The sequence below is a fragment of the Tachyglossus aculeatus genome, chromosome 1, assembly GCF_015852505.1.
Source record: "Tachyglossus aculeatus isolate mTacAcu1 chromosome 1, mTacAcu1.pri, whole genome shotgun sequence".
In the NCBI taxonomy this organism is placed as follows: Eukaryota; Metazoa; Chordata; class Mammalia; order Monotremata; family Tachyglossidae; genus Tachyglossus; species Tachyglossus aculeatus.
The window spans coordinates 70,148,725-70,217,195 of NC_052066.1; the positions used below are offsets into that span (position 1 = coordinate 70,148,725).

The 68,471-nt window shown below is 46.2% G+C and overlaps 1 protein-coding gene and 1 non-coding gene across 2 annotated transcripts; one reads left to right on the forward strand and one right to left on the reverse strand.

The window, feature by feature from the left end:
* Positions 1 to 23,607: 23,607 nt before the first annotated feature.
* On the reverse strand, positions 23,608 to 23,745 carry LOC119937954. Its single transcript, XR_005454299.1, has one exon. It is a non-coding gene; the product is annotated as a small nucleolar RNA SNORA7 (small nucleolar RNA).
* A 14,948-nt stretch (positions 23,746 to 38,693) lies between these two features.
* Positions 38,694 to 60,529, forward strand: NMUR1 (neuromedin U receptor 1). Its single transcript, XM_038748364.1, has 3 exons — positions 38,694 to 38,827; positions 49,882 to 50,761; positions 59,092 to 60,529. The coding sequence occupies exons 1-3, from the start codon at positions 38,750 to 38,752 to the stop codon at positions 59,499 to 59,501; spliced, it is 1,368 nt and encodes a 455-aa protein (XP_038604292.1). The 5' UTR covers positions 38,694 to 38,749; the 3' UTR covers positions 59,502 to 60,529.
* Positions 60,530 to 68,471: the final 7,942 nt, after the last annotated feature.

Genomic DNA, 68,471 nt, shown 5'->3' on the forward strand with positions numbered 1-68,471 from the left:
GGAAGTACAAATTGGCAACAATGCCCACATCATATAATAATAATTATGGTATTTGTTAAGCACTTACTATGTGCTTAATTGTACTATGTGCGTGTCAGGCATTGTACTAAGCGCTGAAGTACAGTGCTCTGCACACAGTAAGCACTCAATAAATACGATTGATTGATTGATACAGCACCTGTATATATGTATATATGGTTGTACATATTTATTACTCTATTTATTTATTTATTTATTTATTTATTTTACTTGTACATTTCTATCCTATTTATTTTGTTGGTATGTTTGGTTCTGTTCTCTGTCTCCCCCTTTTAGACTGTGAGCCCACTGTTGGGTAGGGACTGTCTCTATGTGTTGCCAATTTGTACTTCCCAAGCGCTTAGTACAGTGCTCTGCACATAGTAAGCGCTCAATAAATACGATTGATTGATTGATTGATTGATTGGAGTGGATGTATGAAAAGTGGGCTGGACGCAGTCCCTGCCCCACAGAGGGCTCCAAGTCTTAATCCCCATTTTACAGATGAGGGCACTGAGGCCCAGAGAAGTGAAGTGACTTGCCCAAGGTCACACAGCGGACATGTACCAGAGCAGGGATTAATCTTTCTGACTCGCAGGCCCGTGCTCTATCCACTAAGCCACGCTGCTTCTCATATCTTCTCACTTCATATCTGGCTCTCCACTCTCCCCATCTTCAAAGCCTTCTTAAGATCATATCTCTTCCAAGAAGCCTTGCCTGACTAACCTTTCATCTCCCCAACCCTATTTCCCCACCTCCTGTGTTAATGCACTGGGGTCCGCACCTCTAAGCACTTTGATAGTCACTCCCACCCCCACAGCACTTATGCATATATCCTTATCCTGAGTTGTTTCTCATATAATAATAATAATAATAATAATAATAATAATGGCATTTGTTAAGCGCTTACTATGTGCAAAGCACTGTTCTAAGCGCTGGGGGATACAAGGTGATCAGGTTGTCCCACGTGGGGCTCACAGTCAATCCCCATTTAACAGATGAGGTAACTGAGGCTCAGAGAAGTTAAGTGACTTGCCCAAGGTCACACAGCAGACGTGGCGGAGCTGGGATTCGAACCCATGACCTCTGGCTCCAAAGCCCATGCTCTTACCACTGAGCCATGCTGCTTCTCTATCATATTCATATCTATCATATTCATATCTGTAATGTATTTTAATGTCTTTCTCTCCCACTAGATTGCGAGCTCCTTTTGTGTGGGGAACATGTCTACCAACTCTGTTGTGTTGTACTCTCCCAAGGACTTAACACAGTGCTCTTTTCTTCTTCATTGGCATTCCCATTATTGAGCAGCAAGACAAAAGGACACAGCAGGAGCCGATCTTGGATACCCGAAAAGCAGTGTGGCTTAGTGGATAGAGCACGGGCCTGGGAATCAGAAGGATCTGGGTTCTAATCCCGGCTCCACCACATGTCTGCTGTGTGACCTTGGGCAAGTCAATTCACTTCTTTGTGCCGCAGTTACCATATCTGTAAAATGGGGATAAGAGTGTGAGCCCCATGCGGGTCAGACCCTGTGTCCAACCTGATTAACTTGTATCTACCCCAGCACTTAGAATAGTGCTTGGTGTGTAGTAAGCACTTAATAAGAACCATAAATATTATTATTATTGAGGAGGAGACTCAAGTGGATGGAGAAGCAGGGACCGAGGCAGAGATCTGGTCTCCAGATTCCAGTCTGGAATCCATCCATCCTCCGAGAAGACTTGGAGCCCGGTCAGAGAGGAAGAAGAGGAGAAGGAGAAGCAGTGTGGCTCAGTGGGAAAGAGCCCGGGCTTTGGAGTCAGAGGTCGTGGGTTCAAATCCCAGCTCAGCCAATTGTCAGCTGCTTGACTTTGGGCAAGTCACTTCACTGCTCTGTGCCTCAGTTACCTCATCTGTAAAATGGGTATTAAAATTGTGAGCCCCCCGAGGGACAACCTGATCACCTTGTAACATCCCCAGCGCTTAGAACAGTGCTTTGCACATAGTAAGCGCTTAATAAATGCAATTTAAAAAAAAAAAAGAAACTGGCAGTTATCCTGCCCAGTGCTGAAAGTAAGAACAACCCAGCCTCCTTGATGGCGAGTGGGCTTTTGTTGTGGGAGATAATAATAATAGTAATAATGATGGCATTTGTTAAGCGCTTACTACGTGCCAAGCACTGTTCTAAGCACTGGGGCGGATACAAGATGATCAGGTTGTCCCACGCGGGGCTCACAGTCTTCATCCCCATTTTACAGATGAGGTAACTGAGGCACAGAGAAGTTAAGGGGCTTGTCCAAAGTCACCCAGCTGACAAGTGGCAGAGCCGGGATTTGAACCCATGACCTCTGACTCCCAAGTCCGTGCTCTTTCCGTGGTGGCCACGGTGGAGAGTGAGGGGTCTTTATCCTGGGGCAGGGGTGGGGCGGGGGAGGGCAGGGAGGACCAGCCAGACACTGAAGAAAGGGGCAAAATGGGAGAGGAGAGGTCGCAGCTGCAGGAGACAAAAGAGTCAGCAGACTGGGAGGGTTGTGGGGGAAGCTGAGTAGTCCAGCTCCTTCACAGCTCAGCCCCATTTGGCCCCTGAAACCTCCCACTGCCACTCCTGAACTTTTTCTGAGTGTGGGGGCAAACGTGGGTGAGCTTCCAGGGATTCATTCATTCATTCAATCGTATTTATTGAGCGCTTACTGTGTGCAGAGCACCGTACGAAGCGCTTGGGAAGTACAAGTTGGCAACACATAGAGACAGTTCCTACCCAATAGTGGGCTCACAGTCTAGAAGGGGGAGACAGAGAACAAAACAAAACTTATTAACAAAATAAAATAAATAGAATAAATACGTTCAAGTAAAATAAATGCCAGGGATGCCAGGGGACAGGACTTCTGGAGGAAGGAAGGGAAAGAGGGTGGGGTTTGAGGGGTGCCGATAAAGAGTTGCATTCAGATCTTAAGGCAGAGGCACGGAGGCCATGGCCAACAGGAAGCATACAGAGATCAATCAATCCATCAATCAATCGTATTTATTGAGCGCTTACTGTGTGCAAAGCACTGTACTAAGCACTTGGGAAGTACAAGTTGGCAACATATAGAGACAATTGCTACCCAACAGTGGGCTTACAGTCTAAAAGATTGTGATATAGATATAGAGATATGATTCAGACCGAGACCAAACACAGTCAGAGCCAGCAAAGACTGAGGAAATGCATTCATTCATTCAATCGTATTTATTGAGCGCTTACTGTGTGCAGAGCACTGTACTAAGCGCTTGGGAAGTACAAGTTGGCAACATAAAGAGACGGTCCATACCCAACAGTGGGCTTACAGTCTAGAAGGGACAGCCACCAAACAAGTCTTCTCCTAGCTCCCAGTGGGAGGAGGGGAAGGAGAAAGGTTAGCACTTCCACTGCCTTTGTCTCCTGAACAAACAGTGCTCAGGAAGCAGCCCACTTCATCTAACTGCAGTAGGCGTTGGACAAAAATAGTAGAAGACGGGATTTGTACTTCCCAAGCGCTAATTTGTACTTCCCAAGCGCTTAGTACAGTGCTCTGCACATAGTAAGCGCTCAATAAATACGATTGATGATGAAGACGGGAGTGAAGATGGAGGAGAACTGTGGCCCAGGTGGATTTCAGGGAAGGAAAGTAGTTTCAGCCTGAAGGGAATGGCATGAGCTGGGATTGGGTCTGAGGCTGGGCAACAGTGTGAAGTTGAGAAGCAACGTGGCTCAGTGGAAAGAGCCCGGGCTTTGGAGTCAGAGGTCATGGGTTCAAATCCCAGCTCCGCCAGTTGTCAGCTTTGTGACTGTGGGCAAGTCGCTTGACTTCTCTGGGCCTCAGTTACCTCATCTGTAAAATGGGGATTAAAACTGTGAACCCCCCGTGGGACAACCTGATCACCTTGTAACCTCCCCAGCACTTAGAACAGTGTTCTGCACATAGTAAGCGCCTAATAAATGCCATCAAAAAAACACAAAACAGGACAACTGCCTGAGGATGCATGAAATCAAAAGGCTCCTCTGGTGCAAACACCCATTTTGCTCGTGGGTAAAGATGGGGCCCTGAAGGTTACACTTGACCAGAGTGGGTCTCCAGCAATGTCAGTCAGTCAATCAGTATTGAGTGCTTACTGTGTGCAAAGCACTGTATTAAGTGCTTGGGAGAGTTCACAACAACAATGAACAGACACGTTCCCCACCCACAGGGAGCTTACAGTCTAGACGTGTTCGGGGGGTAGGGAGCTGTGGGGCTGGGCTCTGTGAGTGCCTGGAGGTAAGTTGAGTGTATTCCCCAGACTGAGGTAAAATGTAAATAGCACACAAACAGAGCACAAGTAAGAGACGCAGCATGGCGCAATGGAAAGAGCTCGGGCTTTGGAGTCAGAGGTCATGGGTTCAAATCCCAGCTCCACCAATTTTCAGCTGTGTGACTTTGAGCAAGTCACTTCACTTCTCTGGGCCTCAGTTACCGCATCTGTAAAATGGGGATTAAGACTGTGAGCCCCCCCCCCCCCCCCCCCCCCCCACTATGGGACAACCTGATCACCTTGTAACCTCCCCAGTGCTTAGTACAGTGCTTTGCACATAGTAAGTGCTTAATAAAATGCCATCTTCATTATTTCAAGAAGCAATCATCATGTGAAGGTGGGGGCTCAGTCCATTCGTCCCCTATGGGTCTCTCTCAGGCCCAGAAGTTAATGTCACTGTCAGGGCCTGCAACTATTCTCTGCTTGGCGTTGTGAATGTGGATGTGTGTGTGTGTGTGTGTGTGTGTGTGTGTGATTCTGAATGTGTAAGTGGAGTCTGGTTGCTCTGACCTGCACTGTGGTGGCCAGGGTTAGGCTTCTGCCAAAATGAGAGGCAGCAGGGCCTAGCGGTTATACCCCGCTGGGAATCAGAAGGACCTGCATTCCGATATCGGTTCTGCCACTTGTCTGCTGTGTGACCTTGGCCAAGTCATTTCACTTCTCTGGGCTTCAGTTACTTCATCTGTAAAATGGGGACTAATAATAATAATAACAATTATGGTATTTATTAAGCGCTTACTATGTGCCAAGCACTGGGGTAGATAGAAGGTAATCAGGTTGTCCCAGGTGGGGCTCACATCTTAATCCCCATTTTACAGATGGAGTAACTGAGGCATAGAGAAGTTAAGTGACTTGCCCACGATCACACAGCAGACAAGTGGCAGAGCAGGGATTAGAACCCACGTCTTCTGACTCCCAAGCCCGTGCTCTATCCACTAGGCCATGCTGCTTCCCTACTGTGAGCCCACTGTTGGGTAGGGACTGTCTCTATCTGTTGCCAACTTGTACTTCCCAAGCGCTTAGTACAGTGCTCTGCACACAGTAAGCGCTCAATAAATACGATTGATGATGATGATTACAAACCACTTACACTTTTCCTTACTACCCGAAATCTAACGTTCTGCTCTAATCTTCATTCTCCTGTCTTAGTTTCTCTGACTTGCTGCTGCCTCTGTTTCATTTTAACTCTCCTCGAACTTGTCTCCTTTCCAAGTTTCACCCTGCTATAAGATCTTTAATGATCGTTTCCCACCTTGTGGCTCATTTGCATATTTCCTGTTCTTCTTCTGCATTTCTTAGCTTAGTTAGTGAATCATTTCTGATCTCCCTAGGGAGGACAGCATCTCCTTGGGCAGTGCTGTGCAGTAATCATTCAATCAATGATATTTATTGAGCACTTACTTTGAGCACAGCACCGTACTGAGTGATTGGGATGGTACAATATAATAGATTTGGAAGGCACATTCCCTGCCCACAAGGAGCTTATGGTCAAGAGAGGGAGACAGACATTAAAATGAATCATGGATCTGTACATAAGTGCTGTGGGGCTGGGGATAGGGTAACTATAAGTGCTGAAGGGGTTACAGATCCAAGCTTATAAATGACTCAGATGGGAGAGGGAGTAGGAGAAATGAGGACAAAGCTGGGGAAAGCCTCTTGGAGGAATGCAGTTTTAATAAGGCTTTGAAGGTAGGGAGAGTGATGGTCTCTCAGATACAAAGAAAGAGGGATGCCAGGCTAGAGGGAGGACATGGGCAAGGGCTCAGCAGTGAAGATAGGCAAGATAGAGGAAGAATGAGTAGGTTGGTGTTAAAGGAACAAAGTGTGCAAGCTGATTGTAGGAGGAAGTCAGTGAGGTAAGACAGGAAGGGGAGAGATAATTGAGTGCCTGAAAGGCAATGGTAAGGACTCTGTGCTTGCTACCCAGGTGGATTCATTCATTCATTCCATCGTATTAATTGAGCGCTTACTGTGTGCAGAGCCCTGTACTAAGCGCTTGGGAAGTACAAGTTGGCAACATACAGAGACAGTCCCTACCCAACAACGGGCTCACAGTCTAGAAGGGGGAGACAGACAACAAAACAAAACATGTGGACAGGTGTCAAGTCGTCAGAATAAATAGAAATAAAGCCAGATACACATCATTAACAAAATAAATAAAATAGTAAATATGTACAAGTAAAATAAATAGAGTAATAAATCTGTACAAACACATATGTAGGTGCTGTGGGGAGGGGAAGGAGGTAGGGCGGGGGGGTGGGGAGAAGGAGAGGAAAAAGGGGGCTCAGTGTGGGAAGGCCTCCTGGAGGAGGTGAGCTCTCAGTAGGGCTTTGAAGGGAGGAAGAGAGCTAGCCTGGCGGATGTGTGGAGGGAGGGCATTCCAGGCCAGGGGAAGGACGTGAGCCGGGGTCAACTGCGGGACAGGCGAGAACGAGGTACAGTGAGGAGGTTAGTGGCAGAGGAGCAGAGGGTGCGGGCTGGGCTGGAGAAGGAGAGAAGAAAGGTGAGGTAGGAGGGGGCGAGGTGATGGACAGCCTTGAAGCCGAAAGTGAGGAGTTTTTGCTTGATGTGTAGGTTGACTGGTAGCCACTGGAGATTTTTGAGGAGGGGAGTAACATGCCCAGAGCGTTTCTGCACAAAGATGATCCGGGCAGCAGCGTGAAGTATGGATTGAAGTGGGGAGAGACAGGAGGCTGGGAGATCAGAGAGGAGGCTGATGCAGTAATCCAGTCGGGAAAGGATGAGAGATTGAACCAGCAAAGCAGATGGGTAACCACCAGAGGTTCTTGAGGAGTGGAAAGGTGTGAATTGGATTTCTTTAAGAAAAATAATCCAGAGTGAAGTATGGCTGGAGGGGGGGGAGAGGCAGGAGGCAGGGAGGTCACCGAGGTGAGATCAGCGTGGTAGCAGCTTGAATGAGAGGAAAGGGCTGACTTTTATGATGTTGTGACAGTAGAACAAACAGGATTCGGTGAGAGATTGAAAACATGTGGCTCATTTAGTTCCCATGTCTCTAAAGCTCTGTACTTTGCCACAGTATACACAGAAGGCCTTATCCCTGATTTCAATAAATTTCTCTACAGTCTAGAGTAAACCTGGTTTAATAATAATAATAATAATAATAATAATAATGGCATGTATTAAGCGCTTACTATGTGCAAAGCACTGTTCTAAGTGCTGAGGATGTTACAAGGTGATCAGGTTGTACCACATGGGGCTCACAGTCTTAATCCCCATTTTACAGATGAGGTAACTGAGGCACAGAGAAGTTAAGTGACTTGCCCAAAGTCATGTTTGCCTTCTGTTGCCTCTCATGCCTCTTCCTGGTCATTTCCCCTGGGTTCTGGAGCCCCCATATGCCCCAACTCCTGAGCAGGTGGGCGACAGAGAATGGCAAAGGGCACAGGTTGGCAGCAGAGACCTGAAGGCAATCAATCAATCAATCAATCATATTTATTGAGCGCTTACTGTGTGCAGAGCACTGTACTAAGCGCTTGGGAAGTACAAGTCAGCAACACATAGAGACAGTTCCTACCCAACAGCGGGCTCACAGTCTAGAAGGGGGAGACAGAGAACAAAACCAAACATACTAACAAAATAAAATAAATAGAATAGATATGTACAAGTAAGATAAATAAATAAATAAATAGAGTAATAAATAGGCAGCAGCCTCAGAGCAGGGCCAAGGGATTAGGGTTAAGCTTGTGAGGCCCATGAGAGGAAGGGATTGTGCCCAACCTCAGACTGAGCCTCCTTTTACCTCTCCTCCTCCCCATCCCCCCCGCCCTACCTCCTTCCCCTCCCCACAGCACCTGTATCTATGTTTGTACAGATTTATTACTCTATTTTACTTGTACATATTTACTATTCTATTTATTTTGTTAATGATGTGCATCTAGCTTTAATTTGATTTGTTCTGACGACTTGACACCTGTCCACGTGTTTTGTTTTGTTGTCCGTCTCCCCCTTCTAGACGGTGAGCCCGTTGTTGGGTAGGGACCGTCTCTTTATGTTGCCATCTTGTACTTCCCAAGCGCTTAGTACAGGGCTCTGCACACAGTAAGCGCTCAATAAATACGATTGATTGATTGATTGATTGATTAGTTCAGGGCTCTGCACACAGTAAGCGCTCAATAAATACAATTGAATGAATGAATTATCTTATATTAACCCCAGTGCTTAGAACAGTGCTTGTCACAAAGAAAGCACTTAGCATTGGAGAAGCAGCCTGGCCTAGTGAATAGAGCACAGGCCTGGGAGTATGAAGGTCATGGGTTCTAATCCTGACTCTGCCACCTGTCTGCTGTCTACTTGTTTTGTTTTGTTGTCTGTCTCCTCCTTCTAGACTGTGAGCCCGTTGTTGGGTAGGGATTGTCTCTATCTCTTGCTGAATTGTAGTAATGATAATAATGATGGTATTTAAGCGCTTACTGTGTGCGAAGCACTGTTCTAAGTGCTGGGGGACACACAAGCTGATAAGGATGTCCCACATGGGGCTCAAAGTCTTAATCCCCATTTTACAGATGAGGAAACTGAGGCACAGAGAAGTGAAGTGACTTGCCCAAAGTCACCCAGCTGACAAGTGGCAGAGCCGGGATTAGAACCCATGATCCGTGACTCCCAAGCTCGGGCTCTTTCCACTGAGCTATGCTCCTTCTCTAATTGTACTTTCCAAGCTCTTAGTACCGTGCTCTGCACACAGTAAGTGCTCAATAAATACGATTGAATGATTGAATGCTGTATGACCTTGGGCAAGTCACTTCACTTCTCTGGGCCTCATTTCCCTCATCTGTAAAATGGGGATTAAGTCTGTGAGCCCCACGTGGGACAGGGATTGAGTCCAACCTGATTATCTTGTATCTACCCCAGGGCTTGGAACAGTGCCTGGCACATTCATTCATTCAATCGTATTTATTGAGTGTTTACTGTGTGCTGAGCACTGTACTAAGCGCTTGGGAAGTACAATTTTGCAACATCTAGAGACGGTCCCTACCCAACAGTGGGCTCACAGTCTAGAAGGGAGAGACAGACAACAAAACAAAACATATAAACCAAATAAAATAAATAGAATAAACATGTACAAGTAAAATTGAGTGCTTACTGTGTGCAGAGCACTGTACTAAGCGCTTGGGAAGTCCAAGTTGGCAACATATAGAGACAGTCCCTACTCAACAGTGGGCTCACAGTCTAGAAAGGGGAGACAGAGAACAGAACATATTAGCAAATTAAAATAGAGTAAATATGTACAAATAAGATAGAGTAATCAATCAATCCATCAGTCGTATTTATTGAGCGCTTACTGTGTGCAGATAGTAAGTGCTTAACAAATACCATAATTATTAAATCCCAGAACACTAATAATAATAATAATAGTAGGCCTGGGTTCTAATCCCAGCTCCACCACTTGTCTGCAGTGTGACTTTGGGCAAGTCACTTACCTTTTCTATATGCCTCAGTTTCCTCATCTTGTAAAATGGAGATTAAATCCTACTCCTTCTTACCTAGACTGTGAGCCCCATGCATATCGGGGACTGTGTCCAACCTAATAACGTTGTATCTACCCCAGCACTAAGAACACTGCTTGTAGCCTTATATTGTAGCCTCTCTAGCGCTTAGCACAGTGCTCTGCACACAGCAAGTGCTCAATAAATACAATTGAATGAATTATGTTATTATAGCATACCCTCCCCAGCGCTTAGCACAGTGCTCTGCACTCAGAAAGTGTTCAATAAATAGGATTAAATGAATGAGTTATATTGTTATATTGTAGCCTCTCAAGCGCTTAGCACAGTGCTCTGCACACAGTAAGTGCTCAATAAATACGATTGAACGAATGAATTATATTGTTATATCGTACCCCCCAGCGCTTAGCACAGTGCTCTGCACACAGTAAGGGCTCAATAAATACGATTGAATGAATGAATTATATTGTTCATTCATTCAGTCGTATTTATTGAGCGCTTACTGTGTGCAGAGCACTGTACTAAGTGCTTGGGAAATATTGTTATATCGTAGGCTCCCAAGCTCTTAGTACGGTGCTCTGCACATAGTAAGTGCTCAATAAATATGATTGAAAGAATGAATTACATTGTTATAGCGTACTCTCCCCAGCACTTAGCATAGTGCTGTGCACACAGTGAGTGCTCAATAAATACGATTGAATGAATGAATTATATTGTTATATCGTAGCCTCTCAAGCGCTTAGCACAGTGCTGTGCACACAGTAAGCACTCAACAAATACGATTGACCGACATTTTGCTCAGCTGCGGTGGAAGAAAGTGCTTTGGAGAAATAAAAGCATTATAAAAAAACAAGGTATTATTAGTTGATCGATCGTATTTATTGAGCACTTACTCTGTGTGGCGCACTCTACTAAGTGCTTAGGAAAATCCAATACAAGAGAATAAGCAGACATGTTCCTGGGCCATAACCGAGCTTACAGTCTAGAAGGGGAGGCAGATGTTAATATTCATTCATTCATTCAATCGTATTTATTGAGCGCTTACTGTGTGCACAGCACCGTACTAAGCGCTTGGGAAGTACAAGTTGGCAACATATTGAAACGGTCCCTACCCAACAGCAGGCTCACAGTCTAGAAGGCGGAGACAGACAACAAAACAAAACATATTAACAAAATAAAATAAATAGAATAGCAAATATGTACAAGTAAAATAAATAGAGTAATAAATCTGTACAAACATATATACAGGTGCTGTGGGGAGGGGAAGGAGGTAGGGCGGGGGGGAGGGGGGAGAGGAAGGAGGGGGCTCAGTCTGGGAAGGTCTCCTGGAAGAGGTAAGCTCTCATAATAAATACTCCCTCTACACATCCTCCAAGCTAGCTCTCTTCCTCCCTTCAAAACCCTACAGAGAGCTCGCCTCCTCCAGGAGGCCTTCCCACACTCAGCCCCCTTTTCCTCTCCTCCTCCCCATCCCCCCGCCCTACCTCCTTCCCCACCCCACAGCACTTGTACATAGTTGTACAGATTTATTACTCTATTTTACTTCTACATATTTACTATTCTATTTATTTTGTTAATGATGTGCATATAGCGTTAATTCTATTTGTTCTGACGATTTTGACACCTGTCTACAGACACCTGTCTGTCTAATATGTTTTATTTTGTTGTCTGTCTCCCCCTTCTAAACCCCGACCCCCCGTGACCCCTTTACCTCTATTTATTCTGACGACTTATTTATTGATTTTACTTCTACATATTCTATTTATTTTATTCGGTTAATATGTTTTGTCTTGGTGTCTGTCTCCCCCTTCTCACAGTCTTCATCCCCATTTGACAGATGAGGGAACTGATTTATTTTATTTATACATATTTATTCTATATACTTTATTCTGTTAATATGTTTTGTTTTGTTCTCCATCTCCCCGTTCTAGACTGTGAGCCCACTGTTGGGTAGGGACCGTCTCTATATGTTGCCAAATTGTACTTCCCAAGCGCCTAGTACAGTGCTCTGCACACAGTAAGCGCTCAATAAATACGATTGAATGAATGAATATGTATATATGTTGTACATATCTATTCTATTTATTTTATTTTGTTAGTATGTTTGGTTTTGTCTCCCCCTTTTAGACTGTTAGCTCACTGTTGGGTAGGGACTATCTCTACATGTTGCCAATTTGTACTTCCCAAGCGCTTAGTACAGTGCTCTGCACACAGTAAGCGCTCAATAAATACGATTGATGATGATGTGAGCCCGTTGTTGGGTAGGGACCGTCTCTATATGTTTCCGACTTGCACTTCCCAAGCACTTAGTACGGTGCTCTGCACACAGTAAGCGCTCAATAAATACGATTGATGATGATGTGAGCCCGTTGTTGGGTAGAGACCGTCTCTATATGTTTCCGACTTGCACTTCCCAAGCGCTTAGTACAGTGCTCTGCACACAGTAAGCGCTCAATAAATACAATCGAATGAATGAATGAATGTGCTAAGCACCGGGGTGGATACAAGCAAATTGGGTTGGACACAGACCCTGCCCCACGTGGGACTCACAATCTCAATCCCCATTTAACAGATGAGGGGAACTGAGGCCTAGAAAAGTGAAGTGACTTGACTTGCCCAAGGTCACACAGCGGACAAGTGGCAGAGGCAGGATTAGAACCCATGACTATCTGACTCCCGGGCACATGTTCTATGAAAGGAGGAATAGAGACAATTAGCTTGAGAGATGAGAAGGGTGGGTATGGGCCTAGGTGGACTCAAGAGAGCCATACTGGAAGAAAGCCCAGCCTATACTCTGAATTTTGGCCTGAGTTTGTGGGATTTGAGTTATCGCTGTCCTTCATATGGTATAGGGAAATCTATAAGCATCCTCATTTTGTACTTTATGTGTGCACAGTCATTTAGTTTTGGCATCTGCGCAAGTCTAAATAGTGCCTGGATCTCGGCCCTGTCATTTAACCGCTTTCTCTTCTACGTAGTCATCTTTTGAAATTATGGTGACATTTATTAAGCGCTTACTATGTGCAAAGCACTGTTCTAAGTGCCGGGGAGGTTACAAGGTGATCAGATTGTCCCCCGGGGGGGCTCACAGTCCCCATTTTACAGATGAGGGAACTGAGGCCCAAAGAAGTGAAGTGACTTGCCCAAAGTCACACAGCTGACAATCGGCGGAGCCGGGATTTGAACCCATCACCTCTGACTCCACAGCCTGTGGCTCTTTCCAGCGAGTCACGCTGCTTCTCAAATCTGACAGTGAAGTTCACCGCTAAGTACATGTGTAGCTGAAAAGGCCAATGGGGGACCCACGGTCTCGGCCACATTGTGCACGTAGAAAAACCGTCCCTGGTCACGTTTTTGCATTTAATGTCAATCAATCAATCAATCGTATTTATTGAGCGCTTACTGTGTGCAGACCACTGTACTAAGCGCTTGGGAAGTACAAGTTGGCAACATATAGAGACAGTCCCTACCCAACAGTGGGCTCACAGTCTAAAAGGGGACTTAATGTCCAAGGGGCCTGGCACTGTCTTCTCTTTAGCCTGCTCGCCTCTCCTTCCATAGGAAGCTTTTGCTCCCAGAAAGCTACTGCCCTCCTCATAGTAGAAGGCTCACCTCCTCCAGGAGGCCTTCCCAGACTAACCCCCCCTTTTCCTCTGCTCCCCCTCCCCTCCCCATCACCCCAACTCACTCCCTTTTCCCTACCCCCCTCCCCTCCACAGAACTTGTGTACATATGTACATATTTATAATTCTATTTATTTATATTACTGTTGTGTATATAGCGATAATTCTATTTATTTATATTGATGCTATCGATGTCTGGTTACTTGTTTTGATGCTTGTCTCCCTCCTTCTAGACTATGAGCCCGTTGCGGCAGGAATTGTCTCTGTTGCTGAATTGTACTTTCCAAGCACTTAGTACAGTGCTCTCGCTGGAAAAAATACAAGCGGAAAGAAAGAGATCACCTCACTTACACCCTTTACAATCTCATAGCCCACAGTTTTTAAAAATAAACTTCAGCTGTTGGGAATGAACAGTTGACTTTATACTTTAGCTACCTTTGTGTTAAATACATCATTACCGTACAAAGAAAAGGCTATGTTAAATTTGCTTGCATCAAATAGGATTAACTTATAAAGATAATAGAATCTGTCATCCCCTAGATTTCAATTAATTTGATTATCTTTTTAACATGCTTTGTTGACCGCTCACTCCACAGAGCAGTTGTACAATGTTTACGGTATTTAGACTGTGAGCCCACTGTTGGGTAGGGACTGTCTCTATATGTTGCCAATTTGTACTTCCCAAGCACTTAGTACAGTGCTCTGCACACAGTAAGCGCTCAATAAATACGATTGATTGATTGATTGATTGTACACAGTAGGCCCTCAATAAATACGATTAAATGAATGAATGACAGCCTCAGCTTGGAGTCTTGTCTGAGTCTTTTACCAAATCCTTAAAATGTTCAGATCTCTGAACATTTTAAAATGTTCTCTTAAAATGTTCTGTCTCCCCCTTTTAGACTGTGAGCCCACTATTGGGTAGGGACTGTCTCTATATGTTGCCAAATTGTACTTCCCAAGCGCTTAGTACAGTGCTCTGCACACAGTAAGCGCTCAATAAATACGATTGATGATGATGATGATGATGATCCCTTTGCTTTCGGTTTCCAAATTTCAGCTCTCTGCACAGCAGCTGTCTGGGTATCCTGGTGTTGCTCAGCCTCTTCTAATGCCCCACCCAGGGCATCTGTGTTAAGGCCCTCCTGCTAGGAGACTGACTAATAATAATAATAATAATGATGGCATTTGTTAAGCGCTTACTATGTGCAGAGCACTGTGCTAAGCGCTGGGGCGGTTACAAGGTGATCGGGGGGCTCACAGTTTTAATCCCCATTTTACAGATGAGGTAACTGAGGGGGGCTCACAGCTTTAATCCCCATTTTACAGATGAGGCAACTGAAGCACAGAGAAGTTAAGTGACTTGCCTAAAGTCACACAGCTGACAATTGGCGGAGACAGGATTTGAACACGTGACCTATGACTCCAAAGCCCGTGCTCCGTCCCCGATTAAACCCTCTCTTCCCCTGCTCATTCTCCCCTCCGTGTCATCTATGCACTTAAATCTGTGACCTTTGGACCTTTGGATAGTCTCCCCACCCCCAACCTTATAGCATGTGTGTACAGATCTTTAAATTATATATTCTAAATTATTTACTTATTCATATTAATGTCTGTCTCCCCCTCTATATGGTAAGCTCATTAGGGGCAGGGAATGTGTCTGCTAATTCTATTGTATTGTACTCTCCCGAGCCCTTAGAACAGTGCCCTGCACATAGTAAGCGCTCAATAAATACCGCTGATGATTATGTCTTGCCATTTTGATATTGAATACTAAATACTTAATTTTCCCTCTCCAATGTATTTTCAATGTCTGTCTCCCCAGGTAGACTATAAGCTTCTCATGGGCAGAGATGGACAACCTGTCAGAGTCATCTAGAGGCAATGGTGTGATTTATCAGCTGTATATATGTACATATGTTTGTACATATTTATTACTCTATTTATTTATTTATTTTACTTGTACATATCTATTCTATTTATTTTATTTTGTTAGTATGTTTGGTTTTGTTCTCTGTCTCCCCCTTTTAGACTGTGAGCCCACTGTTGGGTAGGGACTGTCTCTATATGTTGCCAACTTGTACTTCCCAAGCGCTTAGTACAGTGCTTTGCACACAGTAAGTGCTCAATAAATACAATTGATCGATTGATTGATTTTGTTCTCTGTCTTCCCCTTTTAAACTGTGAGCCCACTGTTGGGTAGGGACCGTCTCTATATGTTGCCAACTTGTACTTCCCAAGCGCTTAGTACAGTGCTTTGCACACAGTAAGCGCTCAATAAATACGATTGATTGATTGATTGATTGATTGATCCTGAGCATAATTCTCAAATTAAAGGAAATGTTTCACATGATGCTCTCCAGCTGGGAGAAGAGCTGTCTCTGCAAAGGAGTGATTTCCAGGTCATTTCTGAAGCCATCGCTGAATTGTGCTCCTCATTTTGCACCCTAGATGAAGGTTACTTCAGGAGGCCCTCCTGAATTTTCAGATTTTGCAGAGTTTGGATGAGGGATCGAACTGCTGACCATCTCTTGGCCCATCGTACAAAGCGGTGTCCCGTTTCTCAGGATCCCTCAGCTGACTTTTGTTCACCTACTCTTTTTGCAGTTCCCCATTACCTCCTAATTAGTTCCCTTTATTTTGTTTCTTTCACCAAGAAATGGGCTGCTCGTTAAGAGCGCTTGTACTTGCTAAGCGCTTACTCTGTACCAAGAACTGTTCTAAGCGCCAGACTAGATACAAGTTAATCAGGTTGGACACAGTCCCTGTCCCACATGGGGCTCACATTCTTAATCCCCATTTTCCAGATGAGGTAACTGAGGCCCGGAGAAGTTAAGTGACTTGCCCAGGGTCACATAGCGGACATGTGGCAGAGTCAGGATTAGAACCCAGGTCCTTCTGACTCCCGAGCCCGTGCTCTATCCACTAAGACACACTAGGTCTTTTAGTTCTATGAGTGCCCAGAAGTTCACTCCGTAACCATTCTTACCCAGTCCTTATCACATCTACAAGACTGTGAGCCCGCTGTTGGGTAGGGACCGTCTCTATATGTTGCCACCTTGTACTTCCCAAGCGCTTAGTACAGTGCTCTGCACACAGTAAGAGCTCAATAAATACGATTGAATGAATGAATGAATGAATAAGAGCATGCTGGTCCTTGAAGATTCCAGGAGACAGAGTGTAGCCTAGTAAAAAGAGCAGGGGTTTGGAAACCAAGAGATCTAGGTTCGAGTCCTGGTTCTGCCAATTGCCAGCTAAATGATCTTAAACCAGCTGCTTAACCTCTCTGGGCCTCAATCTCTTCATTGACAAAATGGAGATAAAATATCCGTTAAAAGTCTAAGTCTTAGAGTCTAAAAGTCTTAGACTGTGAACTCCATCTGAGACAGGGATCTGATTAGACTGTTTTAGAATGTGAGCCCACTGTTGGGTAGGGACTGTCTCTATATGTTGCCAACTTGTACTTCCCAAGCACTTAGTACAGTGCTCTGCACACAGTAAGCGCTCAATAAATACGATTGATGATGATGATGATGATTATCCTGTATTTACGGCAAGACTTGGCACACAATAAGTACTGAATAAAGTACAAATATAGGCAGGAATGAAATGTCTCAGCTATTATCTGATCATCTTTAACTCCCTAACCTCCTCTCTTCTATCAACTCCAGGCAACATTTATTGAGCTCCAAAAACATCATGATTGGAGAAGAGATTGCATACATTCTCTGCATATGAAACTTATTGGACTATCCTCCCGCTTCCTGCCACCATTGTGAGGCAGTCTGTGTGGCCACTGGATTACCTTTTAGACTGTGAGCCCGTTGTTGGGTAGGGACCGTCTCTATATGTTGCCAACTTGTACTTCCCAAACGCTTAGTACAGTGCTCTGCACAGAGTAAGCACTCAATAAATATGATTGAATGAATGAATTACTTTTTTTAATGGTATTTGTTAAGCAGCGTAGCTTGGTGGAGCGAGCATGGGCTTCGGAGTCAGAGGACGTGGATTCTAATCCCATCTCTGTCACTTATCAGCTGTGTGACTTTCGGCAGGTCACTTAACTTCTCTGGGCCTCAGTTACCTCATCTGTAAAAAGGAGATGAAGACTGTGAGCCCCACGTGGGACAACCTGCTTAACTTGTATCTACCCCAACGCTTAGAACAGTGCTTGGCACATAGTAAGCAGTTAACAAATACTGTCATTATTATTGTTAAGCACTTACTAGTGCCAAATACTGTACCAAGCACTAGGATAGTTATAAGCAAATCAGGTTGAACAGGGTCCCCATCCCATGTGGGGCTCACAGTCTTAATCTCCATTTTCCCCCTATCCCCAATCCCCATCCCCAATCCCCCTATTACTCTATTTATTTATTTATTTGTTTGTTTATTTATTTTACTTGTACATATCTATTCTATTTATTTTATTTTGTTAGTATGTTTGGTTTTGTTCTCCGTCTCCCCCTTTTAGACTGTGAGCCCACTGTTGGGTAGGGACTGTCTCTGTATGTTGCCAACTTGTACTTCCCAAGCACTTAGTACAGTGCTCTGCACACAGTAAGCGCTCAATAAATACGATTGATTGATTGATTTCCAGATGAGGTAACTGAGGCCCAGAGAAGGTAAGTGACTTGCCCAAGGTCACACAGCAAACAAGTGATAGAGCTGGGATTAGAGCCCAGGTCTTTCTGATCCCCAGGCCCATGCTCTTTTCAATAGACCATTCTGCTTTTGGGTCTGACAAACAACAGAACTGCAGAGGAAATTGGGAGACTTAAGTTCTGTTTCCAGCTCCACCACTAACCTGTTCATCATCATTCATTCAATCATATTTATTGAGCGCTTACTGTGTGCAGAGCACTGTACTAAGCACTCGGGAAGTACAAGTTGGCAACATATAGAGACGGTCCCTACCCAACAACGGGCTCACAGTCTAGAAGGGGGAGACAGAGAACAAAACAAAACATATTAACAAAATAAAATAAAAATAATAAATATGTACAAATAGAGTAATAAATACGTACAAACATATAGACATATATACAGGTGCTGTGGGGAGGGGAAGGAGGTAAGGCGGGGGGGATGGGACATAACTATTGTTTGCTATGTGTCAGGCACTGTACTAAGCACTGGGGTAAATGCAAGATAATTGGGTTGGACACAGTCCCTGTCTCACATGGGGCTCACAGACTCCTCCTCGTCATCATCATCATCACCATCATCAGTGGTATTTATTGAGCTCATTATGAGCTTTAGGACTGTGAGCCCACTGTTGGGTAGGGACTGTCTCTATATGTTGCCAATCTGTACTTCCCAAACGCTTAGTACAGTGCTCTGCACATAGTAAGCGCTCAATAAATACGATTGATGATGATGATGATGAGCAGTGTCTGTTAATCCTATTGTATTGTACCCTCCCAAGTGCTCTGTACATAGTAAGTGCTCTATAAAAACCATTGATTGATTACTGAACACTGTGTTAAAAGTTCACAGGAGAGAACAATACAACAGAATCTGTAGAAACATTCCCTGCCCACAACAAGCTTGTAAATTGGTGGAATCCCACTCTCTGGGATTCTCCCTCATTCCCTCATCCCAGACTGAGCCCCCCTTTTCCTCTGCTCCTCTTCCCCTCCCCATCACCCACACTCCCTCCCTCTGCCCTACCCCCTCCCTGCCCCACAGCACTGGTGTATATATGTACATATTTATTATTCTATTTATTTTATTAATGATGTGTATAGATCTATAATTCTATTTATTTATACTGACGCTATTGATGCCTTTCTACTTATTCTGTTTTGTTGTCTGTCTCCCCCCTTCTAGACTGTGAGCCCGTCATTGGGTAGGGACTGTGTCGATTTGTTGCCTAATTGTACTTTCCAAGCGCTTAGTACAGTGCTTTGCACTCAATAAACGCTCAATAAATGCAATTCAATGAATGAATGAATGGGATTAGACAATGGGAAATCCTGCCCAGATCCCCTTTTTCTGGCTGAGGGGGAAAATTCACTGGAGGAATGAGACTGATAAGATCTGCCTTCAAAGAAACATTAATTCAAAGAGTAAGTGAGGGAGGTGGTTCTCAGATACACCCTCTAGATTGTAAAATCGTTTGGGGCTGGAAATATGTCTGTTTATTGTATTGTACTCTTCCAAATGGTTAGTACAGTGCTCTTCACGCAGTAAGCACTGAATAAATGCAATTGATTTTTTTGATAAATACCACTGACTGATGCACAAGGAGATAGGTGAGAAGCAGTGTGGTCTAATGGATAGAGCAAGGGCCTGGGTTCTAATCCCAGCTCTGCCACTTGTCTGTTGTGTGACCTTGGGCAAGTCACTTTACTTCTCTGTGCCTCCATTCCCTCATCTGTAAAATGGGGATTAATAATAATAATAATAATAATAATAATGGCATTTATTAAATGCTTACTATGTGCAAAGCACTGTTCTAAGCACTGAGCACTGTTCCAAGCTCTGTGAGCTCACCACCCTACCTCCTTCCCCTCCCCATAGCACTTGTATATATTTGTACATATTACTCTATTTATTTTACTTGTACATATTTACTACTCTGTTTTATTAATGATGTGCCTATAGCTATAATTCCATTTATTCTGACGGTTTTGACACCTGTCTACATGTTTTATTTTGTTGTCTGTCTCCCCCTTCTAGACTGTGAGCCCATTGTTGGGTAGGGACCGTCTCTACCTGTTGCCGACTTGTACTTCCCAAGCACTTAGTACAGTGCTCGGCATACAGTAAGTGCTCAATTAATATGATTGAATGAATGAATAAATGAATGTGGGACAGGGACTGTGTCCAACCCAAGTAGCTTATGTCTGGATTAAGAAGCAGCGAGAAGCAGCGTGGCTCAGTGGAAAGAGCCCGGGATTTGGAGTCAGAGGTCATGGGTTCAAATCCCAGCTCTGCCAATTGTCAGCTGTGTGACTTTGGGCAAGTCACTTAACTTCTCTGGGCCTCAGTTACCCCATCTGTAAAATGGGGACTAAGACTGTGAGCCCCAAGTGGGACAACCTGCTCACCTTGTCACCTCCCCAGTGCTTAGAACAGTGCTTTGCACATAGTAAGTGCTTAATAAATGCCATCATTATTATTATTATCAAGACTGTGAGCCCCCCGTGGGACAACCTGATCACCTTGTAACCTCCCCAGCGCTTAGAACAGTGCTTTGCACGTAGTAAGCGCTTAATAAATGCCATTATTATTATTATTATTGTTATTACCCCAGCTCTTAGTTTAGTAAGCACTTAACAGTACTTCCCAAGCGCTTAGTACAGTGCTCTGCACACAGTAAGCGCTCAATAAATACGGTTGAACAAATGAATACCATTTAAAAAAGAGAGAGGGGGCGACCTCTCCCGCTGTACCCCCCCTTTTCTGACTCTCTGTCTCTGTCTCTTTTTGTCTTCACTTTCTTTTTCTCTCTCTTTGCCCTCAAAAGGCTCCAGTCTCTAGGCCACGAACCTTATGGGCCATTATGGGGCACCAGACCCCCCACTTTCCTTGGCAAAATAGAAAAGCGGAGCCTCCTTCCCCCCTCATCCATTCAACTGTATTTATTGACCGCCTACTGTGTGCAAAGCATCATACTAAGCGCTTGGGAGAGTACAGTGTAACAACAAACAGTTGCAGCCCTGCCCACAATGAGCTCACAGTCTACAGGCGGAGACAGACACTAATATAAATAAATAAATTCATTCAATCGTATTTATTGAGCGCTTACTGTGTGCGGAGCACTGGACTAAGCGCTTGGGAAGTACAAGTCGGCAACATATAGAGACGGTCCCTACCCAAAAACAGGATCACAGTCTAGAAGGAGGAGACAGACAACAAAACAAAACATGTGGACACGTGTCAAGTCATCAGAATAAATAGAAGTAAAGCTAGATGCACATCATTAACAAAATAAATAGAATAGTGATTTATTAATAAATAATTTGTTAATAAATTAATAAATACACAGATACATACATACATGGAAACCCAATCCTTTCCTCCTTGAAGGGGGTCCTGGAAACCAGGGAAGAAAGAGGTAGGGGTGGCACCTCAATTTAAAAAAAAATTAGAAATGCTACAGAGAGGGAGGGAGCGGGGGATCCTGGAATTTGGTGGGGGGAATGGATGCAGGGGTGCACAAGGGAGGTATAATAATAATAATAATAATAATAGTAGTAGTATTTATTAAGCACTTACCATGTGCCAAGGACTGTTCTAAGCGCTGGGGTAGATACGAGGAAATCAGGTTGTCCCATGTGGGGTTCACAGTCTTAATCTCCATTGTACAGATGAGGTAACTGAGGCACAGAGAAGTGAAGCGACCTGCCCAAAATCACACAGCTGACAATTGGCAAAGTCGGGATTAGAACCCACGACCTTTGACTCCCAAGCCCAGGCTCTTTCCACTAAGCCTAAAGAACAATGGGGAGAGCAGAAAGGACAAGGCCTGTGAGCAGAGAGCATGTCTTTGTGGGGTGACAGGCCAAGTGTACCTCAACCAGCAGTAAAACTGACCCAGCCTGACAGGAATATTATTATATTATATTTATTATAAGTGTATATATTTTATATATAAATAATAATAAGTATATATAATAAGTATCATCATCATCAATTGTATTTATTGAGCACTTACTGTGTGCAGAGCACTGTACTTAGCACTATATAATAAGTGTATATAATAATATATAATATATAATAAGTATATATATTATATGTTTATATAATATATATAATAATTATATATATTATATTATATATAATATGTGTATATATTTACAATTCTTTTCATTTTCATTTATATTGATGCTATTAATGCATGGTTACTTGTTTTGATGTGTATATATCTATAATTCTACTGATTTATATTGATGCTATTGATGCCTGTTTACTTGTTTTGATATCTGTCTCCCCCCTTGTAGACTGTAAGACCGTTGTGGGCAGGGATTGTCTCTCTTTATTGCTGAATTGTATTTTCCAAGCGCTTAGTACAGAGCTCTACATACAGTAGGTGCTCAATAAATATGATTGAATGAACGAATGAAAGTCCTTAACAAATACCATTCTCAAAAAAAAAGCTATGAACACTCTACATGGAGCAGATGTCATATCCTGCTGAGCTACTGCATCAGCCTCCTTCTTCCAGCACCTCTTTTCCAGACTCTGGAAAAGACACTGTGCTTTCCCAGAAAATTTTTCTAAGGAATTGTTCTCCCACTCCTCAAGAACCTCCAGCAGTTGCACATTCATCCCCGCGGCAAACAGAAACTCCTCACCGTTGGCTTTACGATACTAAATCAGCTCTCCGGCTCTTACCTATCCTCTCTCTTCTCCCCCTACAACCCACGTCTCTATGTGTTGCCAACTTGTACTTTCCAAGCGCTTAGTACAGTGCTCTGCACACAGTGAGCGCTCAATAAATACGATTGATTGATTGATTGATGGGGAAGCAGCGTGGCTCGGTGGAAAGAGCCCGGGCTTTGGGGTCAGAGGTCATCGGTTCAAATCCCGGCTCCACCACTTGTCAGCTGTGTGACTTTGGGCAAGTCACTTCACTTCTCTGTGCCTCAGTTCCCTCATCTGTAAAATGGGGATTAAGACTGTGAACCCCACGTGGGACAACCTGATCACCTTGTAAACTCCCCAGCGCTTAGAACAGTACTTTGCACATAGTAAGCGCTGAATAAATGCCATCATCATTATTATTATTATAACCCAGTCCATGCACTTTGGGATTTGGATTTGGGATTTGGAAGGGGTGAGAGCTGGGAAGACTTCAAAGAGCTAATTGGCCGGAAGATCCTGACTGGAAACTGTCAGGTGCTGTCTTGTCTTATGCTGTTGAGTCGTCTCCGACCCACAGCGACTCCATCATCATCATCATCATCATCATCAATCGTATTTATTGAGCGCTTACTATGTGCAGAGCACTGTACTAAGCGCTTGGGAAGTACAAATTGGCAACATATAGAGACAGTCCCTACCCAACAGTGGGCTCACAGTCTAAAACTCCCCATTGTTCTTCCAGAACGGCCCACCTCCATCTGCAGTCGCTGTAGTTGTGGATCCAGGGAGTTTTCTAGGTAAAAATATGGAAGTGGTTTACCATGACCGCCTTCCGCGCAATCAACTTGAGTCTCCACCCCTCGACTCTCTCCCGTGCCGCCGCTGCCCAGCCTGGGTGAGTTTTGACTTGTAGCAGATTGCCTTCCACTAGCTAGCCGCTGCCCAAGCTAGGAATGGAATGAATATGCCTCTGCTTGACTCTCCCTCTCTTAGCCGAGACTGGTAGAGGACTGGAAACTCTCCAGGTGGGATCCTGAGAGAGTCCAATATCCAGAATAAGGAAGTCTGGGTGTCTAAATCCAATGCCATGGGGGGCAGAGTCGGGGGGGACGGCTGTGATTTCTAGACTGTGATCCCATTGTTGGGTAGGGACCGTCTTTATATGTTGCCGATTTGTACTTCCCAAGTGCTTAATACAGTGCTCTGCACACCGTAAGCTCAATAAATACGATTGAATGAATGAGTGCCCCTGTCGTCCCCTTGGATGGGGTTTCTAATCAGAGCCTTCAGGTGCCAACAAGGACAGAGGATCGAGAACTGTCTGTTAGGTTTTTTAAAAAAAAAAATGGTATATGTTAAGCACTTACAATATGCCAAGCACTGTACTAAGTGCTGGGGTAGATACAAGTTAATCAGTTTGGACACAGTCCCTGTTCCACTTGGGGCTCCCGGTCCTAATTCCCATTTTACAGATGGGGGAACTGAGGCACAGAGAAGTTAAGTGACTTACCCAAAGTCACACAGCTGACAATTGGTGGAGCCGGGATTTGAACCCATCGCCTCTGACTCCAAAGTCTGGGCTCTTTCCACTGAGCCACGCTGCTTCTCTTTTAGCCCATAGTCAGGAATTTCTGCTGGATTCAGAGAAGAATAGGCAACTGTTTGATTGGGGAGATATGGGAATTTAGTTAATGTTTTGATGTTATGCTTTAAAGAGAAGCAGTGTGGCTCGGTGGAAAGAGCCTGGGCTTTGGAGTCAGAGGCCATGGGTTTAAATCCCAGCTCCGCCAATTATCAGCTGTGTGAGTTTGGGCAAGTCACTTAACTTCTCTGGGCCTCAGTTACCTCATCTGTAAAAATGGGGATGAAGACTGTGAGCCCCCCGGGGGACAACCTGATCACCTTCTATACCCCCAGTGCTTAGAACAATGCTTTGCACATAGTAAGTACTTAAAAATGCCATAATTTATTTTATTTTACTTATTTTAAATTACTTCAACAAAGATTTAAGCAATCAATCAATGATATTGAAAATGCAGAGCACTCATTCATTCATTTGATTGTATTTCTTGAACTCTTACTGTGTGAAAAGCACTGTACTAAGCACTTGAGAGAGTAAATATTACAATAAACAGACACATTCCCTGCCCACAATGAGTTTACAGTATAGAGGGGGAGAGAGACGTGAATAAAATTAACGTAAATAAATAAATTCATTCATTCACTCAATCGTATTTATTGAGCGCTTACTGTGTGCAGAGCACTGTACTAAGCACTTGATGAGTAAATACATAAATTACAGATATGTGCATAAGTGCTGTGGGGTGGGGGTGGGGGGCTGAATAAAGGGAGCAAGTCAGGGTGATGCAGAAAGGAGTGGGAGAAAAGGAAAGGTGGGTTTACTCAGGGAGGCACTGTACTAAGCACTTGGGAGAGTACAATACAATGGAGTTGGTAGACATGATCCCTGCCCATTACAAGTTTCCAGTCCAAGAGGGAGACAGACATTTTTATGAATAAATAAATTACAGTTGTGTACATAAATGCTGTGGGACTGAGGGGGTGTTGAATCCCAAGTGCCAAAGGGGATTAATAATAATAATTTTGGTATTTGTTAAGCGCTTACTATGTTTTAAGTGCTGGGGAGGATACAAGGTGATCGGGTTGTCCCATGTGGGGCTCCCAATCTTAATCTTAATCTTAATCTTTTAGACTGTGAGCCCACTGTTGGGTAGGGACTGTCTCTATATGTTGCCAACTTGTACTTCCCAAGCGCTTAGTACAGTGCTCTGCACACAGTAAGCCCTCAATAAAAACGATTGATTGATTAATCCCCATTTTGCAGATGAGGCAACTGAGGCCCAGAGAAGTTAAGTGACTTGCCCAAAGTCACACAGCTGACAAGCGGAGGAGCCGGGATTTGAACCCATGACCTCTGACTCCCAAGCCCGTGCTCTTTCCCCCGAGCCATGCTGCTTCTCAAAGGATTAGATCAAAGTGCACAGACAAGACTCAGAAGGGAGAGGGATTAGGGGAAAGAGGGTTTAGTTGTTTAGTGATGTGAAGTGTTGCAGTATCTAGCGTGTGAAAGAATTCCATGTTATCTTTCCAGAGGTTCTGGCATAGATCCTAATTTACCACATGCGAGTCTGTGGGAAAACAACCTGGACAACGCAGCCATTCACAATATCTGCTGAATCATGAATAAATGAATAGTGGATTGAGCACAGGCCGGAGAGTTAGAAGGTCACTCCACATCTCTGCCGCTCACCTCCTCACCGGGCCTCGTTCTCGCCTGTCCCGCCGTCGACCCCCGGCCCACGTCCTCCCTCTGGCCTGGAATGCCCTCCCTCCGCACCTCCGCCAAGCTAGCTCTCTTCCTCCCTTCAAAGCCCTACTGAGAGCTCACCTCCTCCAGGAGGCCTTCCCACACTGAGCCCCCCTCTTCCTCTGCTCCTCCTCCCCTCCCCATCACCCCTACTCCCTCCCTCTGCTCTACCCCCCTCTCCAACCCACAGCACTTTTGTAGAGATGTACATATTTATTATTCTATTTATTTTATTAATGACATGTACATATGTGTAATTCCATTTATTTATTTTGATGCTCTTGATGCCTGTATACTTGTTTTGTTTTGTTGTCTGTCTTCCCTCTTCTAGATGGTGATTAGAGAGCCAAGCTAGCTCTCTTCCTCCCTTCAAGGCCCTACTGAGAGCTCACCTCCTCCCCGAGGCCTTCCCAGACTGAGCCCCTTCCTTCCTCTCCCCCTCGTCCCCATCTCCATCCCCCGCATCTTACCTCCTTCCCTTCCCCACAGCACCTGTATATATGTATATATGTTTGTACATATTTATTACTCCATTTATTTATTTATTTATTTTACTTGTACATATCTATTCTATTTATTTTATTTTGTTGGTATGTTTGGTTTTGTCTCCCCCTTTCAGACTGTGAGCCCACTGTTGGGTAAGGACTGTCTCTATATGTTGCCAATTTGTACTTCCCAAGCGCTTAGTACAGTGCTCTGCACATAGTAAGCGCTCAATAAATATGATTGATGATGATGATGATGATTAATGACATGTATATATCTGTAATTCCATTTATTTATTTTGATGCTCTTGATCCCTGTCTACTTGTTTTGTTTTGTTGTCTGTCTTCCCCCTTCTAGACTGTGAGCCTGTTGTTGGGTAGGGAATGTCTTTATCTGTTGCCTAATTGTACTTTCCAAGTGCTTAGTACAGTGCTCTGCACACAGTAAGCTCTCAATAAATACAATTGAATGAATCAATCAATCAATCAAAGGGACAATCTATAGTTTTAGTACAGTGCTCTGCACACAGTAAGCTCTCAATAAATACAATTGAATGAATCAATCAATCAATCAAAGGGACAAGCTATAGTTTATCCTACCACCAACAAGCTAGATAGTATTTGTTAAGTGCTTACTATGTGCCAGGCACTATACTAAGTACTGGGATAGATACAAGACAATCGTGGACATAGTCCCTATCCCACACAGGGTTCACGGTCTTAATCCCCATTTTACAGATGAGGTAACTGAGGCACAGAGAAGTTAAGTGATTTGGCAAGGTTACACAACAGACATGTGGCAGACTGGCATTAGAATCCAGATCCTTCTGATCAATTAATCAATCAATCAATCATATTTATTGAGTGCTTACTGTGTGCAGAGCACTCTACTAAGCGCTTGGGAAGTACAAGTTGGCAACATGTAGAGACGGTCCCTACCCAACAGTGGCCTCACAGTCTAGAAGGGGACTGTACTAAGCTCTAGGGAAGTTACAAAGTGATCAGGTTGTCCCACGGGAGGCTCACAGTCTCAATCCCCATTTTATAGATGAGGTAACTGAGGCCCAGAGAAGTTAAGTGACTTGCCCAAAGTCACACAGCTGACAATTGGTGGAGCCGGGATTTGAACCCATGACCTCTGACTCCAAAGCTCTTGCTCTTTCCACTGACCCACGCTGCTGCTTCTTCTGATTCCAAGGCCTGTGCTCCATCCACTAGACCAAACTTTCCTTGGAGTTGGCGACTGATTTCCATGCCTCCCTTGGATTTTTGGAGTGGTATTTGTTAAGCGCTTACTATGTACCAAGCACTGTACTAGGCACTGGGGTAGATACAGGAAAATCAGGTTGGACACAGTCCCTGTCCCACACTGGGTCACAATCTTAATCCCCATTTAACAGAGGCAGGAACTGACGCACAGAGAAGTGAAGCGACTTCTTGGCCAAGGACACACAGCAGACGAGGAGGTGGAGCCAGGATTAGAACCCAGGTTCTTCGGGCTCCCAGACCGGTTCTCTAACGCCAGGCCATGCTGTTTCCCCTGCGCTCTTCCTGGGGAGCCCACTCTCCCAGCTTCAGAAATGAGGCTTTATAATCTCTGGCTAGACGGCTGCACTGCAAGAACACAAGTGGATTAAACACAAGTGGATTCCTGCCATCAACAACCACCAGCCCTCATAATTCTTGGGTTGCAAAGTCCCATGTCTCTTTGAGGAAATTACCCACTGAACCCCTCCAGGAAGGCTTACCTCAACCACCTTGCTACTGAAGAGCCTCTTTCATCATCTCACCGCTCAGTCTTCCTGCCCTGCTATGCCCCATCTCGTCATCATCATCATCAATCGTATTTATTGAGCGCTTACTGTGTGCAGAGCACTGTACTAAGCGCTTGGGAAGTACAAGTTGGCAACATATAGAGACAGTCCCTACCCAACGGTGGGCTCACGGTCTAAAAGGGGGAGACGTGTTAGCTTTCCCAGCCAGCCAAGCCCTCAGGACCTGAGATGCCCTGATGGCCTTGAACAGATAACTCCAGCTGTCTCCAGCCAGGGGAAGGAGGCTGGGAGTAGGGAATCATCATTGCCATGGCACTCAGGACTTCTTTCCGAACAACTTGCATGGTTGCCATCGTTCTTGGCTGTACCAGGGGCGGTAAGGCAGGAAAGGAAAGAAGAAAGGAGAACGTCACCCTGCACTCCATCCTTCCTCCTTCCTGGCTATCAGGTAGGATACAGTCCCTGTTCCACATCAGGCTCACAATCTTAATCCCCATTTTACAAGCCCAACAGCTTCCAAGGCCAATGGCTTCTCTGCTCATCAGACTTTAAACCTCAGCTTCTGCCCCGGGACACCCAGGCTGCTAAAACGGATCCAACAGCAGCAGTCCAGCTGGCTGGCCTCATTCTGCCCAATCTGGGAGTTTGTCCCTGCTCTCGTCGGGATCCATATACATATGTATATATGTATATATGTTGTATATATGTATGTATGTTTGTACATATTTATTACTCTATTTATTTATTTATTTCACTTGTACATATCTATTCTATTTATTTTATTTTGTTAGTATGTTTGGTTTTGTTCTCTGTCTCCCCCTTTTAGACTGTGAGCCCACTGTTGGGTAGGGACTGTCTCTATATGTTGCCAACTTGTACTTCCCAAGCGCTTAGTACTCTGCTCTGCACACAGAAATACAATTGATTGATTGATTGATTGAAAGCAGGAGATGGGGCCCCAGGGCAGCCTTGATCCTTGCCACTTCATGGCAATCGCCCACTCTTTCAACCCAAGATGGACTCATCATGTCACTGTGACCCAAGGTGCCGTCGTTTAGAGATGTCAGTGGTTTGCAGGGGCCCAAAAAACCTGGGCTGGGAAGGGCCCATTGCAGGCAGCAGGGTTGGATGACTCCCTTGGAGCAAATGTTCAGGTGGCCATGCTGGTCCACCCAACTGTCCACCCTGCCTCCAACCTCTCCCTGCTCCAGTCCACAGTTCAATCTGCTGCCTGGATTGTTTCTCTAAAAAACTGTCCTACGCAAGTTCCCCACTCCTCAAAAACCTCCAGTGATTGCCCATCCATTTTTGCAGCAAACAGGAACTCCTCATTGTGGGTTTTAAAGCACTCAATCAGCTCTCACCCTCCCAGTTTACGTTGTTTGTCTCCCAATTCAACCCAGCCCACACTTCACTCCTCTAATTCCAACCTACTTAAGGAGCCTCCATCTCATCTGTCTCCCTGCCGACCCTTCGGTCACACACCCCCTCCTGCCTGGAATTCCTTTCCCATTTTATTCAACAGGGCACCATTCTCCCCATTTTTAAAGCCCTACTAAAACCATAACTCCTTCAAGAAATCTTCTATTCATTTCCCTACCCTAGTCCTCCTCCCTTCATTCATTAATTCAGTGCTTTAATAGTAATAACAGTGCTTTAAAGTAATAACAGTGCTTTGCACATAGTAAGCGCTTAATAAATGCCATTATTATCATTATTAATTCAATTGTATTTATTGAGTGCTTACTGTGTGCAGAGCACTGTACTAAGAGCTTGGAAAGTACAATTCAGCAACAGAGACAATCCTTTTTCACAGTCTAGAAATGGGGAGACAGACATATTTCATTCAATTGTATTTATTGAGCCGTTACTGTGTGCAGAGCAGCCCTTACTGTGTGTGCAGAGCACTGTACTAAGCGCTTGGAAAGTACAACTCAGAAACAAATAGAGACTGAGGCGCCTATGCACTTGGGCCTGTAACCCTTCTATTACTCTATTTATTTATTTATTTTACTTGTACCTATCTATTCTATTTATTTTATTTTGTTAGTATGTTTGGTTTTGTTCTCTGTCTCCCCCTTCTAGACTGTGAGCCCACTGTTGGGTAGGGACTGTCTCTATATGTTGCCAGCTTGTACTTCCCAAGCGCTTAGTACAGGGCTCTGCACACAGTAAGCGCTCAATAAATACAATTGATTGATTGACTGATTAAGCACTTTCATAGTCACCAGGCTCCCCAAGTAGTGGTGTTCATACCAGTCAATCGCATTTATTGAGCGCTTGCTGTGTGCAGAGTACTGTACTAAGTTCTGGGAAGAGTGCAATACAACAATAAGCAGACTCATTTTCCCCTAACTATAATTTATTTTATTATCTATCTCCCCCACTAGATTGTAAGCTCCTTATGGGAAGGAGTCATCTCTACCAACTGAATTGTACCCTCCCGAGTGCTTGCTGCAACGCTCGGCACAGAGGTAAGCACTCAATAAATAAAAATAATAATAATTGTGGCATCTGTTAAGTGCTTGCTAGAGGCCAAGCACTGTACTAAGCGCTGGAGCAGATGTGAGACAATCAGGTCAGACACAATCCTTGTCCCACGTGAGGCTCAGGGCCTAAAAGAGAGGGAGAACAGGTATCAAATACCCATTTTAGAGATGAGGAAGTTGAGGCACACAGTAGGCAAGTCGTGGACACACCGTAAGCGCTCAATAAATACGATTGATTGATTGATTGATTGATTGATTAGAGCCAATAGTAGAACCCAGGTCCTCTGATTCTCAGGCCTGTACTCTTTCTACTAGGCCATCCTGCTTCTCATTGACAGAATGACTGACTGATTGATCCCTGGGGAGGAGTTGGATTGGATTAGACATGGTCTTGCATTCCTCACTCCGTATCCTGCCTTACTCCTCTGAAACTTCCCTTCTTCCGTACTATAAGAGATGCCTCAAACTAGGATGCAACCCCCTCTGCCTCCCCTACACCTCCCTTATAATAATAATAATGTTGGTATTTGTTAAGCGCTTACTATGTGCAAAGCACTGTTCTAAGCGCTGGGGGGAACACAAGGAGATGAGGTTGTCCCATGTGGGGCTCACAGTCTTAATCCCCATTTTACAGATGAGGGAACTGAGGCAGAGAGAAGTGAAGTGACTTGCCCAAGGTCACACAGCAGACATGAGGGGGAGGCGGAATTCGAACCCATGACCTTATTTGAACTTCCTGTGAGATCCGCACCTTCAGATGGAGCACAGATAACATTTAACATTGCAAGAAGTAGTGTGGCTCAGTGGAAAGAGCATGGGCTTGGGAGTTAGAGGTCATGGGTTCTAATCCCGGCTCCACCACTTATCAGCTGTGTGACTTTGGGTAAGTCACTTAACTTCTCTGTGCCTCATTTACCTCATCTGTAAAATGGGGATTAAGACTGTGAGCCCCACATGGGACAACCTGATTACCTTGTATCCCCCCAGTGCTTAGAACAGTGCTTGGCACATAGTAAGAGCTTAACAAATGCCATCATTATTATTATCAGCGCTTAGAACAGTGCTCTGCACATAGTAAGCGCTTAACAAATGCCATTGTTATTATTATTATTATTTAACACTGATCAATGCCTGCTGGAGTTGCATGGAATAAATTGAGGCCTCCTTTCTACAAAGCTAAAATCCAGAACCTTGATTTCTTAAGGGCAAGCACAGATCCTTCTACCATTTCACTTTAACCAAGAGGGAATTGGAAAGTGAAAAACAAGTCTGTGGTAGACGCATTAATAAGGAAAACGTAAACCAATAAAGGACAGGAGCTGGAGAGATTAGCAAACACCCGCGTCGTGCACTGTTCTGAAATCAATCAATCAATCAATCGTATTTATTGAGCGCTTACTGTGTGCAGAGCACTATACTAAGCGCTTGGGAAGTCCAAGTTGGCAACATATAGAGACGGTCCCTACCCAACGGTGGGCTCACAGTCTAGAAGGGGGAGACAGAGAACAAAACCAAACATATTAACAAAATAAAATAAATAGAATAGATATGTACAAGTAAAATAAATAGAGTAATAAATATGTACAAACATATACATATATACAGAGTCGCATTCTTTCTGTGGTGGGAAAAGGGGAACTTTAAAATTCGCAAAAAGCACAAAATAATCTACCACGAGGAGATCAAAGCCCAACATGAACATTAACCCTTTTATCCCCTCAAGTTTCTCTAATACAGAAGCAGCATGGCTTAGTGGATACAGCACGGGCCTGGGAATCAAAAAGCCCTGGGTTCTAATCCTAGCTCTGCTGTGTGACCTTGGGCAAGTCATTTAACTTCTCCATGCCTCAGATGCCTCATCTGTAAAATGGAAATAAGAGTTTGAGCCCATGTGGGACAGGGAACCTGTTCACTCCGATTAACTTATATGTACCTCAGCGCTTAGAACAGTGTTTGACGTGTACTAAGCACTTAATAATAATAATAATGATGGCATTTATTAAGCGCTTACTATGTGCCAAGCACTGTTCTAAGTGCTGGGGAGGTTACAAGGTGATCAGGTCTGGGGAGGTTACAAGGTGATCAGGTTGTACCATGGGGGGCTCACCTCCACAACATTGCCAAGCTCCGCCCTTTCCTCTCCATCCAATCTGCTACCCTGCTCGTTCAAGCTCTCATCCTATCCCGTCTGGACTACTGCACCAGCCTTCTCTCTGATCTCCCATCCTCATGTCTCTCCCCACTTCAATCCATACTTCATGTTGCTGCCCGGATTGTCTTTGTCCAGAAACGCTCTGGGCATGTTACTCCCCTCCTCAAAAATCTCCAGTGGCTACCAGTCAATCTGCGCATCAGGCAGAAACTCCTCACCCTCGGCTATAAGGCTCTCCATCACCTTGCCCCCTCCTACCTCACCTCCTTTCTCTCCTTCTCCAGCCCAGCCTGCACCCTCCGCTCCTCTGCAGCTAATTTCCTCACCGGGCCTCGTTCTCGCCTGTCCCGCCGTCGACCCCCGGCCCACGTCCTCCCCCGGGCCTGGAATGCCCTCCCTCCCAACATCCACCAAGCTAGCTCTCTTCCCCTCTTCAAGGCCCTACTGAGAGCTCACCTCCTCCAGGAGACCTTCCCAGACTGAGCCCCTTCCTTTCTCTCCCCTTCGTCCCCCTCTCCATCCCCCCCATCTTACCTCCTTCCCTTCCCCACAGCACCTGTACATATGCATATATGTCTGTACATATTTATTACTCTATTTATTTATTTACTTTACTTGTACATATCTATTCTATTTATTTTATTTTGTTAATATGTTTGGTTTTGTTCTCTGTCTCCCCCTTCTAGACTGTGAGCCCACTGTTGGGTAGGGACTGTCTCTATATGTTGCCAACTTGTACTTCCCAAGCACTTAGTACAGTGCTCTGCACACAGTAAGCGCTCAATAAATACGATTGATTGATTGATTGATTGATTGGAGAACCCAGAATGGCTCTCTCCTTTGTCAGAAATGTGACAGGAAGAGAGGTGATTGGCCTAGCATCAGCTCATTCCCCTAACCAGCCGCCACTTCCAGCTAGCTCTCTAATAATAATAATAATAATAATAGTACTTATTAAGCCCTTACTATGTGCCAAGCACAGTTCTAAGCACTGGGGTAGATATAAGTTAAACAGGTTGGACATAGTCCCTGTCCCACATGGGGCTCATACTCTCAATCCCATTTTACAGATGAGGTAACTGAGACCCAGAGAAGTTCATTCATTCATTCATTCATTCATTCATTCATATTTATTGAGCGCTTACTGTGTGCAGAACACTGTACTAAGCGCTTGGGAAGTACAAGTTGGCAACACATAGAGACGGTCCCTACCCAACAACAGGCTTACAATCTGCACATCAGGCAGAAACTCCTCACCCTGGGCTTCAAGGCTGTCCATCCCCTCGCCCCCTCCTACCTCACCTCCCTTCTCTCCTTCTACTGCCCAGCCCGCACCCTCCGCTCCTCCACCACTAATCTCCTCACCGTACCTCGCTCTCGCCTGTCCCGCCATCGACCCCCGGCCCACGTCCTTCCCCGGGCCCGGAATGCCCTCCCTCTGCCCATCCGCCAAGGTAGCTCTCTTCCTCCCTTCAAGGCCCTGCTGAGAGCTCACCTCCTCCAGGAGGCCTTCCCACACTGAGCCCCTTCCTTCCTCTCCCCCTCGTCCCCCTCTCCATCCCCCCATCTTACCTCCTTCCCTTCCCCACGGCACCTGTATATATGTATATATGTTTGTACATATTTATTACTCTATTTATTTATTTATTTATTTTACTTGTACATATCTATTCTATTTATTTTATTTTGTTAGTATGTTTGGTTTTGTCTCCCCCTTTTAGACTGTGAGCCCACTGTTGGGTAGGAACTGTCTCTATATGTTGCCAATTTGTACTTCCCAAGCACTTAGTACAGTGCTCTGCACACAGTAAGTGCTCAATAAATATGATTGATGATGATGATAGAAGGGGGAGACAGACAACAAAACAAAATATATTAACAAAATAAAATAAATAGAATAGTAAATATGTACAAGTAAAATAAATAGAGTAATAAATCTGTACAAACATATACAGATGCTGTGGGGAGGGGATGGAGGTAGGGCAGGGGGGATGGGGAAGGGGAGAGGAAGGAGGGGGCTCAGTCTGGGAAGGCCTCCTGGAGGAGGTGAGCTCTCAGCAGGGCCTTGAAGGGAGGAAGAGAGCTAGCTTGGCGGAGGGGCAGAGGGAGGCCATTCCAGGCCCGGGGGAGGACGTGGGCCGGGGTCGATGGCGGGATAGGCGAGAACGAGGCCCGGTGAGGAGATTAGCGGCGGAGGAGCGGAGGGTGCGCGCTGGGCTGGAGAAGGAGAGAAGGGAGGTGAGGTAGGAGGGGGCGAGGGGATGGACAGCCTTGAAGCCCAGGGTGAGGAGTTTCTGCCTTGATGCGCAGATTGATTGGTAGCCACTGGAGATTTTTGAGGATTGAATGCTTCAGTTCCCTCATCTGTAAAATGGGGATGAAGACTGTGAGCCCCATGTGGGACAACCTGATCACCTGGTATCCTCCCCAGCGCTCAGAACAGTGCTTTGCACATAGTACGTGCTTAATAAATGCCATTATTATTATTATTATTACGATTGAATGCTTCAATTCCCTCATCTGTAAAATGGGGATGAAGACTGTGAGCCTCACGTGGGACAACCTGATCACTGTGTAACCTCCCCAGCGCTCAGAACAGTGCTTAGCAGCGTGGCTCAGCGGAATGACCCCGGGCTTTGAAGTCAGAGGTCATCGGTTCAAATCCCAGCTCTGCCACTTGTCAGCTGTGTGACTTTGGGCAAGTCACTTCACTTCTCTGGGCCTCAGTTCCCTCCACTGTAAAATGGGGATCAAGACTGTGAGCCCCACGTGGGACAACCTGATCACCTTGTAAATTCCCCAGTGCTTAGAACAGTGCTTTGCACATAGTAAGCACTTAATAAATGTCATTATTAGTATTATTAGTAAGTGCTTAATAAATGTCATCATTATTATTATTATTACGATTGAATGCTTCAGTTCCCTCATCTGTAAAATGGGGATGAAGACTGTGAGCCCCACGTGGGGCAACCTGATCACCTTGTATCCTCCCCAGCGCTTAGAACAGTGCTCTGCACATAGTAAGTGCTTAATAAATGTCATCATTATTATTATTATTACGATTGAATGCTTCAGTTCCCTCATCTGTAAAATGGGGATGAAGACTGTGAGCCCCACGTGGGGCAACCTGATCACCTTGTATCCTCCCCAGCGCTTAGAACAGTGCTCTGCACATAGTAAGTGCTTAATAAATGCCATTATTATTATTATTACGATTGAATGCTTCAGTTCCCTCATCCGTAAAATGGGGATGAAGACTGTGAGCCCCACGTGGGACAACATGATCACCTGGTATCCTCCCCAGCACTTAGAACAGGGCTCTGCACATAGTAAGCGCTTAACAAATGCCATCATCATTATTATTATTATTATCCTCGTTCTCGCCTGTACCGCCATCAACCCTCAGCCCATGTCATCCCCCGGGCCTGGAATGCCCTCCCTCTGCCCATCCGCCACGCTAGCTCTCTTCCTCCCTTCGAGGCCCTACTGAGAGCTCACCTCCTCCAGGAGGCCTTCCCACACTGAGCCCCCTCCTTCCTTTCCCCCTCCCCATCCCCCCTGCCATACCTCCTTCCCTTCCCCACAGCACCTGTATATATGTATATGTGTTTGTGCATATTTATTACTCTATTTATTTTACTTGTACATACCTATCCTATTTATTTTATTTTGTTAATACGTTTGGCTTTGTTCTCTGTCTCCCCCTTCTAGACTGTGAGCCCACTGTTGGGTAGGGACCGTCTCTATATGTTGCCAACTTGTACTTCCCAAGCACTTAGCACAGTAAGCGCTCAATAAATACAATTGATTGATTGATTGATTCCTCCCTTCAAGGCCCTACTGAGAGCTCACCTCCTCCAGGAGGCCTTCCCACACTGAGCCCCCTCTTCCTCTCCCCCTCGTCCCCCTCTCCATCCCCCCGCCTTACCTCCTTCCCTTCCCCACAGCACCTGTATATATGTATATGTGTTTGTACATATTTATCACTCTATTTATTTTACTTGTACATATCTATCCTATTTATTTTATTTTGTTAATACGTTTGGCTTTGTTCTCTGTCTCCCCCCTTCTAGACTGTGAGACCACTGTTGGGTAGGGACCGTCTCTATCTGTTGCCAACAACTTGGACTTCCCAAGTGCTTTGTACAGTGCTCTGCACACAGTAAGCGCTCAATACATACGATTGATTGATTGATTGTTGATTCCTCCCTTCAAGGCCCTACTGAGAGCTCACCTCCTCCAGGAGGCCTTCCCACACTGAGTCCCCTCCTTCCTCTCCCCCTCGTCCCCCTCTTCATTCCCCCTGGCCTTACCTCCTTCCCTTCCCCACAGCACCTGTATATATGAATATGTGTTTGTACATATTTATTACTCTATTTTACTTATACAAATCTATCCTATTTATTTTATTTTGTTAATGTGTTTGGTTTATGTTCTCTGTCTCTCCCCTTCTAGACTGTGAGCCCACTGTTGGGTAGGGACTGTCTCTATCTGTTGCCAACTTGTACTTCCCAAGCGCTTAGTCCAGTGCTCTGCACGCAGTAACCGCTCAATAAATACGATTGAATGAATGAATGAACGTGAGCAGGGATTGTCTGTATTGTACTTCCCCAAGCGCTTAGTACAGTGCTCTACACACAGTAAGCACTCAATAAATACGATTGAATGAGTCCAGCCCTCGCCTGGACCCCCGCAGGCCCTGGTTGTGTCCCTGGTTGGGTCCCAAGCGCTTAGTCCAGTGCTCTGCACACAGTAAGCGCTCAATCAATACGATTGATTGATTGATATTATTATTATTGTCAGTGTTGGAAGATCAAAAGAAAGGAGGGTTGGGGGGGTGGGGAGGGGTGTTCCTGCGTGGGCTAGGTCTGAGGGGTGCCTGTTTGGGGGTCCCTGGGTGTTGCTGTGTCGGGAAAGGTGTAGGATGCTCCTGGTCCAAGGGGAGGAAGGGCCGGCGCGTGCCCGTGTCGGCGCGTGCCCGCGTGCGGGGGGGGGGGGGGGGCGGTCTCGTGGCTCCGCAGCGCCCCCTGGTGGACCCCTAAGGCACCGGCAGGCGGGCGGGCGTCCGGCCAACGGGCCCACGTGCCACGGTGACCGTTCATCATCATCATCAATCGTATTTATTGAGCGCTTACTGTGTGCAGAGCACTGTACTAAGCGCTTGGGAAGTACAAAATTGGCAACATATAGAGACGGTCCCTACCCAACAGCGGGCTCACGGTCTAAAAGGGGGAGGCAGAGAACCAAAACCAAACATACTAACAAAATAAAATACATAGAATAGATATGTCCAAGTAAAATAAATAAATAAATAAATAAATAGAGTAATAAATAGAATAGATATGTACAAGTAAAATAAATAAATAAATAAAAAATGAATAGAGTAATAAATATGTACATACATATATACAGGTGCTGTGGGGAAGGGAAGGAGGTAAGATGGGGGGATGGAGAGAGGGATGGGGGAGAGGAAGGAGGGGGCTCAGTCTGGGAAGGCCTCCTGGAGGAGGTGAGCTCTCAGTAGGGCCTTGAAGGGAGGAAGAGAGCTAGCTTGGCGGAGGGGCAGAGGGAGGGCATTCCGGGCCCGGGGGTCGATGGCGGGACAGGCGAGAACGGGGTACGGTGAGGAGATTAGCGGCGGAGGAGCGGAGGGTGCGGGCTGTATTCACAGCACTGCACTAAGCGCTCGGGAGAGCACAGCGCGGCAACAGATAGAGACGGGCCCTCCCCAACAACGGGTCGGGGGGCGGGGGTCACCAGCCTCGGATTAGCCGGTCCCGTCCGCTCCACTCTACCAGAAGCCTCGAGGACGGTCCAGATGCCCGCACTGCCCAGCCGCCTCGGGGCCACGGAGGAAGCCGGGCAGGGCCGCCGAGGTGCCAGCCGAAGCAGCATGGTGAGTGCATCCCCCTGCACAAGCGCTTAGTACAGTGCTCTGCACACAGTAAGCGCTCAGTAAATATGATTGAGCTAGCTCTCTTCAAGGCCCTACTGAGAGCTCACCTCCTCCAGAAGGCCTTCCCAGACTGAGCCCCTTCCTTCCTCTCCCCCTCGTCCCCCTCTCCATCCCCCCCATCTTACCTCCTTCCCTTCCCCACAGCACCTGTATATATGTATATATGTTTGTACATATTTATTACTCTATTTATTTATTTTACTTGTACATATCTGTTCTATTTATTTTATTTTGTTAGTATGTTTGGTTTTGTTCTCTATCTCCCCCTTTTAGACTGTGAGCCCACTGTTGGGTAGGGACTGTCTCTATATGTTGCCAATTTGTACTTCCCAAGCGCTTAGTACAGTGCTCTGCACACAGTAAGCGCTCAATAAATACGATTGATGATGATGATGATGATTGAGTGATTGATTGCCCACCCCCGGCTCACCGGTCCGGCATCTCTGGACGGTCCTTACGGTTGGGAAGGGACCGTCTCTATCCGTTGCCCACTTCTACTTTTTTTTAGACTGTGAGCCCACTGTTGGGTAGGGACCGTCTCTATATGTTGCCAACTTGTAATCTATCAATCAATCGATCGTATTTATTGAGCGCTTACTGTGTGCAGAGCACTGTACTAAGCACTTGGGAAGTACAAGTTGGCAACATATAGAGACGGTCCCTACCCAACATTCATTCAATCATATTTATTGAGCGCTTACTGTGTGCAGAGCACTGTACTAAGCGCTTGGGAAGTACAAGTTGGCAGCATATCGAGACGGTCCCTACCTAACAGTGGGCTCACAGTCTAGAAGGGGGAGACAGAGAACAAAACCAAACATGCTAACAAAATAAAATAAATAGAATAGAAATGTACAAGTAAGATAAATAGAGTAATAAATATGTACAAAGATTGTGTAGGGACTGTAAGACAGTGGGCTCACAGTCTAGAAGGGGGAGACAGAGAACAAAACCAAACATACTAACAAAATAAAATAAATAGAATAGATATGTACAAGTAAGATAAATCAATCAATAAATAGAGTAATAAATATGTACAAAGACTGTGTAGGGACTGTGAGACAGTGGGCTCACAGTCTAGAAGGGGGAGACAGAGAACTAAACCAAACATAGTAACAAAATAAAATAAATAGAATAGATATGTACAAGTAAGATAAATAAATAAATGAATAGAGTAATAAATATGTACAAAGACTGTGTAGGGACTGTGAGCCCAGTCCCACTGTTGGGTAGGGACTGTCTCTATATGTTGCCAACTTGTACTTCCCAAGCGCTTAGTACAGTGCTCTGCACACAGTAAGCGCTCAATAAATACGATTAATTGATTGATTATACTTCCCAAGCGCTTAGTGCGGTGCTCTGCACACAGTAAGCACTCAATCAATACGATTGAATGATCATGCATTCAACCGTATTGATTGAGCACTTACTGTGTGCAGAGCACCGTACTAAGCGCTTGATCATTCAGTCGTATTGACTGAGCACTTACTGTGTGCAGAGCACCGTACTAAGCGCTAGGGAAGTACAAGTTGGCAACATATGGAGACGGTCCCTACCCAACAGCGGGCTCACAATCTAGAAGGGGGAGACAGACTACAAAACAAAACATATTCACAAAATAAAATAAATAGAATAGTAAATATGTACAAGTAAAATAGAGTAATAAATGTGTACAAACATATATAATGATGATGATGATGGCATTTGTCAAGCGTTTACTCTGTGCTGAGCATTGCTCTAAGCGTTGGGGGGGATACAAGGTACTATTCTATTTATTTTGTTAATGATGTGCATCTAGCTTTACTTCTATTTATTCTGATAACTTGACACCTGTCCACATGTTTTGTTTTGTTGCCTGTCTCCCCCTTCTAGACTGTGAGCCCGTTGTTGGGTAGGGACCGTCTCTGTATGTTGCCAACTTGTACTTTCCAAGCGCTTAGTCCAGTGTTCTGCACCCAATAAGCTCTCAATAAATACGATTGAATGAATGAATGAATGAATGAATGAAAAGGTAATTAGGTTGTCCTGGGAGTCAGAGGTCGTCTATTTATTTTATTTTGTTAGTATGTTTGGTTTTGTTCTCTGTCTCCCCCTTTTAGACTGTGAGCCCACTGTTGGGTAGGGACTGTCTCTATATGTTGCCAACTTGTACTTCCCAAGCGCTTAGTACAGTGCCCTGCACACAGTAAGCGCTCAATAAATACGATTGATTGATTGATTGATTGATGCATGGGTTCTAGTCCCGGCTCCGCCTCTTGTCAGCTGTGTGACTTTGGGCAAATCACTTCACTTAGTGCTTCGCACATAGTAAGTGTGTAACAAATACCATTATTATTATTATTGTTCATTCATTTGTCCGTTCATTCAGTCGTATTTATTGAGCGCTCACTGTGTGCAGAGCACTGGCTAAGCGCTTGGGAAGTACAAGTCGGCAACATATAGAGACGGTCCCTACCCAACAACGGGTTCACAGTCTAGAAGGGGGAGACAGACAACAAAATGATTATTCTCTGTGCCTCAGCGACCTCATCTATAAAATGGGGATTAAGACTGTGAGCCCCACGTGGGACAACCTGATTACCTTGTATCTACCCCAGCGCTTAGAACAGTGCTTGGCACATAGTAAGCGCTTAGCAAATACCATCATCATTATTATTATTGTTATTATTATTATTAAATCCCCATTTTACAGATGAGGCAACTGAGGCCCTGAGAAGTGAAGTGACTGGCCCTAAGTCCCACAGCTGATCAGTGGGAGTTTGGAGGGCAGGGGATGCTGAGGATTTCGGGACCCCGCAGAGTTTGGGACTCCGGGGGCCGGTGCTGGGGAGTTTGGGGGTCCCACTTTGGGGGTCCCATGGATTCCTGGGCGATGGGGCAGGGATCTGAGGGCCAAGAGGGAGGTGAGTTAGGGAGAGGAGAGGGGTCATTCCTTCCTTCATTCGTTCAATCGTATTTATCAAGCGCTTAGTACAGTGCTCGGCGCACAGTAAGCGCTCAATAAATACGATTGAATGAATTTATCGAGCGCTTACTGTGCGCCGAGCACTGTACTAAGCGCTTGGAAAGTACAGTTCCGAGTCGGACAGCGGCCGGGGTGGACGAAGAAGGTCATTCTTTTATTCATTCATTCATTCATTCAATCGTATTTATTGAGCGCTTACTGTGTGCAGAGCACTGAACTAAGCGCTTGGAAAGCACAATTCAGAGTCGGACAGCGACCGGGGTGGACGAAGAAGGGGGTCATTCATTCATTCATTCATTCATTCAATCTCTTCCTCCTTTCAAAGCCCTACGAGAGCTCACCTCCTCCAGGAGGCCTTCCCAGACTGAGCCCCCCCTTTTCCTCTGCTCCTCCTCCCCTCCCCATCGCCCCGACTCCCTCCCTCTGCTCTACCCCCCACCCCACAGCACTTGTGTATATTTGTACATATTTATTATTCTATTTATTAGGTTACTGATGTGTATCTATCTATCTATCTATCTATATATCTATTATATATATCTTTTAGACTGTGAGCCCACTGTTGGGTAGGGACTGTCTCTATGTGTTGCCAACTTGTACTTCCCAAGCGCTTAATACAGTGCTCTGCACACAGTAAGCGCTCAATAAATACGATTGATTGATTGATTGATTGATCTATAATTCTATTTATCTATTTTGATGCTATTGATGCCTGTCTACTTGTTTTGTTTTGTTGTCTGTCTCCCGCCTTCTAGACTGTAAGCCCGTCTTTGGGTAGGGATTGTCACTACCTGTTGCCGAATTGTCCTTTCCAAACGCTTAAAACGGGGCTCTGCACACAGTGAGCACTCAATAAATACGATTCATTCATTCTTTCAATCACATTTATTGAGCGCTTACTGTGTGCAGAGCCCTATACTAAGCGCTTAGAAAGTATAATTTGGCAACAGATAGAGACAATCCCTACCCAACGACGGGCTCACAGTCTAGAAGGGGGAGACAGACAACAAACCAAAACAAGTAGACAGGCGTCAATAGCATCAATATAAATAAATAGAATTATAGATATATACATCATTAATAAAATAAATAGAATTATAGATATACACATACATATATACACAAGTGCTGTGGGGTGGGGAGGGGGGTAGAGCAGAGGGAGGGAGTCGGAGCGATGGAGAGGGGAGAGGGAGCAAAGGAAAAGGGGGGCTCAGTCTGGGAGTCTGGCTCAACTTGTGTCAGGGGGTGAGGGTGGAGAGAAGCAGCATGGGCTCAGTGGAAAGAGCCCGGGCTTTGGAGTCAGAGGTCATGGGTTCAAATGCCGGCTCCACCACTTGTCCGCTGTTTGACTTTGGGCAAGTCACTTCACTTCTCTGAGCCTCAGTTACCTCATCTGTAAAATGGGGATGATGACTGTGAGCCCCCCGTGGGACAACCTGATCACTTTGTAACCTAAGTGCTTTGCACATAGTAAGTGCTTAATAAATGCTATCATTATCATTATTATTATTGCAAAGGGTTCTGCCAGAGAGGTTCTGGTGAACCCCTGGCCAACCTTGACTCAGAATTGCCCAGGGCAAGAGTTTGCATTACCCCACAACCAGGGCCTGCGGAGGTCCAGGCGAGGGCTGGACTCATTCAATTGTATTTATTGAGTGCTTACTGTGTGTAGAGCACTGTACTAAGCGCTTGGGGAAGTACAATACAGACAATCCCTGCTCACATTCATTCAATTGTATTTATTGAGCACTTACTGTGTGCAAAGCACTGTACTAGCGTTTGGGAAGTACAAGTTGGCAACATATAGAGACGGTCCCTACCCAACAGCGGGCTCACAGTCTAGAAGGGGGAGACAGACAACAAAACAAAATATATTAACAAAATAAAATAAATAGAATAAATATGTACAAATAAATAAATAGAGTAATAAGTACGTACCAACATATATATATATATATATACAGGTGCTTTGGGGAGGGGAAGGAGGTAAGGTGGGTGGGGGAGGGGGAGCTCATGGTAAAGAGGGCTGATTTCCCAGCCCCCTAAAGCACACACAGGCCTGGTTCCAAACCCCTCTAGGGAAAGGGGAAGCAGCATAGTGTAGTAGATAGTGGGTGGGCCTGGAAATCAGAAAGTCATGAATTCTAATCCCTGCTGTGCCACTTGTCCACTGTGTGATGTTAGGCAAGTCACTTCACTTCTCTGTGCCTTAGTTATGTCATCTGTAAAACAGGGAATAAGACTGTGACCCCTTATGTGGGACAGGGACTGTACCCAACCCAATTTGCTTGTATCCACCCCAGTGCTTAGTACAGTGCCTGGCATGTAGTAAGCGCTTAACAAATACCACAAAGTGGAGGGGGTTTGGAGAACCCAGAATGCCCAGAATGCTCTCTCCTTTGTCAGAAATGTGCCCGAGGAAGAGAGGTGACTGGCCTGGCATCAGCTCTTTCCCCTAACCTGCCGCCCCTCCCAGCCAGCTGTCTAATAATAATAATAATTATAATAATACTTGTTAAGCGCTTACTATGTGCCAACCACAGACCCGTCGTTCTGGATGCCAGATTTCAAGGAGCCAAACCACAGGGCCGAGGCGGGGGCGGGAGAGGGGAAGAGGAGAATGGGGAGGGGAGATGGACACTGATCATTGTTCTGAGCCTGTGAAATGGAGACCCTAATCCCCACGGGGCCTCCTTTGACAGGGTTGCCACCAGACAGCTAAGAAGGTGAGCTGAGAAGGGTCTGGCTGAGCCCCTAGGAGGTAGGGTCCTTAATCCTTAATTAGACTGTGTCATCATTACTGTTCTAGGTTGTGGGGCGTAGGCTTGGACCTGGATGCTTTGGATGTTTGCTGCCCTGAGATCTAGAAAAATCCACAGCTCCTTGAGGTTTCACATGATGTCATGGCTAAAACCCACCTGAACTCTTCCCCCCAAACCTAGATAATTTCTCCCTTGTCCCAGATCATGTTAACCCTGGCCGCACTTTGTTTTTGGGCAGAGGGAGGCTGGATGCTCTCGGATTTCCAGCCGCTGCCCACCCTGACGGTGGGCCCTGAGGTGGCTGCCTCCTGGATCTGAGGGGGCTGCTCTGTGGGCTGCAAGGAGCCTTGGAACCTGAACTGTGAGAGGAGGGGAGGAGGGGGTCAGAGCTTTCAGAGCTAAGTGGAGAGTGTTAGATCTGGAAAAAGGGGTGGGGAGGAGTTGACCCAAGGCCATGGCTCCTGGAATTTGGGAAAATAATTAAGTAACTAAGTGTCCTGCTAGCCAAGTCAGGCCTGGGACTAATAATGCTGGGGGGACCCAGGAGGGAAGCTTTCCTCTGGTACAGTATCAGGGGTTGGCAGTAGGGTAGGGGGAAGCTACCAGGTAAGCCTCCAGGGCAAACTTCCCTCTGGAGGAGAGGGAAGAGAGTGAAACAGTGTGGTTTAGTGAATAGAGCACCGGCCTGGGAGTCAGAAGGACCTGGGGTCTAATCCTGGTCCCTCCACTTGTCTGCTGTATGGCCCTGGGCGAGTACATTTAACTCCATTCTCAGGCCCCCTGTTCCTCCCCCTCCTCCTTCCCTCACCTCCAACGATCTGGCCTCCTACTTCATTAGTAAAATTAACTCCATCAGTTCTGAGCTCCCCAAAGTCACTCCTCCCCCTTCTCCAACCCCCCGGCTGTCAACTCTCTCCGCTACTCTCCCATTCTGCCCAGCAGTATCCTCAGATGAGATCTCCCCCTCGTCCCCCTCTCCATCCCCCCATCTTACCTCCTTCCCTTCCCCACAGCACCTGTATATATGTATATATGGTTGTACATATTTATTACTCTATTTATTTATTTATTTATTTATTTATTTTACTTGAACATTTCTATCCTATTTATTTTATTTTGTTGGTATGTTTGGTTCTGTTCTCTGTCTCCCCCTTTTAGACTGTGAGCCCACTGTTGGGTAGGGACTGTCTCTATGTGTTGCCAATTTGTACTTCCCAAGCGCTTAGTACAGTGCTCTGCACATAGTAAGCGCTCAATAAATATGATTGATTGATTGATTGATTGATCTCCTCCCTCCTCTAAAGTGCTATTCTGGCCACCTGTGCTTCTGACCCCATTCCCTCTCATCTTATGAAATCTTTCGCCCCGTTCCTCCTCCCCTCCTTAACTTCCATCTTCAACGGCTCACTCTCCACTGGTTCCTTCCCCTCTGCTTTCAAACATGCCCACGTTTCCCCCATCCTAAAAAAACCCTCTCTTGACCCCACCTTCCCTTCCAGTTATCGCCCTATCTCCCTCCTACCATTCCTTTCCAAACTCCTTGAATGAGTTGTCTACACCTGCTGCCTTGAATTCCTCAACGCCAACTCTCCCCTCAACCCTCTCCAATCTGGCTCCCGTCCCCTACATTCCACCAAAACTGTGCTCACAAAGGTCACCAATGACCTCCTGCTTGCCAAATCCAATCGCTCCTACTCTATCCTAATCCTCCTCGACCTCTCAGCTGCCTTCGACACTGTGGACAACCCCCTTCTCCTCAACACGCTATCCAACCTTGGCTTCACAGACTCCGTCCTCTCCTGGTTCTCCTCATCTCTCTGGCCATTCATTCTCAGTCTCTTTTGCGGGCTCCTCCTCCCCCTCCCATCCCCTTACTGTAGGGGTTCCTCAAGGGTCAGTTCCTTGTCCCCTTCTCCATCTATATTCACTCCCTTGGTGAACTCATTCACCCCCACGGCTTCAACTATCATCTCTACGCTGATGACACCCAAATCTACATCTCTGCCCCTGCTCTCTCTCCCTCCCTTCAGGCTCGTGTCTCCTCCTGCCTTCAAGACATCTCCATCTGGATGTCTGCCCGCCATCTAAAACTCAATATGTCCAAGACTGAACTCCTTATCTTCCCTCCCAAACCCTGCCCTCTCCCTGACTTTCCCATCACTGTTAACGGCACTACCATCCTTCCCGTCTCACAAGCCCGCAATCTTGGTGTCATCCTCGACTCCGCTCTCTCGTTCACCCCTCACATCCAATCCGTCACCAAAACCTGCCGGTTTTACCTCCGCAACATTGCCAAGATCCGCCCTTTCCTCTCCATCCAAACCGCTACCCTGCTCATTCAATCTCTCATCCTAACCCCACTGGATTACTGCATCAGCCTCCTCTCTGATCTCCCATCCTCCCGTCTCTCCCCACTTCAGTCTATACTTCACGCTGCTGCCCAGATCATCTTTGTGCAGAAACGCTCTGGGCATGTTACTCCCCTCCTCAAAAATCTCCAGTGGCTACCAGTCAACCTATGCATCAGGCAAAAAGTCCTCACTCTTGGCTTCAAGGCTGTCCATCACCTTGCCCCCTCCTACGTCCCCTCACTTCTTTCCTTCTACAGCCCAGCCCCCACCCTCTGCTCCTCTGCCGCTAACCTCCTCACTGTGCCTCGTTCTCGCCTGTCCCACTGTCGACCCTCCTCCAGGAGGCCTTCCCAGACTGAGCCCCTTCCCTCCTCTCCCCCTCGTCCCCCCTCCATCCCCCCATCTTACCTCCTTCCCTTCCCCACAGCACCTGTATATATGTATATATGTTTGTACATATTTATTGCTCTATTTATTTATTTATTTTACTTGTACATATCTATTCTATTTATTTTATTTTGTTAGTATGTTTATTTTTGTTCTCTGTCTCCCCCTTTTAGACTGTGAGCCCACTGTTGGGTAGGGACTGTCTCTATATGTTGCCAACTTGTACTTCCCAAGCACTTAGTACAGTGCTCTGCACACAGTAAGCTCTCAATAAATACGATTGATTGATTGATTGACCCCCGGCCCACGCCCTCCCCCTGGCCTGGAATGCCCTCCCTCCCCACATCCACCAAGCTGGCTCTCTTCCTCCCTTCAAGGCCCTACTGAGAGCTCACCTCCTCCAGGAGGCCTTCCCAGACTCAGCCCCCACCTTCCTCTCCCCCTCCCCATCCCGCCCACCTCCTTCCCCTCCCAACAGCACCTGTATATATGTTTGTACAGATTTATTACTCTATTTATTTTACTTGTACATATTTACTATTCTATTTATTTTATTTTGTTAATATGTTTTGTTTTGTTGTCTGTCTCCTCCTTCTAGACTGTGAGCCCACTGTTGGGTAGGGACTGTCTCTATATGTTGCCAATTTGTACTTCCCAAGTGCTTAGTACAGTGCTCTGCACATAGTTAAGCGCTCAATAAATACAATTGATGATGATGATGATGATAGTAAGTGCTCAATAAATATGATTGAATGGATGAATGAATGAATGAACTTCCTGGGTCTCAGTTACCTCATCTATAAAATGGGATTGAGAGTATGAGCCCCATGTGGGACAGGGACTATGTCCAACCTGTTTAACTTATATCTACCCCAGTGCTTAGAACTGTGCTTGGCACATAGTAAGGGCTTAACAAGTACTATTATTATCATTATTATCATTATTATTATTATTATTAGCTGGCTGGGAGTGGCGGCTGGTTAGGGGAATGAGCTGATGCTAGGCCAATCACCTCTCTTCCTGTCACATTTCTGACAAAGGAGAGAACCATTCTGGGTTCTCCAAACCCCCTCCACTTTGTTTTCATTCATTCATTCATCCAATCGTAATTATTGAGCACTTACTGTGTGCAGAGCACTGTACTAAGTGCTTGGGAAAGTACCGTACAGCAATAAAGAGAAACAATCCCTGCTCACAATGAGGACGGGAGACAGACAGCAATACAAATAAAAAAGGAGAGACTTTGATGGGGAATGGGATGGCATTGGACACCTCAGCTGTTGGATGAGGGAGCCTTGCGGGAAAGACAGAAAGGCAGGAAATTTATATTCCTGAGCATCGGGTTGGAGTTAGAAAGAAGGGAGGATGGATAAAGAATACACTTTGAGTTTTAAGCGGCAGGCAGAAAACAAGCCATGAGTCCCGTAGGGAGACAAATAGTGGAAGAATAGTGGAAGGAAATAGAGGGATCCAGGCTCAAATGGGGAAAAGGGGAGACAAATTCAGGAGATGGGTAGAAACCGAAACTTCCAAAAAGTTCTTTTTACCCAAACCTGCCACGATAGGGACTGCTGGGCCTATTGATCTTGCTATGTCACCAAACAGGCATTGTTATTTCATGGGGCCGTCAGCCAAGCGAAACTGCTTGCATTTGGTAAATTGCTTCTGTTTATAGATTGGGTGGTTGCTCCTTCTGGGACACCTCCAGGACTTTATCTTGACAGTACTCAGTCCCTTGATTTGACTGAAGATACCTTCCCAACCCTTCTCAATATGACAGGTTGTTCCTGCTTCTTTGTCCTCTTTCTCCTCACCCTACTCCCAACTCCCCTCCAGGACAAGTTGAAAGAAAAGAGAGTTGGGGGCTGAAAGGGGGACAAGAGGCCAAAATATTATATATATATATACATATATATATATATATGTGTGCTTAGTGGAAAGAGCACAGGCTTGGGAGTCAGAGGATATGGGTTCTAATCCCGGCTCTGCCACTTGTCTGCTGTATGATCTTGGGCAATCCACTTTACTTCTCTGTGCCTCAGTTACCTCATCTGTAAAATGGGGATTAAGACTGTGATGGACAACCTTGTATCTATCCCAGTGCTTAGAATAGTGTTTGGCATATAGTAAGCACTTAAATACCATAATCATCATTATTACACAAAGGTGAGATAGATAGATAGATAGATAGATAGATAGATAGATAGATAGATAGATGATAGATCTTTTAGGTGAGATCAATATATATGTCACCTAAAAGGGCATCAGAAAAGTAGAAATAATGTAGGAAAGGAAAGACAAAGATCCAGGGTGCTGAGACTAGATTGGGCAGATGAGTAATCAGTCCATCAGTGGTATTTATTGAGCAATTATTGTGTGCAGAGCACTGTACTAAGCTCCGGGGAAAGTCCAATCCCATAGAATCGGTAGACACGATCCCTGCCTACAAGGGGCTGACAGTCAATAGGGAGTACCTAGATGCTCTCTCTTTTCACCGAACGGTCCCTGTGGTCCCTGGCTTCCCCCCAGGCCCAGACACCGCTCCTTGGATCCAACCGGTCCGGCAACGGGAGCGACCCCCTGCCGAGCGGGGGGACCTGGGGATCCCTTAGCCCCGAAGACCTGAACCTGACCGCAGAGGACCTACGCATCAAGTACCTGGGGCCCCGGCAGTCGAACTTCTTCACCCCGGTGTGTGCCGCCTACCTGCTGATCTTCGCCGTGGGGGCCACGGGCAACGCCCTGACCTGCGCGGTCATCCTGCGGCACAAGGCCATGCGTTCCCCGACCAACTATTACCTGCTCAGCCTGGCCGTGTCCGACCTGCTGGTGCTGCTCCTGGGCATGCCCCTGGAGCTGTACGAGATGTGGTGCAACTACCCTTTCTTGCTGGGGGCCGGCGGCTGCTACTTCAAGATCCTGCTGTTCGAGACCGTGTGCCTGGCCTCCGTGCTCAACGTCACGGCCCTCAGCGTGGAGCGCTACGTGGCCGTGGTGCACCCGCTCAGAGCCAAGTCCACCGTGACCCGGACGCACGCCCGCCGGGTCATCGGGGCCATCTGGGCCCTGGCGGTGCTCTGCTCCCTGCCCAACACCGCCCTGCACGGGCTGCAGGATCTGGAGGTGCCGGGCTGGGGGACGGTGCCCGACTCGACCATCTGCACCTTGATCCGGCCCCGGGCCATCTACAACGTGGTGGTGCAGGTGACCACCGTGCTCTTCTTCTTCCTGCCCATGGCCACCATCAGCGTGCTCTACCTGTTCGTCGGCCTGCAGCTGCGCCAGGAGAAGCTGCTGCAGGGGATGGAGGCCAAGGCCGGGGGCACAGGCGGGGCTGGCCTGGGGGACTTCCACCGAGCCCGCCTGCGGCAGGAAGCGGCCCGCCGTCGGCAGGTCACCAAGATGCTCTGTAAGTGGAGGCAGCCCCCTGAGGTGGGCAGGGCAGAGCCGAGGGGAAGGGGAAGGGTAGAGGGGGGTGTGTCTGTCCGCCTGTTTGTCCATCTGTGTGTCCCCTCTTGATTGTAAGCTCCTTGTGGGCAGGGGGAAAGGGTAGAGGGGGGTCTGTGTGTGGCTGCCCCTTTTACCTGTAAGCTCACCGTGAGCAGGGGGAAAGGGTAGAGGGGTGTGTGTGTTTCTGTCTGTCCCTCTTGACTATAAGCTCACTGTGGGCAGGGGGAAAGGGTAGAGGGGTGTGTGTTTGTGTGTCTCTGTCCCTCTTGACTGTAAGCTCATTGTGGGCAGGGGGAAAGGGTAGAGGGGTGTGTGTGTCTGTGTCTGTCCCTTTTGCCTGTAAGCTCCTTGTGGGCAGGGGGAAAGGGTAGAGGGGTGTGTGTTTGTGTGTGTCTGTCCCTCTTGACTGTGAGCTCATTGTGGGCAGGGGGGAAGGGCAGAGGGGTGTGTGTGTCTGTCTGTGTCTGTCCCTTTTGCCTGTAAGCTCCTTGTGGGCAGGGGGAAAGGGTAGAGGGTGTGTGTGTGTGTGTGTGTGTGTGTGTGTGTGTGTGTGTGTGTGTGTGTGTGTGTGTGTGTGTGTGTGTGTGTGTGTGTGTGTTTCTGTCCCTTTTGCCTGTAAGCTCATTGTGGGCAGGAGGAAAGGGTAGAGGGGTGTGTGTGTCTGTCTGTGTGTGTCTGTCCCTCTTGACTGCAAGCTCATTGTGGGCAGGGGGAAAGGGTAGAGGGAGGTATTTGTGTGTGTGTGTGTGTGTGTGTGTGTGTGTGTGTGTGTTTGTCTGTCCCTTTTGCCTGTAAGCTCCTTGTGGGCAGAGGGAAAGGGTAGAGGGGTGTGTGTGTGTGTCTGTCTGTGTGTGTCTGTCCCTCATAACTGAATGCTCATTGTGGGCAGGGGGAAAGAGTAGAGGGTGTGTGTGTGTGTGTGTGTGTGTGTGTGTGTGTGTGTGTGTGTGTGTGTGTGTGTGTGTGTGTGTGTGTGTGTGTGTGAGTCCCTCTAGACTGTAAGCTTCTTGTGGGCAGGGAATGCCCATTCATTCAATTGTATTAATTGAGCACTTACTGTGTGGAAAGCACTGTAGTAAGCACCTGGGAGAGTGTACTATAACAACAAACAGATACATTCCATTCCCACAATGAGCTCACAGTCTAGATGGTGTCTGTTATTTTGTAATAATAATAATAATGAGGGCATTTGTTAAGCACTTACTATGTGTCCAGCACTATTTTAAGCACTGGGGTAGGTACAAGCTACTCACGTTGGACACAATCCCTGTTCCACATAGGGGCTCACAGTCTTAATCCCCATTTTACAGATGAGGTAATGAGGCACAGAGAGATTAAGTGATTTTCCCTAAGTCACACAGCAGACAAATTGCAGAGCCAGGATTAGAACCCATGTCCTTCTGACTCCTAGGTTCTTGCTCTATCCACTGGGCCATGCTGCTTCTCTGTACTCTCCCAAGCGTTTAGTACGGTGCTCTGCACACAGCAAGTGCTCAATAAATATGATTTACTGACTGACTGTGTGGTGTGTGTCTATACAAGTGTGTGTAACAGGGGGTACATATGTGTCTGATGGGTCAGTGTGTGTTTCTGTAGGTTGGGACGGGTGTGTGTGTAGATTGGACAGGAGGAAAAGCTGAGTCGACACCTGCATGAATTAATCAATCAATCATATTTATTGAGCACTTATTGGGACAGGTAGATGTGCGGGGGGGTTGGAGAGCCATGGACAGGACGAAGAAGAGGTGAATCACATTGTCTGTGTCAATCAATCAATCAATCAATCAATTGTATTTATTGAGGGCTTACTGAATTTATTGAGGGCTTACTCAATTTATTGAGGGCTTATTGTGTGCAGAGCACCATACTAAGCACTTGGGGAGTACAGTATAGCAATATTACAGACACATACCCTGCCCACAATGAGCTTACATGAACACACACACACACACACACACATGCACACACACACACACATGCACACACACAAACACACACACACGTCTGCATTTGCTACCCTTTACTACCAATACTAGAAGGCAGGCAGAGCGGGAGTTGAGAGGGTGGCACTCTCCTCCTGGCATGGGACAACCTTCGATGTCGTGCTGGCATCTGGCAGGGGCTCCACCTGTCCCAGAGCTCTGGGAGGAATTCCGGGAGGATACTGAGCAGATCCTGGACCGCAGCGGAGCGGAGCCGGAATCAGCGGGGGACGAGGCGGGAGGAATGGCTACTGAGTGCTGGGATGTGGGAGTGTCAGGTTTATTATCTGGGAGGGAAATCTCCCCAAGTGAAGGGAAGAGCGAGAGATGGGGTCACCCCTGCCCCTTCTACCTCCTTCCCACAACCACTGTAGGACGCTGTAGAAGAGGGAGCCGAGGGACACCTAGTTTGTGTTCCCAGCTCCCTTCAGTGGGCAGATCCCCTGAACGGGAGATTAGAAAGCTGAACTCCTGAACTCTTCTCCCATTCCCTTCTACATCACCCTAACTTGCTCCTTTTATTCATCCCCATTCCCAGCCCCACAGCCCTAATGCCAATATCTGTGATTTCTTTCGTTATATTAATGTCCGGCTCCCCTTCTAGACTGTAAGCTAGTGGTGGTCAGGGATTGTGTCCGTTTATTATTATATCGTACTCTCCCAAGCGCTTAGTCCAGTGCTGTGCACCCAGTAAGTGCTCAGTAAATACAATTGACTGACTGACTAAATCCTACATGCCTCATCCTACTCCTCCGCTTGCTTCCTTCTGGAAACCCAAGTGGTCAGGAGGCCCTAATCATCATCATCATCATCATCAATCGTATTTATTGAGCGCTTACTATGTGCAGAGCACTGTACTAAGCGCTTGGGAAGTACAAATTGGCAACATCTAGAGACAGTCCCTACCCAACAGTGGGCTCACAGTCTAATCAGGTGAGAAGACCCATGGGGAGAGGGAGGGAAGGGGTTGAGAGAGGAGGGGAGGAGGGGAGGGCATTGCTTCAGAGCTGACCCACTATATAACTGGCCCAGCTCTTGAGCTGACAGGAGCTGAATAGAAAGTTGAAATGGGGCCTTGGAAGCAGGAATCTCAAAGCACTCTAGAGATTATTCCTCCATCTCCATCCAAGTGGGACACCTCCTTTAAGAAAAGGGAAAACTGAATTCTGGGAAGGGGCTTGGACCATTGGTCTCTCATGGAAATCAGTGCAGGGGCAGTTCAGGCATAGCATCCAGACATCCTGGCTCCCTAGCCAGCCACCTTCCCATGAGCATCACATGGGTTTGTCCACCACAAACCCAAAGCCCAAAACTGCTGTGAGGGGGAGGTTTCTCATGACAACCACCACTCCAAGTTCAGGCTGAGGCCCAGGCCCTCCCTGAAGAGGTTGGAGGAAAAAGAGAAGAGGTTAGGTTAGAGAAGCAGCGTGGCTCAGTGGAAAGAGCATGGGTTTTGGAGTCAGGGGTCATTCATTCATTCATTCAATTGTATTTATTGAGCACTTACTGTGTGCAGAGCACTGTACTAAGCGCTTGGGAAGTACAGGTTGGCAATGTATAGAGATGGTCCCTACCCAACAGTGGGCTCACAGTCTACAAGGGGGAGACAGACAACAAAACAAAACATACTAACAAAATAAAAGAAATAGAATATATATGTACAAATAAAATAGAGTAATAAATACGTACAAACATATATACATATATACAGGTGCTGTGGGGAGGGGAAGGAGGTAAGGCAGGGGAGATGGGGAGGGGGAGGAGGGGGAGAGGAAGGAGGAGGCTCAGTCTGGGAAGGCCTCCTGGAGGAGGTGAGCTCTCAGTAGGGCTTTGAAGGGAGGAAGAGAGCTAGCTTGTTGGATATGCGGAGGGAGGGCATTCCAGGTCAGGTGGAGGATGTGGGCCGGGGGTTGACGGTGGGACAGGCGAGAACGAGGCACAGTGAGGAGATAAGCGGCAGAGGAGTGGAGGGTGGCAGTGCAGGCTGGGCTGTAGAAGGAGAGAAGGGAGGTGAGGTAGGAGGGGGCGAGGTGATGGACAGCCTTGAAGCCGAGGGTGAGGAGTTTCTGACTGATGGGTAGGTTGATTGGTAGCCACTGGAGATTTTTGAGGAGGGGAGTAACATGCCTAGAGCTTTCATGGGTTTGAATCCCATCTCTGCCAATTGTCAGCTGTGTGACTTTGGGCAAGTCACTTCACTTCTCTGTGCCTCAGTTCCCTCATCTGTAAAATGGGGATTAAGACTATGAGCTCCCTGTCGGACAACCTGATCTTGTAACCTCCCCAGCGCTTAGAACAGTGCTTTGCACATAGTAAATGCTTAATAAATGCCATTGTTATCATTATTATTATTATTATTATTATTATTATAAAAAGCTGGCAGATCTATGGGAGAGGAGCCGTGAAGCAACTCTAATCTGGAAGAGACAGCAGCAGGAAACGGAGATACAGAGAGAGTGGGGAGGAGGGCCAGAAATAGAGGGGAAGCCAACAGGTCAGGTAACAGCACTAAACCAAGGACAGGGTGACAGCGGAACAGATGGGGGAATGGCTACGGGGGTCAGTCAATTGTATTTATTGAGCTCTTACTGTGTGCAGAGCACTGTACTAAGCTCTTGGGAGAGTACAACATAATAAACAGACACAGTCTAGAGGGGGAGACAGACATTAATATAAATAAATAAATGACAAGTATGGACATAAGGGCTGTGGGACTGGGAGGGGAGATGAGCAAAGGGTGATAATAATAATAATAATGATGGCATTTATCAAGCGCTTACTATGTGCAAAGCACTGTTCTAAGCGCTGGGGAGGTTACAAGGTGATCAGGTTGTCCCATGGGGGGCTCACAGTCTTAATCCCCATTTTACAGATGAGGGAACTGAAGCACAGAGAAGTCAAGTGACTTGCCCATGATACAAGGGAACTGAAACACAGAGCACCTGGAGGGAATAAATATGGGGACTAGCAGAGGAGAGAACTAGGGGAATTGTATTGTTGTATTGTACTCTCCCAAACACTTAGTACAAGTGCTTTGCACGCAGTAGGCGCTCAGTAAATGTGACTGAATGAATGAATGAATGAATGAGGAAGGGTGGAAGAAGGTCCAGGGACAGTGCAGCTGTGCTGGAGATGAAACCTTCCTGGGCTCGCAGCTTTGCTTCCAAGTTTATCCAGAGGCCGCTTCTTTTGGGGGTGGGATTGCAGCACCTCCCACTGAGCCCCAGACTTCTTAGTTTGGGGCGGGGAGGGGCTCATACCAGCTCTCCCCCACCCCAGCCCCGATCAGCAGCCCCGGAAAATTGGCAGCCGCCCACCTGACCAATCTCTAAAACTGGTCCTGGGGTGTCTGCCAACTGCACTGTATCATATTCTCCCCAGAGCTTCATTCAGTGCTCGGCACACAGGAAGCAATTAATAAATGCCACTGTCTAACTGATTGATTCCTGGGGAAGGAGAAGTTTCAGGGGACATGCTTGAGAACATTGTGGCCTAGTGGATAGAGCCCAAGCCTGGGAGTCCGAGGTCCTGGGTCCTAATCCCGGCTCTGTCGCTTCATTCACTCATTCAGTCGTATTTATTGAAAGCTTACTGTGTGCAAAGCACTGTACTAAGCGCTTGGGAGAGTACAATATAACAACAGACACATTCCTGCCCACAACAAGCTCACAGTCTAGAGGGGAAGACAGACATTAATATAAATACATAAATAAATTACAGATATATACCTATGTGCTATGGGGATGGGAGGGAGGATGAATGAAGGAGCAAGTGAGGCGCAAGAGGGAGTGGGAGAAGAGGAAAGGAGGGCTTAGGGAAGGTTTCTTGGAGAAGATGTGCCTTCAATAAGGCTTTGAAGTGGGAGACAGCAATTATCTAATAATAATAATAATAATAATGGCATTTATTAAGCGCTTACTATGTGCAAAGCACTGTTCTAAGCGCTGGGGGGATACAAAGTGATGAGGTTGTCCCACGTGGGGCTCACAATCTTCATCCCCATTTTACAGATGAGGGAACTGAGGCACAGAGAAGTTAAGTGACTTGCCCAAAGTCACACAGCTGACAAGTGGCAGAGCGGGGATTTGAACCCATGACCTCTGACTCCAAAGCCCGTGCTCTTTCCCACTGAGCCATACTGCTTCTCTAATTATCTGTCTGATATGAGGAGGGAGGGCGTTCCAGGCCAGTGGTATGGATATGAGAGGTCGGCGGAGGCGAGATAGATGAGATGGAGGTACGGTGAGAAGGTTAGAATTAGAGGAGTGAAGTGTGTGGGCTGGGTTGTGGTACGAAGTTGCAAGGTGAGATAGGAGGGGGCAAGGTAATTAAGTGCTTTAAAGCCAATGGAGAGGAGTTTTTGTTTACATAAGTTCTCTGTGCCTCAGTTCCCACATCTATAAATGGGGATTAAGACTGTGAGCCCCGTGAGGGACATGGATTGTATCCAATCTGATTAGTTCGACACTGTGGACCACCCCCTTCTCCTCAACACGCTATCCAACCTTGGCTTCACAGACCCCATCCTCTCCTGGTTCTCCTGTTATCTCTCCAGTCGTTCATTCTCAGTCTCCTTTACGGGCGCATTCATTCATTCATTTGATCGTATTTATTGAGCGCTTACTGTGTGCAGAGCACTGTACTAAGCACTTGGGAAGTACAAGTTGGCAACATATAGAGACGGTCCCTACCCAACTGCGGACTCACAGTCTAGAAGGGGGAGACAGACAACAAAACAAAACAAAACATATGAACAAAATAAAATAAATAGAATAAATATGTACAAATAAAATTAATAAATAAAAAGAGTAATAAATACGTACAAACATATATACATATATACAGGTGCTGTGGGGTGGGGAAGGAGGTAAGGCATGGGGATGGGGAGGGGGAGGAGGAGGAGAGGAAGGAGGGGGCTCAGTCTGGGAAGGCCTCCTGGAGGAGGTGAGCTCTCAGTAAGCTCCTCCTCCCCCTCCCATCCCCTTACTGTAGCGGTTCCTCAAGGGTCAGTTCTCGGTCTCCTTCTGTTCTCGATCTACACTCATTCCCTTGGTGAACTCATGCGCTCCCATGGCTTCAACTATCATCTCTACACTGATGACACCCAAATCTACATCTCTGCCCCTGCTCTCTCTCCCTCCCTTCAGACTCGTGTCTCCTCCTGCCTTCAGGACATCTCCATCAGGATGTGTGCCCACCATCTAAAACTCAGTACGTCCAAGACTGAACTCCTTATCTTGCCTCCAAACCCTGCCCTCTCCTTGACTTTCCCATCACTGTAGACGGCACTACCATCCTTCCCGTCTCACAAGCCTGCAACCTTGGTGTCATCCTCGACTCCGCTCTCTCGTTCACCACTCACATCCAATCCGTCACCAAAACCTGCTGGTCTCACCTCCACAACATCACCAAGATCCGCCCTTTCCTCTCCATCCAAACCACTACCCTGCTGGTTCAATCTCTCATCCTATCCTGACTGGATTACTGCATCAGCCTCCTCTCTGATCTCCCATCCTCCTGTCTCTCCCCACTTCGGTCTATACTTCACGCCACTGCCCGGATCATCTCTGTGCAGAAACGCTCTGAGCACGTTACTCCCCTCCTCAAAAATCTCCAGTGGCTACCAGTCAACCTACGCATCGGACAAAAACTCCTCACTCTCGGCTTCAAGGCTGTCCATCACCTCGCCCCCTCCTACCTCACCTCCCTTCTCTCCTTCTCCAGCCCAGCCCGCACCCTCTGCTCCTCTGCCACTAACCTCCTCACTGTACCTCGTTCTCGCCTGTCCCGCCGTCCTCCCCCCTGGCCTGGAATACCCTCCCTCCCCACATCCGCCAAGCTAGCTCTCTTCCCCCCTTCAAAGCCCTACTGAGAGCTCACCTCCTCCAGGAGGCCCTTCCCATACTGAGCCCCCTCCTTCCTCTCCCCTTCCCCATCCCCTCCACTCTACCTCCTTCCCCTCCCCACAGCACTTGTATATATGATTGTACAGATTTATTACTCTATTTTACTTGCACATATTTACTATTCTATTTATTTTATTTTGTTAATATGGTTTGTTTTGTTGTCTGTCTCCCCCTTCTAGACTGTGAGCCCGTTGTTGGGTAGGGACCGTCTCTATATATTGCCAACTTGTACTTCCCAAGCGCTTGGTACAGTGCTCTGCACACAGTAAGGGCTCAATAAATACGATTGAATGAATGAATGAATGAGTTTGGGCTTAGTACAGTGCCTGGCACATAGTAAGCGCTTAAACACCATTAAAAGAAAATTAAGGGTGACTCTTCCCCCTCTGTGTCCCCCACAGTCGTGCTTGTGGTGGTATTTGGGATCTGCTGGGCCCCATTCCACACTGACCGCCTCATGTGGAGCTTCGTGTCCCACTGGACCGAGGAGCTGATCCAGGCTTTCCAGTATGTGCACGTGGCCTCCGGCATCTTCTTCTACCTCAGCTCAGCCACCAACCCGGTGCTCTACAGCCTCATGTCCAGCCGCTTCCGAGAGACCTTCCGGGAAGCCCTTTGCCACAGGGGTGGGGGCTGTCAGGGACCCACCCACCTCTCCTCTATCAGCCTGACCCGGACCACCACGCGCAGCACAATGTGTGAGCTGGGACTCCTGGGCCAAGGAGCCCTCCCCCTTACTGAAGGTGAGGGCCAAGACCAGGAGCCTTCTCCTGTGGAGGAGGAAGAGGACCCTAAAGACCCTTTCTCCTGAGGGGGTGAGTCTGGAAACATCTCGGACCCAGGAGGAAGCCCAAAACTGCATTCGTTTGCGGGAAATCTGAAACTGCTTTTGTTGTAGGGGAGCCTGAAACTGTCTTTGCTTGCAGGGGAGCCTGAAACTGCCCTCGCTCCCCAGGGAAGCCTCAAGCTGCCTTTGCTTGCGGGGGAGCCCGAAACTACCTTCTCCTGAGCAGGATTCAGAGAGGTTGTTTTTTCTTTTTTTTTTTTTTTTTTCCTGAAGCTGAACTCAAAACTGTCTTTTCCCAAGAGGAAGAACTTGTCGGTCTCCACTCCAAATATCCCCGCTTCATGTAGCAAAAGCTCAGGTTGGATCTTTAGCCTCTCCCATCTCCCATCCTCTGAAAGGATGCCTTTCCTATTGAAAGGGATTTCAGGTGGAACCAATCCTTTCAACCCTCACTCTCCCCACCAGCACCAACTTGTCCCTGACAACTTCCCCCTCACCCACACACATACACTCTCTGCAGCCCTGTAAAAGCAGTGTGAGCAGCATTCTCACCATCACACACTGTAGGTTTTTTTAAGCCCCCCCCCCCCCCAAATATTCACAACACTGCCACACACAATAAAACGCCTATCATCCCCAACGAGAGGCCCCATTCCAAGAAAACTGTGGTTTTCTCTCCCCTTGCCCTGTACGCATGATTGCCTGGCCGCTTGTTTCCTCTTTCCTTCTCTGACCTATCCATCCGTCTGCTTTCGTGGGTTTCCCTTTGATTTTGATTCTCTGTGGTCACCTCCTCTTTCTTGCTTTCACGCTCTCCCTTCTCTAGTACAGTGGTCTGGGTCCGTCTGTTTGTCTGGCTCTCTGTCTGCCACCTGAAAGGAACGCATCTACCAACTCTGTTGTATTGTACTCTCCCAAGTGTTTAGTACAGTGCTCTGCACACGGTAAACGCTCAATATATACCATTGATGGGGATGATGATGATGACGTGTACATAGCTCGCTATTTATATAAGATCTGAGCAACTCTTCAATTAAAATAAAATTGCAAATGATCTGTGTTTCTATAGCCTTCACTCCACTCTATCTCAATCCAACTTCTTGCTTGATGAGAACCCCCTGGGGCAAATCCGTCATGGAAGCGGGAGAAACCAGAGCAGGAAGCTCAAGAGGAATTTGATTTTGAGCTAAATATTGAGCTTTTAATCATTGTGGAATTCATTAAACATTTACTAGAAGCAGCGTGGCTCAGAGGAAAGAGCACGGGCTTTGGAGTCAGAGATCATGGGGTCAAGCCCCGGCTCCACCAATTGTCAGCTGTGTGACTTTGGGTAAGTCACTTAACTTCTCTGTGCCTCAGTTACCTCATCTGTAAAATGGGGATTAAGACTGTGAGCCCCCCGAGGACAACCTGATTACCTTGTAAACTCCCCAGCACTTAGAACGGTGCTTTGCACATAGTAAGCGCTTTATAAATGCCATTATTATTATTATTATGTATCAAGCGCTATACTGTTTTGGGGTAGATACAGGAAAATTGGGTCAGACATAGGTCCTGTCCCATATGGGGTTCGCAGTCTAAGTAGAAAGGAGAAAAGTTATTGAATCCCCATTTTGCAACTGAGGAACCTGAGTTACAGAGAAGTGAAGTGACTTGTCCAAAGACACACAGCAGGAAGGTGGTAGTCCCAGGATTAGGACCCTGATCTTCTGATTCCCGGGCCTGTGCTCTTTCCTCCTTTGGAAGTTGATTTGGTCCTGGCCCAAGCTAAGCAGAAGCAGGTTCATTCAGTCATATTTATTGAGCGCTTACTATGTTCAAAAGCACTGTGTTAAGCTCTTGGGAGAGTACAATATAACAACAAACAGACACATTCCTGCCCACAATAAGCTCACAGTCTAAAGGCATTCATTTTAACAGACAGTAATAGAAATAAATAAATAGACAGAGAAATAAATAAGCAGGTCTAGCCTAGGATGGCCGTAGGAGGGCTAAGCAGGCTGGGACTATCCTAATTAGTGAATTCCCAAAAGCCTGGGCAGGTTCTGGGACCACCTGAAGTAACAGAGCCCAGCTAGGGGAGGCGAGGCCAGGCCCTGGGACACCGACCACAGCAGGAAAAGAACCAGCTATGCCAGATTTGAAGGATATTGCAGAACTTTTATTTGGTAGCTAGCTAGCTACCATATCTGGTAGAAGCTAGCTCTCTTCCTCCCTTCAAGGCCCTGCTGAGAGCTCACCTCCTCCAGGAGGCCTTCCCAGACTGAGCCCCTTCCTTCCTCTCCCCCTCATCCCCCTCTCCATCCCCCCCATCTTACCTCCTTCCCTTCCCCACAGCACCTGTATATATGTATATATGTTTGTACATATTTTTTACTCTATTTATTTATTTATTTATTTTATTTGTACATATCTATTCTATTTATTTTATTTTGTTAGTATGTTTGGTTTTGTTCTCTGTCTCCCCCTTTTAGACTGTGAGCCCACTGTTGGGTAGGGACTGTCTCTATATGTTGCCAACTTGTACTTCCCAAGCGCTTAGTACAGTGCTCTGCACATAGTAAGCGCTCAATAAATACGATTGATGATGATGATGATGATGGTACCAAGAGTAAATCTCTTTCTCCTGCAGGAAATTGATTGATTGATTGATTGAAATGACCCCAGAGCAGAATTCAGGGCTCAGCAGAGTCAATAAGATGTGGTGATGGAGTTCAGTGCTTAGAACATCATCATCATCATCATCAATCGTATTTATTGAGCGCTTACTATGTGCAGAGCACTGTACTAAGCGCTTGGGAAGTACAAATTGGCAACATATAGAGACAGTCCCTACCCAACAATGGGTTCACAGTCTAAAAGGGGGAGACAGAGAACAAAACCAAACATACTAACAAAATAAAATAAATAGGATAGATATGTACAAGTAAAATAAATAAATAAATAGAGTAATAAATACGTACAAACATATATACATATATACAGGTGCTGTGGGGAAGGGAAGGAGGTAAGATGGGGGGGATGGAGAAGGGGATGAGGGGGAGAGGAAGGAAGGGGCTCAGTCTGGGAAGGCTTCCTGGAGGAGGTGAGCTCTCAGCAGGGCCTTGAAGGGAGGAAGAGAGCTACCTTGGCGGATGGGCAGAGGGAGGGCATTCCAGGCCCGGGGGATGACGTGGGCCGGGGGTTGATGGCGGGACAGGCAAGAACGAGGTACGGTGAGGAGATTAGCGGCGGAGGAGCGGAGGGTGCGGGCTTGGAGAAGGAAAGAAGGGAGGTGAGGTAGGAGGGGGCGAGGGGATGGATGGACAGCCTGGAAGCCCAGGGTGAGGAGTTTCTGCCTGATGCGCAGATTGATTGGTAGCCACTGGAGATTTTTGAGGAGGGGAGTAATATGCCCAGAGCGTTTCTGGACAAAGATAATCCGGGCAGCAGCATGAAGTATGGATTGAAGTGGAGAGAGACACGAGGATGGGAGATCGGAGAGAAGGCTGATGCAGTAGTCCAGACGGGATAGGATGAGAGCTTGAATGAGCAGGGTAGCGGTATGGATGGAGAGGAAAGGGCGGATCTTGGCAATGTTGCGGAGCTGAAACCGGCAGGTTTTGGTGACGGCTTGGATGTGAACAGTGGTTGGCATGTAGTAACCACTTAACAAATACCATCATTATTATTATTATGCATACCCAAGTTGCTTGTATCCACCCCAAGTCTTAGAACAGTGCCTGTTACATAGTAAGCATTTAACAAATCCCATAATAATCAATCATATTTATTGAGTGCTTACTGTGTGCAGAGCCCTGTACTAAGGGCTTGGGAAGTACAAGTTGGCAGCATATAGAGACAGTCCCTACCCAACAGTGAGCTCACAGTCTAGAATAATTATATTACAGTAATGTATAGTAGAGTATGTATATTATAGTAATATACATAGTAATAGTATATATTAGTAGTATATTAGTAGTATATACATACATATATACATAGTAATAATTATTACTATGATAATAGACTTGCCCAGGAGACTCATTGATTCCTCCCCTTCTACCTATCAATCAATCAATCAATCAATCAATCGTGTTTATTGAGTACTTACTGTGTGCAGAGCACTGTACTAAGCGCTTGGGAAGTACAAGTTGGCAACATATAGAGACAGTCCCTACCCAACAGTGGGCTCACAGTCTAAAAGGGGGAGACAGAGAACAAAACCAAACATACTAACAAAATAAAATGAATAGATATGTACAAGTAAAATAAATAAATAAATAGAGTAATAAATATGTACAAACATATATACATATATACCTAGTCTACTTAGAGGTTCCCCCACCCCCTTCCCAGCCCTCCCCAGCCTCCATGGCCTCTGGGAAAGACGATCACAAAAGTGCCGTCACCTGCACGTATCTCTGCCTGGAGAACCTTAAGCTGATTTTGAAGGAAGGACAGAAATTCTGGAGGCCAAAGGCCAATCAGAAAAATAGATAAGAGCTGTCTGGAACTCAGCCACTTTCCTGAGAGTACGGGCATCTGGGTTCTCTTCCTGGTAACTTTTGACTGGTTGCCACAGTTTCCCAACTGTGCTCTGAGTGGAGATTAAGAAAAGGACTGCAGAGAAGCCATTTTAGGAAAAGCAGGAGTTCTCAGATGTAGTCAGAACAGGCTCCATGTCATTTGTCCCCAGGCCTCCTGGACTGTGGTAGGATGAAGGAAAGCCAATCAATCACTTAATCAATCAATTATATTTAAGTAGTGCTTACTGTGTGCAGAGTACTGTACTAAGTGCTTGGGAGAGTACATGGCAACAATATAATAGACATGCTCCCTGTCCACAATGAGCTTACAGTTTAGAGGGGGAGATGGATATTAATATTAGTAAGTTACAGATATGCATAAGTGCTGTGGGGCTGGAACAGGGAGGAGGTAAAGTCAGGGTGTTGCAGAAGGGAGTGGGAAAAGCCAGAGTCTAATGGGAATCAATCAAGCAAGCAATCATATTTACTGAGTGCTTACTGTGCTGAATTGTAGATTAGCCAGAACAGGTTCCATGTCATTTGTCCCCAGGCCTCCTGGATTGTGGAAGGGTGAAGGAAAGCCAATCAATTAATCAATCAATTGTATTTAAGGAGCACTAACTGTGTGCAGAGCACTGTACTATGTGCTCAGGAAAGCATAATCTAACAGAGTTGGCAGACATGTTACCCGCCCACACTGAGTTTACAATAATAATTGTGGTATTTATTAAACAATAATAATAATGGTACTTGTCAAGTTCTTCCTATGTGCTGTTGGAGGAGCAGCATGGTTCAGTGGAAAGAGCATGGGCTTCGGAGTCAGAGGTCATGGGTTCAAATCCTGGCTCTGCCTACTGTCAGCTGTGTGATTTTGGGCAAGTCACTTCACTTCTCTGTGCCTCAGTTACCTCATCTGTAAAATGGGGATTAAGACTGTGAGGCCCCCATGGGACAACCTGATCACCTTGTAACCTCCCCAGCGTTTAGAACAGTGCTTTGCACATATTAAGCACCTAATAAATGCTATCATTATTATTATTATTATAATTATTAAGCACTTACTATGTGCTAAGCACTGTTCTGAATACTGGGGTAAATACAAGTTAATCAGGTTAGACACAGTCCCTGTCCCATGTGAGGCTCACAGTCTAAGTAGGAGGGAGGAGGATCTTATCCCAATTTTACAGATGACCTAACTGAGGCACAGAGCAATTAAGTGCCCAAGGTCACACAGCTGACAAGTGGCAGAGCCGGGATTAGAACCCAGGTCCCCCGGCTCCCAGACCTGAGCTCTTTCCACCAGGCCACACTGCTTCTCACAGTCTGATAGAAGGGGCCCATGGTTGCATCACGTTCAAGTGTCTCCTAGGACTTGGCCCTCAAGCCTTGTTCTTTCATTTTGAATGAGATTGTTGATTTGGAATGAACTGCAGCTGGCTTGGCCACATTTTTTTCGGCAGTGATCTGGCCACCAAGCAGGGGCTAGAGGGGGGAAGCTCGATTTTTTTGTTTTGCTTTGTTATTTTGTTTTTTAGCAGTATCTGTTAAGCCCTTACTATCCCTCAAGCACTGTTCTGAGCACCGAGGTAGATATAAGCTAATCAGCCTGGAGACAGTCCCTATTCGACATAAGGCTCACAGTCTAAGTCAGAGGGAGGACGATTTAATCCCTATTTTTGGATGAGGTAACTGAGGCATAAGGGAGTTAAGTGACTTGCCCAAGGTCACACAGCAGACAAGTGGTGGAACTGGGATTAGAACCCAGGTCCTCTGACTCCTAGGCTCATGCTCTTTTCACTATTAGAACAGTTCTTGGAATATAGTAGAGAAGCAGCGTGGCTCAGTGGAAAGAGCCCGGGCTTGGGAGTCAGAGGTCATGGGTTCAAATCCCAGCTCCACCAATTGTCAGCTGTGTGACTTTGGGCAAGTCACTTCTCTGTGCTTCAGTTACCTCATCTGGAAAATGGGGATTAAGACTGTGAGCCCCACGTGGGACAACCTGATCACCTTGTATCCTCCCCAGTGCTTAGAAAAGTGCTTTGCACATAGTAAGCGCTTAACAAATGCCATTATTATTATTATTATAGTAAACGTTTAACAAATACCATCATTATTATCATTATTAGGCCATGCAGCTTCTCCATTTCTACTATTTCTTTTGCTCCCAATGAGTGTTTAGACTGTGAGCCCAATGTTGGGTAGGGACTGTCTCTATATGTTGCCAATTTGTGCTTCCCAAGCGCTTAGTACAGTGCTCTGCACACAGTAAGCGCTCAATAAATATGATTGATTGATTGATTGATTGTTAAGATGCTCAACTTCTGGAGGCCTGGAGTCATTTTTCTCCAGAGACTGTTCCTGCCTAGCTCTTGGTGCCCTCACTGGGATACCAGAGAGGAAATCACCATGTTTTCTCACCTATCGATCAATCAATTCATCAGTCATATTTGGTGAGAGCTTACTGTGTGCTGAGTAATAATAATAATAATAATGATGATGGTGATGGTATTTGTTAAGAGCTTACTATGTGCCGAGCACTGTTCTAAGCACTGGGGTAGATACAAGGTCATCAGGTTGTCCCACATGGGACTCGCAGTCTTAATCTCCATTTTACAGATGAGGGAACTGAGGCCCAGAGAAGTGAAGTGACTTTCCCAAAGTCACACAGCTGACAAGTGGCGGAGACGGGATTAGAACCCATGACCTCTAACTCCAAAGCCCGAGCTCTTTCCACTAAGCCATGCTACTTCTCTGTACTGTACTGTACTAAGCACTTGGGAGAGTACAGTATAACATGGTTGGTACACACATTCCCTGCCCACAATGAGCTTACAGTCTAGAGGAATGAGTTTATAGTCTAGAGGTAGCTCTCTATAAAAGATGTGGACCAGCGTGGTCTAGTGGAAAGAGCACAGACCTGGGATCCAGAAGGACTTGGGTTCTGATTCGGGCTCTACCACTTGTCTGTGTGTGTGACCTTGGACAAGTCACTTTACTTCTCAATAACTCAATGTCCTCATCTGTAAAATGGGGCTTAAAAAAAAAAAACACTGTGAGCCCCACGTGGGAGGTGGACTGTGTCCAACCTGATTATCTTGTATCTACCCCTTTTAGACTGTGAGCCCACTGTTGGGTAGGGACTGTCTCTATATGTTGCCAACTTGTACTTCCCAAGCGCTTAGTACAGTGCTCTGCACACAGTAAGCGCTCAATAAATACGATTGATTGATTGACTGATTGCATCTACCTCAGTGCTTAGTAGAGTGCCTGGCACATAGTAAGCACTTTACAAATTACATAAAAAGATAGCTATCAATCTATCGCTCAGTCAATCATTCCATTATATTTATTGAGCACTCGCTGTGTGCAGAGCTCTGTACTAAGCTCTTGGGAGAGTACAACATAACAGAATTGGTAGAAACACTCCCCCCCCCCCCCCCCACCAACAAGCTAACAGGTCGGAGGGGGAGACAGATATTAATATAAATAAATAAATAAATAATGAATATGTGCGTAAGTGCTGTGTGGCTGAGGGAGGGGTGAACAAAAGGTGCAAATTCGAGCACTAGGGTGATGCAGAAGGGAGTGGGAGAAGAGGAAATAAGGGGTTAGTCAGGGAAGACCTCTTGAAGGAGATGTGCTGTTAGTAAGACTTTGAAGATGGGGAAAGTGATCATCTGTCGGAGATGAAGAAGGAGAGCTCTGCAGGCCCGAGAGAGGATGTGGGAGAGAGAGGTCGGCATCTTTGGTAAGTAACCCAACACTTAATAATAATAATAATAATAATAATAATAATAATAATAATAATAATAATAGCATTTGTTAAGCACTTACTGTGTGCAAAATACTGTTCTAAGCACTGTAGGGGGAGGATACAAGGTGATCAGGCTCTGCACGCAGTAAGCGCTTAATAAATACGATTGATTGATTGATTTTGTCACTCTATTTTACTTGTACATATTTATTCTATTTATTTTATTTTGTTAATATGTTTGGTTTTGTTCTCTGTCTCCCCCTTCTAGACTGTGAGCCTGCTGTTGGGTAGGGACTGTCTCTATATGTCGCCAACTTGTACTTCCCAAGAGCTTAGTACAGTGCTCTGCACACAGTAAGCGCTCAATAAATACGATTGATTGATTGACTGATTGATTGATTGATTTGTCACTCGATTTTACTTGTACATATTTATTCTACTGATTTTATTTCGTTAATATGTTTGGTTTTGTTCTCTGTCTCCCCCTTCTAGACTGTGAGCCCGCTGTTGGGTAGGGACTGTCTCTATGTGTTGCCGACTTGTACTTCCCAAGTGCTTAGTACAGTGCTCTGCACACAGTATGTGCTTAATAAATACGATTGACTGATGGATTGATTTGTCACTCTATTTATCTTACTTGTACATATTTATTCTATTTATTTTATTTTGTTAATATGTTTGGTTTTGTTCTCTGTCGTCTCCCCCTTCTAGACTGTGAGCCCACTGTTGGGT

Bases quoted from the DNA above. Each gene is read 5' to 3' on its own strand.
- NMUR1 (XM_038748364.1), top strand. From the start codon at position 38,750: ATGCCCGCACTGCCCAGCCGCCTCGGGGCCACGGAGGAAGCCGGGCAG. The intron at 38,828-49,881 runs GTGAGTGCATCC...GCTTCCCCCCAG, and splicing joins GTGCCAGCCGAAGCAGCATG to GCCCAGACACCGCTCCTTGG. The intron at 50,762-59,091 runs GTAAGTGGAGGC...TGTCCCCCACAG, and splicing joins GCAGGTCACCAAGATGCTCT to TCGTGCTTGTGGTGGTATTT.